This window comes from Bufo gargarizans, chromosome 8, assembly GCF_014858855.1.
Source record: "Bufo gargarizans isolate SCDJY-AF-19 chromosome 8, ASM1485885v1, whole genome shotgun sequence".
NCBI classification, from domain to species: Eukaryota; Metazoa; Chordata; class Amphibia; order Anura; family Bufonidae; genus Bufo; species Bufo gargarizans.
The window spans coordinates 109611644-109683732 of record NC_058087.1 but is presented as its reverse complement, the minus strand read 5'-3'; positions in this window follow the sequence as shown (position 1 = coordinate 109683732).

The window sequence follows — 72089 nt, the reverse complement described above, 5'->3', positions numbered from 1 at the left end:
AGAAAAGCAAGCCGTCCAACACATGACAGCTGAGAGAGGCTAACGAGAGGAGGAACTGAATACCAAAACACAGAAACTCAAGGAGGAGGTTCTGAAAGGCCTCTGTCAGAGCTTCTCAGTTGTCTGGTTGTGACAGTACCCCTCCCTCTACGAGTGGACTCCGGACACTCAGAACCCACCTTCTCAGCATGGGACCTATGGAAAGCCCTGATGAGACGAGAGGCCTTAATGTCCGTCACTGGGACCCACATCCTCTCCTCAGGACCATACCCCTCCCAATGAACAAGGTACTGAAGAGAACCGCGGACAAGACGAGAATCCACAATCCTAGAGACCTGAAATTCAAGATTCCCATCAACCACGATCGGAGGAGGAGGCAAAGGCAAGGGTACAATGGGTTGAACATAAGGTTTCAATAAGGACTTATGAAAAACATTATGGATCTTCCAAGTCTGAGGAAGATCAAGACGGTATGCAACAGGATTGATGACAGACAGGATTTTGTAAGGCCCAATAAACCTAGGACCCAACTTCCAGGAGGCAACCTTCAATTTGATATTCTTGGTAGACAACCACACCAAATCACCAACATTCAGGTCCGGACCAAGCACACGTCTCTTATCTGCCACACGCTTATATCTCTCACTCATGCTCTTTAGATTATCCTGAATCTTTTGCCAAATAGATGACAAAGACGAGGAGAATCTGTCCTCATCAGGTAAACCAGAAGACCCCTCTCCCGAGAAAGTCCCAAACTGCGGATGAAACCCATATGCACCAAAAAATGGTGACTTATCAGAGGACTCCTGACGACGGTTATTTAAAGCAAACTCAGCAAGGGACAAAAAAGAACACCAATCCTCTTGATTCTCCGCCACAAAACAGCGCAGATATGTCTCCAGATTCTGATTGACGCGTTCTGTCTGGCCATTCGACTGCGGGTTGAAAGCAGAAGAGAATGACAACCGAACCCCCAAGCGAGAACAGAAAGCCTTCCAGAATCTGGAAACAAACTGCGTGCCCCTATCAGAGACTATGTCTGAAGGAATACCGTGCAATTTGACAATGTGATCAATAAATGCCTGCACCAGCGTCTTAGCATTGGGCAAACCAGGAAAGGGGATGAAATGCACCATTTTGCTAAAACGGTCCACCACCACCAGAATCACAGTCTTCCCCGAGGAACGAGGCAGGTCCGTTATGAAGTCCATGGACAGATGTGTCCAAGGACGGGAAGGAATGGGTAAGGGAAGGAGAGGACCCGATGGCCGTGAATGAGGGACTTTGGCACGAGCGCAAGTCTCGCAGGCTGCCACAAAACCCTCAACCGACTTACGAAGCGCAGGCCACCAGAATCTCCGAGCGATGAGATCCAGTGTGGCTCTTACCCCCGAGTGCCTAGCAAGGACCGTATCGTGGTGTTCTTTAAAAATCTTGTGTCTTAAAGCGAGAGGCACAAACAACCTCCCAGGAGGACAAAGATCAGGAGCCTCTGACTGGGCTGCCTGCACCTCTACCTCCAATTCAGGAAAAAGAGCAGAGACCACCACACCTTCAGCCAAAATTCCCGCCTCCCGGAAAACAACGTGACAGGGCATCTGCCTTCACATTCTTAACTCCAGGGCGGAACGTGACAACAAAATTAAACCTAGAAAAGAACAAAGACCATCTGGCCTGTCTCGGGTTCAGACGCTTGGCTGACTCCAAGTAGGCCAGATTTTTATGGTCAGTAAATACGGTAATAGGGTGTCTGGCTCCCTCCAGCCAATGGCGCCATTCCTCAAAAGCCAACTTGATGGCCAACAATTCCCTATCTCCCACATCGTAATTTCTCTCTGCGGAGGAGAGTTTTCTTGAGAAAAAGGCACACGGTCGCCAATTGGCAGGAGAGGAACCCTGAGACAAGACCGCCCCCACACCCACCTCAGAAGCATCAACCTCAACTATGAAGGGTAAAGAAACATCAGGTTGCACCAAGATGGGAGCGGAAGCAAAACTCTCCTTGAGATCAGAAAAAGCCTTACGTGCCTCTACTGACCAAGAAGAAAAATCTACCCCCTTTCTGGTCATATCAGTGAGTGGTTTAACAATAGAAGAATAATTCAAAATTAACTTCCTGTAATAATTGGCAAAGCCCAAAAAACGCATCAGCGCCTTCTGATTCTCAGGAAGCTCCCACTCAAGCACAGCGCGGACCTTCTCTGGGTCCATGCGAAAACCAGAAGCGGAGAGAAGAAACCCCAGAAATTTCTGGAACCGCAAACACACATTTTTCCAGTTTCGCATATAATTTATTCTCCCGCAGGATGAGCAAGACCTGACGTAAATGTTCCTTATGAGTTTTGAAATCGGGAGAAAAAAATCAAAATGTCATCCAAATACACCAATGCAAATTTTCCCATCAAATGATAAAAAATGCTGTTCACGAAATGCTGAAAAACGGCTGGGGCATTCATCAAACCAAAAGGCATAACCAAATTTTCTAAATGGCCCTCAGGGGTATTGAAGGCCGTCTTCCATTCGTCCCCTTCTCTGACCCTGACCAGGTTGTATGCCCCTCTTAGATCTAATTTGGAAAAGACTTTAGCCCCAACAACCTGGTTAAACAGGTCCGGGATCAGAGGAAGCGGATAAGGATCACGAATTGTGATATTGTTCAGCTCCCTGAAATCCAGACAAGGTCTTAAAGAACCATCTTTTTTCTTAACAAAGAAAAAACCAGCGGCAACAGGTGACTTTGAGGGTCGTATGTGTCCTTTTCTCAGACTCTCAGAGATATAAGCACGCATAGCGATCCTCTCAGGTTGGGAAAGATTGTATAAACGAGATTTAGGCAGCTTGGCGTCTGGGATGAGATTAATAGGGCAATCGTACTCCCTGTGCGGGGGCAAATCCTGAACTTCACTCTCAGAGAAGACATCCGAAAATTCAGAGAGAAAAGATGGTACAGTCTTAGTAGCAACCTCAGAAACAGATGTCATGAGGCAATTCTCTCTGCAAAAGTCACTCCAACCATTTATTTGCCTCGCTTGCCAAATGGTGGGGTTATGCTTAGTGAGCCAGGGCAGCCCCAACACCAGAGGGGTAGGTAAACCGCTAAGGACGAAACATGACATCCTCAACATGAGCATCACTCACAATTAAACGGATATTGTGAACTATGCCCTTTAATGATTTTTGAGAAAGTGGAGCGGAATCGATAGCAAAAACAGGAATATCCTTTCCCAAAGTGCGCACCTGGAAACCATGAGTTATCGCAAATTGATTATCAATGAGATTGACCGCTGCTCCACTATCCACAAAAATCTCACAAAAAATGTTCTTGCTCTCTAGCGCCACCCTAGCTGGCAGGACAAAACGGGAAGTACAAGCAAATGGAAAACCTTCAATTTCCGCCTCAACCCTGCCAATAGTAACAGACGGAACATTTTTAAAAGATTTTTTCCTGTTTGTTTCTTTATTACTCCCAGAAAACTGCCTGAATCTCCTAGAGGGACAAATATTTGCCAAATGATTTATACCTCCACAACAAAAACAAACCCTCCCATGCGAGCTGAATCTTCTATTGTCAGAAGCAATCAACCCCAGCTGCATGGGCTCCTGCTCAGAAGGGGCTGACGGCGACTGAGACCCCTGCGCACAGAATGGGACCGCTGCATTGTCCTGGGACTGAGTATGACAGGAAGGGGACATCTCTCCTCTCTCTCTAAGACGCCTGTCAATACGAACGGCCTGAGACATAGCAGAGTCCAAAGAAATAGGCCTCTCATGAAAGGCAAATGCATCTTTCAATCCCTCTGAAAGACCATGGCAAAATTGACTTCGGAGTGCAGCATCATTCCAACCAGTATCAACTGCCCATCTCCGAAATTCTGAGCAGTATATTTCTGCGGATTGTTTACCCTGGCATAATAGACGTAGTCTAGACTCAGCCAGAGCAATACGATCCGGATCATCATATATCTGACCCAGGGCTAAAAATAATTCATCCACTGAACGCAGAGGCCGTGCCCCCTCCGGCAGCGAAAAGGCCCAGGACTGAACGTTACCTCTGAGCAGCGATATAATGATCCCCACCCTCCGTTCCTCATCACCAGAGGAGTGGGGAAGTAGGCGAAAATGGAGTTTGCAAGCCTCTCTAAAACGCACAAAATTCTCACTACCCCCGGAGAACGTATCCGGGAGCGAGATCTTAGGCTCAGAACATACTCCATGAACGCAAGCTGAACCGGTCACTTGAAGCTGAGAAAAAGTCTTACGGAGATCAGCTACCTCCAATGAAAGACCCTGGAAGCGTTCAGCCAAAAGTGAAACCGGATCCATGCTTGAGACGGTTTTGGCGGCTTATAATGTCACGGACGGTGTACAGGAAGCAAGGCAAAGCAACATGCATAAATGACTCGCTGGATCCAAAAGCTAAGGAACCTGGCACTTTCCATGGCTGCTCAGCCTATGCAAAGATCCTAATGGTGGAGGTTTGCATATCCACGAACCTTGACTATAAAGCCCTGAGCACCCTACAATAGTGAGGGGACACGACCACCGGCTCCCTACACAAGATACGGAGGGAGTCAGGGTCACCTGGGATCCAGCAAACAGAAAATAACAGATAAATGTACCACACTTAGCTTTGTAGCAGACAGGAGAACAAGGTCAGCATGCACACACACTCCAGGAAGAAGTATAAGCCGCCCAGAAAAGCATTCTGGGGAGGAATTTAAAGGGAAGCAATTAGTCCAACACATGACAGCTGAGAGAGGCTAACAAAGAGGAGGAACTGAATACCACAACACAGAAACTCAAGGAGGAGGTTCTGAAAGGCCTCTGTCAGAGCTTCTCAGCTGTCTGGTTGTGACAGTAGGTCAGGCAGACGGAGGGTGAAGGAGGATATAGAACATGGACGGCTGTTGTAATTCATGCGGTTCGGCGTGCTTGTAACGTGACTGCACATGTCACAATGACGTATGTAGCGTACTTTCAGGTTACGATGTTGATGTAGTACCGCAACTGCGTATTAGCCTTCTGATGTCTCTTGCGCCATCTTGGAACAGGGCACCATGCCTGTATTGCCAGGGACCTCTGTTAGTGACAGCCGATGTATAACAAAGTCAGGTAAGGGCACATATTAGTGCTCCTATGGCCTATACTAGTGGCTAGGTGAGTTCAGATACGGGACGCAACAACATCAAAGCTGCAGCCCACATCCATGATCCCAGTACAATTGCGTACCAACACGTTAGTGTGGGGTCACACTGCATCTGCGATCGAGGGAGGGATCTCTTCATATATACCTGCTGTGTAAACAATAGACTGTAGTCACAGAAGCACCAAATGCATCTAAAGGCAAGAAATGTACTGACGAAAAGAGACTATCCTTGTATGGGTATGCCGTCCACAATAACAGCCTCATATCTCCTCACTCCATGCTCCGTGGCCCACCTGCCGCAGAATAAAGGGAAAAGAAAAAGAAGAAGAAGAACAAAAGAAGAATAAATATATTATATATAAGGATAAATGAGAATAAAGAATATTTTTTTTGTCTTGTACAGAAAATCTCACAATATACATAAGTACGGTCAACACCATAATATACAACAAGGAGGCAAACCACAGACCTAACCCACCCCAATTTTATAGTCCACATTTAGACCATAAGGTTTGAGGGAATTAAGGGTGTGTATCCACCTCAATTCCCGTCTGTTTAGAAGATTAGCCCTGTTGCCACCTCTTCTGGGCATAGGTATAAAGTCAATAATACAGCACCTAAGGTCTCTTTCAGTGTGTTTGAAGTCTGTAAAGTGTTTAGACACTGGCAAGTCAAGCCGTTTTTTTCTTATGCTTAGACGGTGATTATTGAGCCGTGACTTGAAGTCAGTGGTAGTTTCGCCTACGTAAATTAAATTGCACGGACATGTGAGTACGTAAATGATGTAGCTAGAATCACAAGTATCAGGTATACCACCCCAGTTTGTGGATGTACAAAATTTCTACCTTTTACAATATATTTGCAATTTACACAAGATAAGCATGGAAAACAAACAAAAAAAAACATTTATATTCAAGGCAAATATAAGAACTAAACTCCACAGTGGCCGCCCCTTTAAGAGTGACTTGAATAGTGACCGCCCCTTTAACAGTGACTAGAACTGTGGCCGCCCCTTTAAGAGTGACTTGAATAGTGACCAGCCCTTTAACAGTGACTTGAATAGTGACCGCCCCTTTAACAGTGACTAGAACTGTGGCCGCCCCTTTAACAGTGACTAGAACTGTGGCCGCCCCTTTAACAGTGACATACTTTTTTCAGTAGAATTACTTACAGTGATCAAAGCTTCCAGCTCTTCTTGATTGAAATTGCTCTTTGCCATTTTCGAATAAACTTCTGTCTCTCTCCACTCCCCTTGCGATCCAAAGACAAAGACAGGCACACACGTACGGACAAACACGATTATTAAAATGACGTATTATCGCGATAACAAACCAAGCATGGTAGACTGTATAAGTTGAAATCGCAATTCGATTCATTCAGGTCTAATAATCGAATCGCGATTTCAACTTTATACGTATATTCTTAATATTGCTCTAACTTCGTCTTTTAGAATATTCATAATATTCTAAAAGACGAAGTTAGAGCAATATTACGAATAGTCTAAAAGACGAAGTTAGAGCAATATTAAGAATATTCGTAAAATACACATATAGATTGTAATTTAGCTAATATACTGCTATAGTAATGTTTTTAATAGTGTACATATTTTACAAAACTTAAGTTCATAAGAGGCAAAAAAAAAATTTAGAAAAAAAGGGATTATATTAGCTAAATTACAATCTATATGTGTATTTTACGAAAATTCGTAATATTGCTCTAACTTCGTCTTTTAGAATATTACGAATATTCTAAATGACGAAGTTAGAGCAATATTAAGAATATTTGTAAAATACACATATAAGCCTAGCTATAGTCAATTAGTCATAGGAACGTTGCCTTATACTATCAAAAGAAAAATCGCAATACGCGATTAATTAAATCGCATATTATTTCGACGAATATAACGCAAAATTGAATATGGCACCTCCAGCTCATCACTAATGCCAACCTATGGTTAGAATGGATGAAGTACAGCACTGCTTCAGTAAATAAAAGTAATTGTTATATATGTGGGACCGCTAAGCCTCACCTAGGTACTGTGCCCTTAATATTGCCCTCTAGTGTTGAGGAATGTTTTTTGCAATTATTCTCAAATTCATCTAGTAACCAGTCTGCATGTGAAGAATGACACCAACACACATATACGCAACCGTCGCGCCCTCCCAAAAGGAGCTTCGACCCACATGTGTATATTGATGCAATCAGGGTCCCAAGAGGGGTCCCTGATGAATTCAAGGCCAGAGGTCAGGTGGCAGCAGGATTTGAATCCATAATTCCCCACATAACAATCAACAAAAATGTAGACTGGATCAACTATATTTACTATAATCAACAAAGGTTTGTAAACTACACCAGGGATGCGTTACAGGGTGTAGCAGAACAGTTACAGGCAGATTCCATTATGACATTTCAAAACCCCATTGTGCTCAATATGATACTTGCAGAAAGAGGTGATGTCTGTAAGGTATTGAGGGGTCCTCATCCTGCTGCACGTTCATACCCAACACCAGCCCTAATGATAAGGTCACATTGGCAATAAAGAAACTCGAGGATTTATCAAATCGAGCTCAAAAGAAACGCAGGTATCGATAACTCTTGGGATCAGTTTTTTTTGGCTGGTTCACTACCTGGAAACAGGCACTGTACAGTTGGGAATCATTATCCTGATAATTATTATAGTAATAGCAATAGTTGCAAACTGATAATGAAAGGAGTATCAAATATGTCATTTTATGAGACTCTACTGCCTAATCCTGAAGACAACTCACATATCTGGCGGTATACAGGGAAAAGGGCAAGGGTAAGAACCATATTATCTAAGAAATTTGGTTCTAAGAGGGGATTGAAGGGAAATGTGACTCCATCTTGTCTTCTCTTACATGTACAGAATTGTTATAATATCTCACGCACGCACTGTTTCACATCCCCCCGCTGTGAGTTAGGTTTCCTTATCTGTACCAGATTCTGGGAATATCCTAGAACTAGAACAAATGTTCTTGTTTCATTCAGAGTCATTCGGTAACAACTGCGTACATTCTTATATGTGACGTATTACATACCATAAAAGGATGTTCCGGTAGTATCTGTATGAGCACCAGTGTTTATCTTTTATGAATGGTTTAACGCTGTATAAGGCCGAGTGATAGCATAATACAGCTAGAGTGTTTCTCAGTGATGTGTGTGTGTGGTGTCTATTATTAGCAACTGAGAAACATCTCTCCTGACGTCAGTGTCTCAAACCAAGGTTGTCGTAGAGGTCCAGAAAGGTCCAAATCCTTTCAGAAACCACCCAAAAATGACCCCATTCTAGAAACTACACCCCTCAATGTATTCAAAACTGATTTTACAAACGTTGTTAACCCTTTAGGTGTTCCACAAGATTTATTGGCAAATAGAGATGAAATTTCTGAATTTCAATATTTTGGCAAAATTTCCATTTTTATATTTTTTTTCCAGTTACAAAGCAAGGGTTAACAGCCAAAGAAAGCTCATTATTTATGGCCCTGATTCTGTAGTTTACAGAAACACCCCATATGTGGTCGTAAACTGCCGTACGGGCACACGGCAGGGCGCAGAAGGAAATGAATGCCAGAAGGTTTTTGGAAGGCAGATTTTGCTAGACTGTTTTTTTGGACACCATGTCCCATTTGAAGCCCCTTTGATGCACCCCTAGAGTAGTTGCTCTATATTACACTTTTTGTGAGGCAAGGTAACAAGAAATAGCTTTTTGGCACCGTTTTATTTCTTGTTATTTACAACATTCATCTGACAGGTTAGATCATGTGGTATTTTATAGAGCAGGTTGTCACGGACGCGGCGATACCTAATATGCATACAATTTTTTTTATTTATGTAAGTTTTACACAATGATTTCATTTTTGAAACCAAAAAAAAAAAAAAACATGTTGTTTTAGTGTCTCCAAAGTCTGAGAGCCATAGTTTTTTCAGTTTTTGGGTGATTATCTTAGGTAGGATCTCATTTTTTGTGGGATGAGATGACGGTTTGATTGGCACTATTTTGGGGTGCATATGACTTTTTGATCGCTTGCTATTACACTTTTTATGATGTAAGGTGAAAAATTGTTTATTTAGCACAGTTTTTTTTTTATGGTGTTCATCTAAGGGGATGTGATATTTTTAGAGAGCCAGTCTATACGGACGCGACGATACCTAATATGTATACTTTTTTTTATTTATGTAAGTTTTACACAATAACAGCTTTTGTAAAACAAAAAAAATGATGTTTTAGTGTCTCCATATTCTGAGCCAAAGTTTTTTTTTTTTTTGGGGGGCGCTTGTCTCAGGTAGGGGCTCATTTTTTCCGGGATGAGGTGACGGAGCACAGAGGGTTCAATCAGTGGAAGGGTGCACAGCCCAAAGGATAAGCAGTCCTTTAACCACCTCCGGACCGCCTAACGCACATGTGCGTTCCGGAGGTGGCAGCGCTGCGCACAGTCACGCATATACGCGTCATCTCGCGAGACGCGAGATGACGCGAGTATGCGCCCGCGCGTGCGCAGTTCGCGCCGGCATTTCTTCGAGAAGCATTTCGTCAGCAACCTGCCAGCCAATGATCGTGGCTGGCAGGTTGCTGATTTTTAAAAAATCCAATCAAAGTGCCAGATAGCAGATCATATTTGTAAATATGATCTGTTATATGGCTGCCTGCTCCTCTGCTGGTTCTTTTCGTCGGTTGGATCCAGCAGAGGAGCAGGCTTCACAGTGAGTACACCAACACTACACACTTAGCCCCTGATCACCCCCCTGAACCCCAATTAACCCTTTGATCACCTCTTTGATCACCCCTGTCAATCACAAGTGAAAAGAAAAAAGTGATCAGTGCAAACTGTCACTTTTTTTTTTCACTGTTATTGACCGTTAGGTTTTAGGTATAGTTTAGGTCCCTTGGTTAGGTAGTTAGCGATCAGTTAGCGCCCAGCCCACCGCACCGCAGTCCGTTATTCGCTGATTAGCGTATCGCTAATCAGCATTTGTACTTTTATAGTATCTGAAAGTGATCAAAACTGATCACGGTCAGATCTATAATAGTACTAGTGTCACTTTAGCTCGCCCTCCACCCAAAACGCAGTGTTTGCCCGATCAGGCCTGATCGGTCGCCCACACGTGCGTTCGCCCACACCCGCCCCACCGCAGTGACAAAAAAAAAATTTTTTTTTGATCACTGCACATTCACTTTACACGCACTGCGGCGATAAAAAAATCAGTTTTGATATTTTTTATCAACCGCAGCGGCCTCCGGTACTTCGCTAGCCTCCCCTTTGTAAGACAGGCTTGCTTTTTTTTTCTTGGGTAGTCTCAGGGAATACCCCTAAATTTAGTTGCCCACATGTCAAACAGGGGGTATTCTTCTGAAGAGGCCTACAGGCTTCTGACCCAGTCGGATGAGGAGTGGGAACCCTCATCTGATGAATCCAGCGGGTCAGAATACGAACCTGTAGAAAGCAGTGGCTCTCTGACCCAAAGTTCGGACGAGGAGGCTGAGGTCCCTGATACCACCAGGCGTACCCGGCCCCGTGTCGCTAGACCGCAGGTTGCGCAGGATCCGCTTCAAGAGCAGCAGAGTGGGGCTGGTGCTGTCGGATTACGTGGTGAGGCATACACCAGCAGCCCAGCCCTCCCTGGACCTAGTACCAGCACTGCCGTACAACCTGGTGAAGTAGCGAGCACCAGAAGGGCAGTTGAAGCTGGTACGGTGGCACGTGCAGTAGTGACCCCGTCGCAGCCACCGCAAAGACGTGCCCGTAGAGCCCCTAGAATCCCAGAGGTGCTGGCAAACCCTGATTGGCAGTCCCCAACTTCAGCCGCACCTGTAGTTTTCCCTTTCACTGCCCAGTCTGGAGTTCGGGTTGAGACGGCTCAGATCGGTTCGGCCCTGGGATTTTTTGAGCTGTTCTTGACTGCGGAGCTTTTAGACTTAGTCGTGGCAGAGACAAACCGGTATGCCACACAATTTATCACCGCTAACCCGGGAAGCTTTTATGCCCAGCCTTTCCGGTGGAAACCAGTCCAAGTTTCCGAACTTAAAACTTTTCTGGGCCTCCTCCTCAACATGGGCCTGACAAAAAAACATGAATTGCGGTCATATTGGTCCACAAACCCAATTCATCACATGCCCATGTTCTCTGCTGCCATGTCCAGGGCACGTTTTGAGGCCATCCTGCGGTTCCTGCACTTTAGTGACAACACCGCCTCCCGTCCCAGGGGCCACCCTGCTTTTGACCGGCTCCACAAAATTCGGCCCCTCATAGACCATTTCAACCAGAAATTTGCAGATATTTATACCCCAGAGCAAAACATCTGCATAGACGAGTCCCTGATACATTTTACCGGGCGCCTTGGCTTCAAGCAATACATCCCAAGCAAGCGCGCCCGGTATGGGGTCAAATTGTATAAGCTCTGTGAAAGGGCCACAGGCTATACCCACAAATTTCGGGTCTATGAGGGAAAAGATCAGACCCTGGAGCCGGTCGGTTGCCCTGACTACCTGGGGAGCAGTGGGAAGACAGTTTGGGACTTGGTGTCACCCTTATTCGGCAAGGGGTACCATCTTTATGTGGACAATTTTTACACAAGTGTGGCCCTCTTTAGGCATTTGTTTCTAGAACGGATTGGCGCCTGTGGTACCGCGCGAACTAGTCGCGCGGGCTTCCCCCAACGGCTCGTTACCACCCGTCTTGCAAGGGGGCAGAGGGCCGCACTGTGTAACGAAGAACTGCTCGCGGTGAAATGGAGAGACAAGCGTGACGTTTACATGCTCTCCTCCATTCACGCAGACACGACAATACAAATTGAGCGAGCAACCCGTGTCATTGAAAAGCCCCTCTCAGTCCACGACTATAACCTCCACATGGGAGGGGTCGACTTCAATGACCAGATGTTGTCTCCGTATTTAGTTTCCCGACGCACCAGACGCTGGTATAAGAAGGTGTCTGTATATTTAATTCAATTGGCTCTGTACAATAGTTTTGTTCTCTACAGTAAGGCTGGGAGAACTGGATCCTTCCTCAAATTTCAGGAAGAGATCATTGAGAACCTCCTGTATCCAGGAGGTTCCGTGGCCCCAACCACCAGTGTAGTTAGCCGTCTACACGAGCGACATTTCCCCAATGTCGTTCCTGGTACCTCAACCCAACCGTCACCCCGAAAAAGATGTCGTGTCTGTAGCAGGAGTGGAATAAGGCGTGACACCCGTTATTTCTGTCCTGACTGTCCGGACCACCCTGCCCTATGCTTTGGAGAGTGTTTCCGGAAGTACCACTCACAGGTACACTATTAGCATAGGGATCATCTCACCAGGACAGGCACACAGGGCTATTAGGGCCCATTCACTCACTGCTGCTGCAAACGTCTCCTTTCACATGGGACAAAGTGCATAACGCACTTCGCCACATCTTTGGGCGATTTGCGCTTTGCACATTGACCCATGGGGAAGGAGAGGTTTGTTCTATAAAGGTAAAAAAACAAAAAAAAAAACAAAAAAAAAACCAGGTAAGCAAACAGGTTAATGTTTAGTTCCAAAAGTTAAAGTTACATGTTCTGTTCCAAAGTTAATAAAATTATTGCGTTGTGGCCTGTTTTTTTCTTTTTTTTTTTTTTTGTCTTTTTACCTTCCAGGTGGACCAACCGATCTACTAGCTGCAGCACCGATGTGCATTCTGACAGAAGCATTGCGCTGCTGTCAGATTACACGCAAGTCGGTGTATGCGGCGCTGCAAGACGAGATTTCTACTCTGCAGTGACAGATACGTTTGCCGAGGCATACGAGCTGAGGAGGAGGCGGCGTTCCTATGCTTTGGCAAGCACTTTGTATGTATATATATATATATATATAAAAAAAAATATCCCGGCAATGATTTATTCATCCACATCGATTGATGCGAATGGAGAAATCTGGTTTGCCAGGGCATACGAGCTAAGTGGGTATGGATGTAGGGCGGAGCTTCTATGTCCTGGCAGACGCCTTTCCCCTCCATTTTTTTTTTTTGGCAGAGATTTTTTCATCCACATTGATCGATGCGAATGAAGAAATCTGTGCCGTTCATTTTTTTCTTTCAGCCCAGAGGCTGAACGGAAAAAAAAAACTCATTACCTGTATGCTCAATATAAGGAGAATAGCAGAAACTCCTAATGCTGGCCATACATGTAATGATTGCGGAGACCCTCAAATGCCAGGGCAGTACAAACACCCCACAACTGACCCCATTTTGGAAAGAAGACACCCCAAGGTATTTGCTGAGGGGCATATTGAGTCCATGAAAGATTGAAATTTTTGTCCTAAGTTAGCGGAAAGTGAGACTTTGTGAGAAAAAACAAAAAAAAATCAATTTCCGCTAACTTATGCGAAAAAAAAAAAATTTCTTTGAACTTGCCAGGCCCCTCATTGGATACCTTGGGGTGTCTTCTTTCCAAAGTGGGGTCACATGTGGGGTATTTATACTGCCCTGGCTTTTTAGGGGCCCTAAAGCGTGAGAAGAAGTCTGGGATCCAAATGTCTAAAAATGCCCTCCTAAAAGGAATTTGGGCCCCTTTGCGCATCTAGGCTGCAAAAAAGTGTGACACATCTGGTATCGCCGTACTCAGGAGAAGTTGGGGAATGTGTTTTGGGGTGTCATTTTACATATACCCATGCTGGGTGAGAAAAATATCTTGGTCAAATGCCAACTTTGTACAAAAAAATTGGAAAAGTTGTCGTTTGCCAAGATATTTCTCTCACCCAGCATGGGTATATGTAAAATGACACCCCAAAACACATTCCCCAACTTCTCCTGAGTACGGCGATACCAGATGTGTCACACTTTTTTGCTGCCAAGGTGGGCAAGGGGGCACATATACCAAAGTGCACCTTTCGGATTTTGCAGGGCATTTTTTACACATTTTGATTGCAAGGTACTTCTCACACATATGGGCCCCTAAATTGCCAGGGCAGTATAACTACGCCACAAGTGACCCCATTTTGGAAAGAAGACACCCTAAGGTATTCCGTGAGGGGCACGGCGAGTTCCTAGAATTTTTTATTTTTTGTCACAAGTTAGCAGAAAATGATGATTTTTTTTTTTTCTCTTTTTTCCTTACAAAGTCTCATATTCCACTAACTTGCGACAAAAAATAAAAAATTCTAGGAACTCGCCATGCCCCTCACGGAATTCCTTGGGGTGTCTTCTTTCCAAAATGGGGTCACTTGTGGCGTAGTTATACTGCCCTGGCAATTTAGGGGCCCAAATGTGTGAGAAGTACCTTGCAATCAAAATGTGTAAAAAATGCCCTGCAAAATCCGAAAGGTGCACTTTGGAATATGTGCCCCTTTGCCCACCTTGGCTGCAAAAAAGTGTGACACATCTGGTATCGCCGTACTCGGGAGAAGTTGGGGAATGTGTTTTGGGGTGTCATTTTACATATACCCATGCTGGGTGAGAGAAATATCTTGGCAAACGACAACTTTTCCCATTTTTTTGTACAAAGTTGGCATTTGACCAAGATATTTTTCTCACCCAGCATGGGTATATGTAAAATGACACCCCAAAACACATTCCCCAACTTCTCCTGAGTACGGCGATACCAGATGTGTGACACTTTTTTGATGCCAAGGTGGGCAAAGGGGCGCATATGCCAAAGTGCACCTTTCGGATTTCACCGGTCATTTTTTACAGATTTTGATTGCAAAGTACTTCTCACACATATGGGCCCCTAAATTGCCAGGGCAGTATAACTACGCCACAAGTGACCCCATTTTGGAAAGAAGACACCCCAAGGTATTCCGTGAGGGGCATGGCGAGTTCCTAGAATTTTTTATTTTTTGTCGCAAGTTAGTGGAATATGAGACTTTGTAAGGAAAAAAGAGAAAAAAAAAAAAATCATCATTTTCTGCTAACTTGTGACAAAAAATAAAAAATTCTAGGAACTCGCAGTGCCCCTCACGGAATACCTTAGGGTGTCTTCTTTCCAAAATGGGGTCACTTGTGGGGTAGGTATACTGCCCTGGCAATTTAGGGGCCCAAATGTGTGAGAAGTACCTTGCAATCAAAATGTGTAAAAAATGCCCTGCAAAATCCGAAAGGTGCACTTTGGAATATGTGCCCCTTTGCCCACCTTGGCAGCAAAAAAGTGTCACACATGTGGTATCGCCGTACTCAGGAGAAGTTGGGGAATGTGTTTTGGGGTGTCATTTTACATATACCCATGCTGGGTGAGAAAAATATCTTGGTCAAATGCCAACTTTGTATAAAAAAATGGGAAAAGTTGTCGTTTGCCAAGATATTTCTCTCACCCAGCATGGGTATATGTAAAATGACACCCCAAAACACATTCCCCAACTTCTCCTGAGTACGGCGATACCACATGTGTGACACTTTTTTGCTGCCAAGGTGGGCAAAGGGGCACATATTCCAAAGTGCACCTTTCGGATTTCACCGGTCATTTCTTACACATTTTGATTGCAAGGTACTTCTCACACATTTGGGCCCCTAAATTGCCAGGGCAGTATAACTACCCCACAAGTGACCCCATTTTGGAAAGAAGACACCCCAAGGTATTCTGTGAGGGGCATGGTGAGTTCCTAGAATTTTTTATTTTTTGTCGCAAGTTAGTGGAATATGAGACTTTGTAAGAAAAAAAAAAAATAATAAAATCATCATCATTTTCCGCTAACTTGTGACAAAAAATAAAAAGTTCTATGAACTCACTATGCCCATCAGCGAATACCTTAGGGTGTCTACTTTCCGAAATGGGGTCATTTGTGGGGTAGTTATACTGTTTGGGCATTGTAGAACCTCAGGAAACATGACAGGTGCTCAGAAAATCAGAGCCGTTTCAAAAAGCGGAAATTCACATTTTTGTACCATAGTTTGTAAATGCTATAACTTTTACCCAAACCATTTTTTTTTTGCCCAAACATTTTTTTTTAATCAAAGACATGTAGAACTATAAATTTAGCGAAAAATTTATATATGGATGTCGTTTTTTTTGCAAAATTTCACAGCTGAAAGTGAAAAATGTCATTTTTTTGCAAAAAAATCGTTATATTTTGATTAATAACAAAAAAAGTAAAAATGTCAGCAGCAATAAAATACCACCAAATGAAAGCTCCATTAGTGAGAAGAAAAGGAGGTAAAATTCATTTGGGTGGTAAGTTGCATGACCGAGCGATAAACGGTGAAAGGAGTGTAGTGCCGAAGTGTAAAAAGTGGCCTGGTCATGAAGGGGGTTTCACCTAGCGGGGCTGAAGTGGTTAAATACAAAAATATCAAAAATAGGCAGCACTCCAGGAAATAAATGAATAAACAATCACCTTTTATTCACCCATGTGGGCAGCGCAACGTTTCGGCTCAGCACTAGAGCCTTTCTCAAGCAATAGTGAGGACATAGTGCAACATAATTTATAATCCACATAATCATACCAAATCAATAAACAATTAATACATAAACATTCACAAATAATGAATACATTTTTCACAAAATCATAGATTGAAACATCCAAGTTTTGATCACTTGCTGTTGTACTTTTTGTGATGTAAGGTGACAACATTTTTTATTTAGCACAGTTTATTTTTATGGTGTTCATATGTCTTTTCCCTATTTCTTTTTAAAATGTATTTTAGTTTATTTTTGCAAAAGAATGCTATTTTTTTACTTGAAACTTTAATTTCTTTTGTAAAACTTTAATTTTATTAACGTTATTTATTTTTTGCACTTTATTTTTTGTCCCACTATGGGACAGGGTCTGATCCTTGTTTCTATACAGCACAGCACAATACATCTCTATTGTGCTGTATTGAACTGTTAGTGCTGTATTGAACTGCTAACAGTTGCATAGGAGACCCAGCCTGGGGGCTAGGCCTCTTAGGATTCCGTACATGACAGGCCCCAAGCCTTGGAATGGCTTGCGGCTGCCATGGCAACCATCGAGTCCCTGCCACAGCAGCGCGGGGACTCGATGCATGAGGTGAGGGAGCGCAAACCTCCCATATGCTGTGGTCAGCGTTACCGCCGATGCTGGTGGATGCAGCAGGAATCCGGCTGTCGGTAACCGCCGGATCTCTGCTGCTGACCGGGGGGACCGCACGCAGGGGAAGGAACGACTGCAGGACGAGAGCGCTCGTCCTTGAGGGCTAAGTGCCGGCGTTTGAGGACAAGCATTCTTGTCCTGGATCGTCAAGGGGTTAAACAGACTGTGATTGTCTATTGTTATGACAGATGAAGATCAGATCACATTTTATGACCAATTTGTGCAGAAATCCATATCATTCCAAAGGGTTGACATACTTTTTCTTGCAACTGTATATATATATATATATATATATATATATATATATATATATATAGATAGATAGATAGATAGATATAGAAAAATAAGGCAGCACAGAGGGTTCAATCAGTGGAAGGGTGCACAGCCCAAAGGATAAGCAGTCCTTTAAATACAAAAATATCAAAAATAGGCAGCACTCCAGGAAATAAATGAATAAACAATCACCTTTTATTCACCCATGTGGGCAGCGCAACGTTTCGGCTCAGCACTAGAGCCTTTCTCAAGCAATAGTGAGGACATAGTGCAACATAATTTATAATCCACATAATCATACCAAATCAATAAACAATTAATACATAAACATTCACAAATAATGAATACATTTTTCACAAAATCATAGATTGAAACATCCAAGTAACTATGTGATAGTGATATCCAGCAATTAACAGTTATATTAATAATATCCAGTGTTGCAATATACAAAATTCATTAATTATGAATAATTGCGAAATAGATTTCTTTTTTTTTTTTTTTTTTTATTCTTTATTTATATGTTTCAAAAGTATTACAAAGCTTGCGACATGTTACATCACATATCACAAATATGCATAGCCGAAACCCGTCCAGCATACTAATACAGGTGACACACAGGTATCCTGACAATATAGTCTTAATATACATTGCCGACGGCAATCATGAAAGCAACCAAACAAAATAATAAAGGACATGGCGGACAAATAGAGACTATACTCCAAAAGTAGCTAGTCTTGAAGAACAACTATCAAGACCTGAGAACAGTAATCAGACCGACAAAAAGGAAAAGACACACTACATACGGAAAAAAGGGGGGGGGAGGGGAACACACCAACGAAGGGAGACTGCATAGACCAAACAAGCATAAAGGACAGCTCAGGTAAGTAACGACTTGTACTCCGCTGAATCTTGGAAGGTGAACCAAGGGGTCCAGGACGTAACAAAGGTCTTATTGTTGCACCTCAAGGATGCCGTGAGTTCCTCCATTCTCCTGATCTCCTCCACTTTTTGAATCCACATTCCAATGGAAGGTGGAACAGGGGATTTCCACTTCACCGGGACGCAAGACCTAGCCGCAATGACCGTATGTCGCAAACAGGAGCGTCTGAGTAAGCTCATGGGCAAATCCGAATGGAGCAGTAAGAAAAAAACAGGCGAATTCGGAATGTTGAAAGGGAAAATGGAAGATAAAGCCCTATGAATTGAGTCCCAGAAGGGCCTAATTTTGTCACATTGCCAGAAAATATGTAGAAGCGAACCCTGAGACGATTCACAACGCCAGCACAGAGGGGACGCTGTCGGAAACATCCTTTGGAGACGTGTCGGAACATAGTACCACCGTGACAGAATTTTGTAACTAGCCTCTTGATATTTACTAGCAATGGAAGACTTATGAGCTAATTGGAAGATTCTAAGCCATTGGTCAGAGGAGATATCCAGCTGCAGATCCTGAGTCCACTTGTGTACGTAAGAAGGGCAGAAATCCTTGTCAGGCAGTACCAGTGTCTTGTATACCTCAGCGAGAGAGTGGCGATAGACACCTGAACCTATGCATATTTTTTCAAAGGGAGTGAGGGCTCTATCAAAATCCGGAGAAGATGGAATAGAAGAAAGGAAATGGTGCAGTTGCATAGCTCTCCATGGACCGAAAGAACATGGCTCGGATTGCTCCAGCAGTTCGGTGTGAGTAAGCCACCGTCCCGTTTTCCTAAAGAAAGGCGCCCGACACCTCCCACTCCGTCTCCACTGCACAAAAGGGCCTCCCGAAATACTTGCCGGAAAGTCCGGGTGCCCCAAAATTGGGAACAATGGGGATGGCGTAGGCGATATCGCAGGAATGCTTCGGTATTTACTAAATTGGAGTAGAGTAGGGCCTATGATAGGGTGTGAGGAAATTTCAGTCGGGGTCTTCCTGTCCACCCATGGTAGTAAAGCCAACGGGGTACGGGAAGAGAGTTGCTCAATAGAGATCCATTGTTTAAAAGGGACGTGTCGGCACCAGTCTAATACACGCTGAGCGAAATAGATTTCATATGTATAAAGTGCATAGTACAATTAGTAAATTCATCATACTTGGATACATACAGCTGGGGAAGAAGGAGGAGGGGAGAGGCAATACCAATCCAGCAAATTCCACATGTCGGGCTCAGCGTGTCTAGGGTCAAAGTGTGCATGTCCATTATGACGTACGTATCCACATGGGCAGCACAGAAGGAGACGTAACTGCTGATATGTGCATAACACAACTGAGGCAACATCAGCCATCTTTATAAAGGCAAAATACAGCCCTATTCACTCTATTCAAAAGAGTGTCAAATACAGATTTCAAACAGATTTATTATTTATTAAGATGGCACAAAATAACAGGCACGTATTCTAATGGTTCCAGTGCCGGCGTTACCCCCCTTCCGAGAGACAGCATATAGCACAAGATGGCAGGCACTACCATTGTCAGCATATCACTGCGACATCGGGTCACAGCCTTGCTCACCAAATAGGACTACTATATACACAGATGTGCCCAGGAGAGATCTCCCCCTATATATTTTTTGTCCCTACATATAGTCCTGTAGTATGGATATTATCCCTTAGTGTAGATTAACCCTATAATCGCACATATCCTGTGACACAATGAGTCCAGCAAATAAGGACGTCACGACCCAGGCCAAAATACACTCCTCCACAACTCCCAGTAAACCTGCGTAGCTCCAAGTATCTAAAAAAAGAGAAAAAAGATGGTAATAATAAAGCTCATAATTAGAGTTGAGGAACACCTGGATGTTCGGGTTCGAGAAGTTCGCCCTGAACCCAAACCCCATTGAAGTCAATGGGGACCCGAACTTTTCGGCACTAAAAAGGCTGTAAAATAGCCCAGGAAAGGGCTAGATGGCTGCAAAAGGCAGGAACATGTAGGTAAATCCCCTGCAAACAAATCTGTATAGGGAAATGAATTAAAAAAAATAAAAATAATTAATCAATATCAATTGGAGAGAGGTCCCATAGCAGAGAATCAGGCTTCATGTCACCCACCACTGGAACAGGCCACTGAGAGATATTTAGGCCCCGGCACCCAGACAGAGGTGAGAGGTCCCATAGCAGAGAATCAGGCTTCATGTCACCCACCATTGGAACAGGCCAGTTTGCGATATTTAGGCCCCTGGCACCCAGACGGAGGAGAGGTTCATTCAACTTTGAGTTGCCCCACAATATAATGGTAAAATTAAAAAAAGAGGATTGAATGAAGACGTGCCCTGGAGTACAAGAATATATTGTTAAGGGGAGGTAGTTATAAGTGTCTAATCTGCACAAGGGATCGACAGGTCTGTAGATGTTTTCTCTGCTTGATGCATGCCAATGATTTGACCCTTCTCAAACAGACTAACATCTTTTCCACAACCACGAGATGTGTCTTTCGACATGGTTGTTTAACCACCTCCGGACCGCCTAACGCAGATGTGCGGCCTGGAGGATGGCAGCCCTGCGCAGAGTCACGCATATATGCGTCATCTCGCGAGGGCCGGGATTTCCTGTGAACGCGTGCACACAGGCTGGCAGGCTGGAGATCCGAATCTTTTAACCCCTAACAGGTATATTAGACGCTGTTTTGATAACAGCGTCTAATATACCTCCTACCTGGTCCTCTGGTGGTCCCTTTTGTTAGGATCGACCACCAGAGGACACAGGTAGGTCAGTAAAGTCGCACCAAACACTACACTACACTACACCCCCCCCCCCCGTCACTTATTAACCCTTTATGAACCCCTGATCACACATGATCACCCCATATAAACTCCCTGATCACCCCCCTGTCATTGATCACCCCCCTGTCAGGGCCCGTTCCGACGTCCGTATGATTTTTACGGATCCACGGATATATGGATCGGATCCGCAAAACACATGCGGATGTCTGAATGGAGCCTTACAGGGGGTGATCAATGACAGGCGGGTGATCACCCATATACACTCCCTGATCACCCCCCTGTCATTGATCACCCCCCTGTAAGGCTCCATTCAGACGTCCGCATGTGTTTTGTGGATCCGATCCATGTATCCATGTATCCGTAAAAATCATGAGGACGTCTGAATGGAGCCTTACAGGGGGGGTGATCAGTGACAGGGGGGTGATCACCCTGATCACCCCCTGTCATTGATCACCCCCCTGTAAGGCTCCATTCAGACGTCCGCATGTGTTTTGGGGATCCAACCCATGTATCCATGGATCCGTAAAAATCATGCGGACGTCTGAATGGAGCCTTACAGGGGGGGTGATCAGTGACAGGGGGGTGATCACCCTGAACACCCCCTGTCATTGATCACCCCCCTGTAAGGCTCCATTCAGACGTCCGCATGTGTTTTGTGGATCCGATCCATGTATCCATGGATCCATAAAAATCATGCGGACGTCTGAATGGAGCCTTACAGGGGGGGTGATCAGTGACAGGGGGGTGATCACCCTGATCACCCCCTGTCATTGATCACCCCCCTGTAAGGCTCTATTCAGACGTCCGCATGTGTTTTGTGGATCCGATCCATGTATCCATGGATCCGTAAAAATCATACGGACGTCTGAATGGAGCCTTACAGGGGGGTGATCAATGACGGGGGTGATCAGGGAGTCTATATGGGTGATCACCCCCTGTCATTGATCACCCCCCTGCAAGGCTCCATTCAGACGTCCGCATGTGTTTTGCGGATCCGATCCATGGATCCGTAAAAATTATACGGACGTCTGAATGGAGCCTTACCAGGGGGGTGATCAATGACAGGGGGGTGATCAGGGAGTCTATATGGGTGATCACCCCCCTGTCATTGATCACCCCCCTGGTAAGGCTCCATTCAGACATTTTTTTGGGCTCAAGTTAGCGGAAATTTTTTGTTTGTTTTTGTTTTGGTTTTTTCTTACTAAGTCTCATATTCCACTAACTTGTGTCAAAAAATAAAATCTCACATGAACTCACCATACCCCTCACGGAATCCAAATGCGTAAACATTTTTAGACATTTATATTCCAGACTTCTTCTCACGCTTTAGGGCCCCTAAAAAGCCAGGGCAGTATAAATACCCCACATGTGACCCCATTTCGGAAAGAAGACACCCCAAGGTATTCCGTGAGGGGCATATTGAGTCCATGAAAGATTGAAATTTTTGTCCTAAGTTAGCGGAAAGTGAGAGCTTGTGAGAAAAAAACAAAAAAAAACAATATCCGCTAACTTATGCAAAAAAAATAAATTTCTAGGAACTCGCCAGGCCCCTCATTGAATACCTTGGGGTGTCTTCTTTCCAAAGTGGGGTCACATGTGGGGTATTTATACTGCCCTGGCTTTTTAGGGGCCCGAAAGTGTGAGAAGAAGTCTGGGATCCAAATGTCTAAAAATGCCCTCCTAAAAGGAATTTGGGCCCCTTTGCGCATCTAGGCTGCAAAAAAGTGTCACACATGTGGTATCGCCGTACTCAGGAGAAGTTGGGCAATGTGTTTTGGGGTGTCATATTACATATACCCATGCTGGGTGAGAAAAATATCTTGGTCAAATGCCAACTTTGTATAAAAAAATGGGAAAAGTTATCTTTTGCCAAGATATTTCTCTCACCCAGCATGGTTATATGTAAAATGACACCCCAAAACACATTTCCCTACTTTTCCTGAGTACGGCGATACCACATGTGTGACACTTTTCCGCAGCAAAGGGGCACATATTCCAAAGTGCACCTTTCGGATTTCACAGGCCATTTTTTATAGATTTTGATTGCAAGGTACTTCTTACACATTTGGGCCCCTAAATTGCCAGGGCAGTATAACTACGCCACAAGTGACCCCATTTTGGAAAGAAGACACCCCAAGGTATTCCGTGAGGGGCACGGCGAGTTCCTAGAATTTTTAATTTTTTGTCACAAGTTAGCGGAAAATGATGATTTTTCTTTTTTTTTTTCTTTTTTCCTTACAAAGTCTCATATTCCACTAACTTGCGACAAAAAATAAAAAATTCTAGGAACTCGCCGTGCCCCTCACGGAATACCTTGGGGTGTATTCTTTCCAAAATGGGGTCACTTGTGGCGTAGTTATACTGCCCTGGCAATTTAGGGGCCCAAATGTGTAAGAAATACCTTGCAATCAAAATGTGTAAAAAATGGCCTGCGAAATCCGAAAGGTGCACTTTGGAATATATGCCCCTTTGCCCACCTTGGCTGCAAAAAAGTGTCACACATCTGGTATCGCCGTACTCAGGAGAAGTTGGGGAATGTGTTTTGGGGTGTCATTTTACATATACCCATGCTGGGTGAGAAAAATATCTTGGGCAAATGCCAACTTTGTATAAAAAAAATTGAAAAGTTGTCTTTTGCCAAGATATTTCTCTCACCCAGCATGGGTATATGTAAAATGACACCCCAAAACACATTCCCCAACTTCTCCTGAGTACGGCGATACCAGATGTGTGACACTTATTTTGCAGCCAAGGTGGGCAAAGGGGCACATATTCCAAAGTGCACCTTTTGGATTTCACCGGTCATTTTTTACACATTTCGATTGCAAAGTTCTTCTCACACATTTGGGCCCCTAAATTGCCAGGGCAGTATAACTACCCCACAAGTGACCCCATTTTGGAAAGAAGACACCCCAAGGTATTCCGTGAGGGGCATGGCGAGTTCCTAGAATTTTTTATTTTTTGTCGCAAGTTAGTGGAATATGAGACTTTGTAAGAAAAAAAGAAAAAGAAAAAATCATCATCATTTTCCGCTAACTTGTGGCAAAAAATAAAAAGTTCTATGAACTCACTATGCCCATCAGCGAATACCTTAGGGTGTCTACTTTCCAAAATGGGGTCATTTGTGGGGTTTTTCTACTGTCTGGGCATTGTAGAACCTCAGGAATCATGACAGGTGCTCAGAAAGTCAGAGCTGCTTCAAAAAGCGGAAATTCACATTTTTGTACCATAGTTTGTAAACGCTATAACTTTTACCCAAACCATTTTTTTTTGCCCAAACATTTTTTTTTATCAAAGACATGTAGAACTATAAATTTAGCAAAAAATTTATATATGGATGTCATTTTTTTTGCAAAATTTTACAGCTGAAAGTGAAAAATGTCATTTTCTTGCAAAAAAATCATTACATTTCGATTAATAACAAAAAAAGTAAAAATGTCAGCAGCAATAAAATACCACCAAATGAAAGCTCTATTAGTGAGAAGAAAAGGAGGTAAAATTCATTTGGGTGGTAAGTTGCATGACCGAGCGATAAACGGTGAAAGTAGTGTAGTGCCGAAGTGTAAAAAGTGCTCTGGTCATGAAGGGGGTTTCAGCTAGCGGGGTTGAAGTGGCTAAGAAATGAGAAGCAACTCATTGCACCAGTTGGGGTTAAATAACTTGTTGCCGGCTGAAAGATAAATCGACCATGCAGTAATTATCCAATAGGAGGCTTATAACTATTTGCTTAGTTAAATCCAGGTGACTTTTTTTTGGGACAAGCAGTGTAGTACTACATGAACTAACCAACATATTACATATGGGGTCATTTAGCAACATTGGGGAAATTAGAAGTGTCATAGCTGGCCATAGCAACAATTCCTAATCCACTGTCATGTTGTTCACCTTCTTTTGCTAATGAAAGGAGGAATTGGAATGGTTGCCATCAGCAACTATGACATTTCAAAATGAACATTTGTTACCAATTACATTACCTACATATAGGGATGAGCGAACTCGAACTGTATAGTTCGGGTTCGTACCGAATTTTGGGGTGTCCGTGACACGGACCCGAACCCGGACATTTTCGTAAAAGTCCGGGTTCGGGTTCGGTGTTCGTCGCTTTCTTCGCGCTTTTGTGACGCTTTCTTGGCGCTTTTTGAAAGGCTGCAAAGCAGCCAATCAACAAGCGTCATACTACTTGCCCCAAGAGGCCATCACAGCCATGCCTACTATTGGCATGGCTGTGATTGGCCAGAGCACCATGTGACCCAGCCTCTATTTAAGCTGGAGTCACATAGCGCCGCCCGTCACTCTGCTCTGATTAGCGTAGGGAGAGGTTGCGGCTGCGACAGTAGGGCGAGATTAGGCAGATTAACTCCTCCAAAGGACTTGATTAACTGATCGATCTGCAGCTGTGGATCATTGAGCTGCTGATCCTCAATTGCTCACTGTTTTTAGGCTGCCCAGACCGTTTGTCAGTCACATTTTTCTGGGGTGATCGGCGGCCATTTTGTGTCTTGTGGTGCGCCAGCACAAGCTGCGACCAAGTGCATTTAACCCTCAATGGTGTGGTTGTTTTTTGGCTAAAGCCTACATCAGGGTGAAGCTGTCACACCAAGTGCATTTAACCCTCAGTAGTGTGGTTGGTCAAGCTATCACACCAAGTGCATTTAACCAGCAATAGTCTGTTCATTTTTTGGCCATATACTAAATCAGGGGCAAGCTGCGCCCGTCACCAAGTGCATTTAACCCTCAGTAGTGTGGTTGGTCAAGCTGTGACACCAAGTGCATTTAACCAGCAATAGTCTGTTCATTTTTTGGCCATATACTACATCAGGGGCAAGCTGCGCCCATCACCAAGTGCATTTAACCAGCAATAGTGTGGTTATTTTTTGGCCATATCCCAGTCTAATTCTGTCACTAAATCCATACCGGTCACCCAGCGCCTAAATACTAGGCCTCAAATTTATATCCCGCTAAATCTCTCGTTACCGCTGTCCTGTTGTGGCTGGGAAAGTTATTTAGTGTCCGTCAAAGCACATTTTTTGTTCTGGGTTGAAATACAATTCCCAATTTAGCAATTTCATAATTTAGTGGTTTCTGCTATATCAGAGCTATTTGAAATCTATCCCTAAAAGGGTATATAATATTCAAGGTGCACATTGGGTCATTCAGAATAACTTCACACACACCCGCTACTGTGTATTTCTAAGTCTAATTCTGTCACTAAACCCATACCTGTCACCCAGTGCCTAAATACTAGGCCTCAAATTTATATCCTGCTAAATCTCTCGTTAGTGCTGTAGCTGGGCGAGTTATTTTGTGTCCGTTCAAGCACATTTTTTGTTCTGGGTTGAAATACAATTCCCAATTTAGCAATTTCATAATTTAGTGGTTTCTGCTATATCAGAGCTATTTGAAATCTATCCCTAAAAGGGTATATAATATTCAAGGTGCACATAGGGTCATTCAGAATAACTTCACACACACCCGCTACTGTGTATTTCTAAGTCTAATTCTGTCACTAAACCCATACCTGTCACCCAGCGCCTAAATACTAGGCCTCAAATTTATATCCTGCTAAATCTCTCGTTAGTGCTGTAGCTGGGCGAGTTATTTAGTGTCCGTTCAAGCACATTTCTTGTTCTGGGTTGAAATACAATTCCCAATTTAGCAATTTCATAATTTAGTGGTTTCTGCTATATCAGAGCTATTTGAAATCTATCCCTAAAAGGGTATATAATATTCAAGGTGCACATTGGGTCATTCAGAATAACTTCACACACACCCGCTACTGTGTATTTCCAAGTCTAATTCTGTCACTAAACCCATACCTGTCACCCAGCGCCTAAATACTAGGCCTCAAATTTATATCCTGCTAAATCTCTCGTTAGTGCTGTAGCTGGGCGAGTTATTTAGTGTCCGTTCAAGCACATTTCTTGTTCTGGGTTGAAATACAATTCCCAATTTAGCAATTTCATAATTTAGTGGTTTCTGCTATATCAGAGCTATTTGAAATCTATCCCTAAAAGGGTATATAATATTCAAGGTGCACATTGGGTCATTCAGAATAACTTCACACACACCCGCTACTGTGTATTTCCAAGTCTAATTCTGTCACTAAACCCATACCTGTCACCCAGCGCCTAAATACTAGGCCTCAAATTTATATCCTGCTAAATCTCTCGTTAGTGCTGTAGCTGGGCGAGTTATTTAGTGTCCGTTCAAGCACATTTCTTGTTCTGGGTTGAAATACAATTCCCAATTTAGCAATTTCATAATTTAGTGGTTTCTGCTATATCAGAGCTATTTGAAATCTATCCCTAAAAGGGTATATAATATTCAAGGTGCACATTGGGTCATTCAGAATAACTTCACACACACCCGCTACTGTGTATTTCCAAGTCTAATTCTGTCACTAAACCCATACCTGTCACCCAGCGCCTAAATACTAGGCCTCAAATTTATATCCTGCTAAATCTCTCGTTAGTGCTGTAGCTGGGCGAGTTATTTAGTGTCCGTTCAAGCACATTTCTTGTTCTGGGTTGAAATACAATTCCCAATTTAGCAATTTCATAATTTAGTGGTTTCTGCTATATCAGAGCTATTTGAAATCTATCCCTAAAAGGGTATATAATATTCAAGGTGCACATTGGGTCATTCAGAATAACTTCACACACACCCGCTACTGTGTATTTCCAAGTCTAATTCTGTCACTAAACCCATACCTGTCACCCAGCGCCTAAATACTAGGCCTCAAATTTATATCCTGCTAAATCTCTCGTTAGTGCTGTAGCTGGGCGAGTTATTTAGTGTCCGTTCAAGCACATTTCTTGTTCTGGGTTGAAATACAATTCCCAATTTAGCAATTTCATAATTTAGTGGTTTCTGCTATATCAGAGCTATTTGAAATCTATCCCTAAAAGGGTATATAATATTCAAGGTGCACATTGGGTCATTCAGAATAACTTCACACACACCCGCTACTGTGTATTTCCAAGTCTAATTCTGTCACTAAACCCATACCTGTCACCCAGCGCCTAAATACTAGGCCTCAAATTTATATCCTGCTAAATCTCTCGTTAGTGCTGTAGCTGGGCGAGTTATTTAGTGTCCGTTCAAGCACATTTCTTGTTCTGGGTTGAAATACAATTCCCAATTTAGCAATTTCATAATTTAGTGGTTTCTGCTATATCAGAGCTATTTGAAATCTATCCCTAAAAGGGTATATAATATTCAAGGTGCACATTGGGTCATTCAGAATAACTTCACACACACACGCTTCTGTGCATTTCCAAGTCTAATTCTGTCACTAAATCCATACCGGTCACCCAGCGCCTAAATACTAGGCCTCAAATTTATATCCCGCTGAATTTGAATACAATACATTGGGCCAAATAATATATTTGTTGTTGTGGTGAACCATAACAATGAGAAAAACATCTAGTAAGGGACGCGGACGTGGACATGGTCGTGGTGGTGTTAGTGGACCCTCTGGTGCTGGGAGAGGACGTGGCCGTTCTGCCACATCCACACGTCCTAGTGTACCAACTACCTCAGGTCCCAGTAGCCGCCAGAATTTACAGCGATATATGGTGGGGCCCAATGCCGTTCTAAGGATGGTAAGGCCTGAGCAGGTACAGGCATTAGTCAATTGGGTGGCCGACAGTGGATCCAGCACGTTCACATTATCTCCCACCCAGTCTTCTGCAGAAAGCGCACAGATGGCGCCTGAAAACCAACCCCATCAGTCTGTCACATCACCCCCATGCATACCAGGGAAACTGTCTCAGCCTCAAGTTATGCAGCAGTCTCTTATGCTGTTTGAAGACTCCGCTGGCAGGGTTTCCCAAGGGCATCCACCTAGCCCTTCCCCAGCGGTGAAAGACATAGAATGCCCTGACGCACAACCACTTATGTTTCCTGATGATGAGGACATGGGAATACCACCTCAGCATGTCTCTGATGATGACGAAACACAGGTGCCAACTGCTGCGTCTTTCTGCAGTGTGCAGACTGAACAGGAGGTCAGGGATCAAGACTGGGTGGAAGACGATGCAGGGGACGATGAGGTCCTAGACCCCACATGGAATGAAGGTCGTGCCACTGACTTTCACAGTTCGGAGGAAGAGGCAGTGGTGAGACCGAGCCAACAGCGTAGCAAAAGAGGGAGCAGTGGGCAAAAGCAGAACACCCGCCGCCAAGAGACTCCGCCTGCTACTGACCGCCGCCATCTGGGACCGAGCACCCCAAAGGCAGCTTCAAGGAGTTCCCTGGCATGGCACTTCTTCAAACAATGTGCTGACGACAAGACCCGAGTGGTTTGCACGCTGTGCCATCAGAGCCTGAAGCGAGGCATTAACGTTCTGAACCTGAGCACAACCTGCATGACCAGGCACCTGCATGCAAAGCATGAACTGCAGTGGAGTAAACACCTTAAAACCAAGGAAGTCACTCAGGCTCCCCCTGCTACCTCTTCTGCTGCTGCCGCCTCGGCCTATTCTGCTGCTGCCGCCTCGGCCTCTTCCTCCGCCTCTGGAGGAACGTTGGCACCTGCCGCCCAGCAAACAGGGGATGTACCACCAACACCACCACCACCACCTCCGTCACCAAGCGTCTCAACCATGTCACACGCCAGTGTTCAGCTCTCCATCTCACAAACATTTGATAGAAAGCGTAAATTCCCACCTAGCCACCCTCGATCCCTGGCCCTGAATGCCAGCATTTCTAAACTACTGGCCTATGAAATGCTGTCATTTAGGCTGGTGGACACAGACAGCTTCAAACAGCTCATGTCGCTTGCTGTCCCACAGTATGTTGTTCCCAGCCGCCACTACTTCTCCAAGAGAGCCGTGCCTTCCCTGCACAACCAAGTATCCGATAAAATCAAGTGTGCACTGCGCAACGCCATCTGTGGCAAGGTCCACCTAACCACAGATACGTGGACCAGTAAGCACGGCCAGGGACGCTATATCTCCCTAACTGCACACTGGGTAAATGTAGTGGCAGCTGGGCCCCAGGCGGAGAGCTGTTTGGCGCACGTCCTTCCGCCGCCAAGGATCGCAGGGCAACATTCTTTGCCTCCTGTTGCCACCTCCTCCTTCTCGGCTTCCTCCTCCTCTTCTTCCACCTGCTCATCCAGTCAGCCACACACCTTCACCACCAACTTCAGCACAGCCCGGGGTAAACGTCAGCAGGCCATTCTGAAACTCATATGTTTGGGGGACAGGCCCCACACCGCACAGGAGTTGTGGCGGGGTATTGAACAACAGACCGACGAGTGGTTGCTGCCGGTGAGCCTCAAGCCCGGCCTGGTGGTGTGTGATAATGGGCGAAATCTCGTTGCAGCTCTGGGACTAGCCAATTTGACGCACATCCCTTGCTTGGCGCATGTGCTGAATTTGGTGGTGCAGAAGTTCATTCACAACTACCCCGACATGTCAGAGCTGCTGCATAAAGTGCGGGCCGTCTGTTCGCGCTTCCGGCGTTCACATCCTGCTGCTGCTCGCCTGTCTGCGCTACAGCGTAACTTCGGCCTTCCCGCTCACCGCCTCATATGCGACGTGCCCACCAGGTGGAACTCCACCTTGCACATGCTGGACAGACTGTGCGAGCAGCAGCAGGCCATAGTGGAGTTTCAGCTGCAGCACGCACGGGTCAGTCGCACTACAGAACAGCACCACTTCACCACCAATGACTGGGCCTCCATGCGAGACCTGTGTGCCCTGTTGCGCTGTTTCGAGTACTCCACCAACATGGCCAGTGGCGATGACACCGTTATCAGCGTTACAATACCACTTCTATGTCTCCTTGAGAAAACACTTAGGGCGATGATGGAAGAGGAGGTGGCCCAGGAGGAGGAGGAGGAGGAGGAGGAAGAGGGGTCATTTTTAGCACTTTCAGGCCAGTCTCTTCGAAGTGACTCAGAGGGAGGTTTTTGGCAACAGCAGAGGCCAGGTACAAATGTGGCCAGCCAGGGCCCACTACTGGAGGACGAGGAGGACGAGAATGAGGAGGAGGTGGAGGAGGATGAGGATGAAGCATGGTCACAGCGGGGTGGCACCCAACGCAGCTCGGGTCCATCACTGGTGCGTGGCTGGGGGGAAAGGCAGGACGATGACGATACGCCTCCCACAGAGGACAGCTTGTCCTTACCCCTGGGCAGCCTGGCACACATGAGCGACTACATGCTGCAGTGCCTGCGCAACGACAGCAGAGTTGCCCACATTTTAACCTGTGCGGACTACTGGGTTGCCACCCTGCTGGATCCACGCTACAAAGACAATGTGCCCACCTTACTTCCTGCACTGGAGCGTGATAGGAAGATGCGCGAGTACAAGCGCACGTTGGTAGACGCGCTACTGAGAGCATTCCCAAATGTCACAGGGGAACAAGTGGAAGCCCAAGGCCAAGGCAGAGGAGGAGCAAGAGGTCGCCAAGGCAGCTGTGTCACGGCCAGCTCCTCTGAGGGCAGGGTTAGCATGGCAGAGATGTGGAAAACTTTTGTCAACACGCCACAGCTAACTGCACCACCACCTGATACGCAACGTGTTAGCAGGAGGCAACATTTCACTAACATGGTGGAACAGTACGTGTGCACACCCCTCCACGTACTGACTGATGGTTCGGCCCCATTCAACTTCTGGGTCTCTAAATTGTCCACGTGGCCAGAGCTAGCCTTTTATGCCTTGGAGGTGCTGGCCTGCCCGGCGGCCAGCGTTTTGTCTGAACGTGTATTCAGCACGGCAGGGGGCGTCATTACAGACAAACGCAGCCGCCTGTCTACAGCCAATGTGGACAAGCTGACGTTCATAAAAATGAACCAGGCATGGATCCCACAGGATCTGTCCGTCCCTTGTCCAGATTAGACATTAACTATCTCCCCTTAACCATTATATTATTGGACTCCAGGGCACTTCCTCATTCAATCCTATTTTTATTTTCATTTTACCATTATATTGCGAGGCTACCCAAAGTTGAATGAACCTATCCTGTGTCTGGGTGCCGGGGCCTAAATATATGCCAATGGACTGTTCCAATGTTGGGTGACGTGAAGCCTGATTCTCTGCTATGACATGCAGAATGATTCTCTGCTGACATGAAGCCAGATTGTCTGTTACGGGACCTCTCTCCTCTGCCTGGGTGCTGGGCCTAAATATATGCCAATGGACTGTTGCAGTGGTGGCTGACGTGAAGCCTCATTCTCTGCTATGACATGCAGACTAATTCTCTGCTGACATGAAGACAGATTCTCTGTTACGGGACCTCTCTCCTCTGCCTGTGTGCTGGGCCTAAATATATGCCAATGGACTGTTGCAGTGGTGGCTGACGTGAAGCCTCATTCTCTGCTATGACATGCAGACTGATTCTCTGCTGACATGAAGCCAGATTCTCTGTTACGGGACCTCCCTCCTCTGCCTGGGTGCTGGGCCTAAATATATGCCAATGGACTGTTGCAGTGGTGGCTGACGTGAAGCCTCATTCTCTGCTATGACATGCAGACTGATTCTCTGCTGACATGAAGACAGATTCTCTGTTACGGGACCTCTCTGCTCTGCCTGTGTGCTAGGCCTAAATATATGCCAATGGACTGTTGCAGTGGTGGGTGACGTGAAGCCTCATTCTCTGCTATGACATGCAGACTGATTCTCTGCTGACATGAAGCCAGATTGTCTGTTACGGGACCTCTCTGCTCTGCCTGTGTGCTAGGCCTAAATATATGCCAATGGACTGTTGCAGTGGTGGGTGACGTGAAGCCTCATTCTCTGCTATGACATGCAGACTAATTCTCTGCTGACATGAAGACAGATTCTCTGTTACGGGACCTCTCTCCTCTGCCTGTGTGTGTGCTAGGCCTAAATATATGCCAATGGACTGTTGCAGTGGTGGCTGACGTGAAGCCTCATTCTCTGCTATGACATGCAGACTGATTCTCTGCTGACATGAAGCCAGATTGTCTGTTACGGGACCTCTCTCCTCTGCCTGTGTGCTAGGCCTAAATATATGCCAATGGACTGTTGCAGTGGTGGCTGACGTGAAGCCTCATTCTCTGCTATGACATGCAGACTAATTCTCTGCTGACATGAAGCCAGATTGTCTGTTACGGGACCTCTCTCCTCTGCCTGTGTGTGTGCTGGGCCTAAATATATGCCAATGGACTGTTGCAGTGGTGGCTGACGTGAAGCCTCATTCTCTGCTATGACATGCAGACTAATTCTCTGCTGACATGAAGACAGATTCTCTGTTACGGGACCTCCCTCCTCTGCCTGGGTGCTGGGCCTAAATATATGCCAATGGACTGTTGCAGTGGTGGCTGACGTGAAGCCTCATTCTCTGCTATGACATGCAGACTAATTCTCTGCTGACATGAAGACAGATTCTCTGTTACGGGACCTCTCTCCTCTGCCTGTGTGCTAGGCCTAAATATATGCCAATGGACTGTTGCAGTGGTGGCTGACGTGAAGCCTCATTCTCTGCTATGACATGCAGACTGATTCTCTGCTGACATGAAGCCAGATTCTCTGTTACGGGACCTCCCTCCTCTGCCTGGGTGCTGGGCCTAAATATATGCCAATGGACTGTTGCAGTGGTGGCTGACGTGAAGCCTCATTCTCTGCTATGACATGCAGACTGATTCTCTGCTGACATGAAGACAGATTCTCTGTTACGGGACCTCTCTGCTCTGCCTGTGTGCTGGGCCTAAATATATGCCAATGGACTGTTGCAGTGGTGGGTGACGTGAAGCCTCATTCTCTGCTATGACATGCAGACTGATTCTCTGCTGACATGAAGCCAGATCGTCTGTTACGGGACCTCTCTGCTCTGCCTGTGTGCTAGGCCTAAATATATGCCAATGGACTGTTGCAGTGGTGGGTGACGTGAAGCCTCATTCTCTGCTATGACATGCAGACTGATTCTCTGCTGTCATGAAGCCAGATTGTCTGTTACGGGACCTCTCTGCTCTGCCTGTGTGCTAGGCCTAAATATATGCCAATGGACTGTTGCAGTGGTGGCTGACGTGAAGCCTCATTCTCTGCTATGACATGCAGACTAATTCTCTGCTGACATGAAGCCAGATTGTCTGTTACGGGACCTCTCTCCTCTGCCTGGGTGCTGGGCCTAAATTTATGACAATGGACTGTTGCAGTGGTGGCTGACGTGAAGCCTGATTCTCTGCTATGACATGCAGACTGATTCTCTGCTGACATGAAGCCAGATCCTCTGTTACGGGACCTCTCTCCTCTGCCTGTGTGTGTGCTGGGCCTAAATATATGCCAATGGACTGTTGCAGTGGTGGCTGACGTGAAGCCTCATTCTCTGCTATGACATGCAGACTGATTCTCTGCTGACATGAAGCCAGATTCTCTGTTACGGGACCTCTCTCCTCTGCCTGTGTGTGTGCTGGGCCTAAATATATGCCAATGGACTGTTGCAGTGGTGGCTGACGTGAAGCCTCATTCTCTGCTATGACATGCAGACTAATTCTCTGCTGACATGAAGCCAGATTCTCTGTTACGGGACCTCCCTCCTCTGCCTGGGTGCTGGGCCTAAATATATGCCAATGGACTGTTGCAGTGGTGGCTGACGTGAAGCCTCATTCTCTGCTATGACATGCAGACTAATTCTCTGCTGACATGAAGACAGATTCTCTGTTACGGGACCTCTCTCCTCTGCCTGGGTGCCGGGGCCTAAATATCTGAGAATGGACTGTTCCAGTGGTGGGTGACGGGAAGCCAGATTCTCTGCTATGGAACCTCTCTCCAATTGATTTTGGTTAATTTTTATTTATTTAATTTTTATTTTAATTCATTTCCCTATCCACATTTGTTTGCAGGGGATTTACCTACATGTTGCTGCCTTTTGCAGCCCTCTAGCTCTTTCCTGGGCTGTTTTACAGCCTTTTTAGTGCCGAAAAGTTCGGGTCCCCATTGACTTCAATGGGGTTCGGGTTCGGGACGAAGTTCGGATCGGGTTCGGATCCCGAACCCGAACATTTCCGGGATGTTCGGCCGAACTTCTCGAACCCGAACATCCAGGTGTTCGCTCAACTCTACCTACATAGTCTACATACAGTGTGTATCGATAAACACGTAGTAGTCAGTGTGTAGAATAACTTACAGGCGCAGCTCCATGACCTCACGGAGGAACATCAGTTGTTCCTTAAACATATATGGCCTTTACTTTGTGGGCCCGTAATCACTCTGCCCCTGGTGCTGCAACTCTTTGCAGAACTGATCCCTGCAGCTCCATTAACAATTCTTGATCTCATCGACTTGTAATAAAAAGACAAGAAAGGAAAATGTAGCCAAATATACAATCCTACAGAGGATAACGTATCACATGTGCTATACTAGGGAGGATAACCTATGACATATGTTATACTAGGGAGGATTACCTATGACATGGCCTAGGCTAAGGAGGACAGCAAGGATCACACATGTATACATTGGCTACTTACCTAAATTCTGGTGACTTTGCCCTTTTTTTTTCTCCCAGATGGTGGAAAAAAGCTCTGGGGATACCTCCACTCAGGCTGCATCTTTTTTATACCGGTCGTGAGAGTCCCCCGACCGTGTATCCCAAATGCAGGGCCTCTCCTGGACAAGGACAATGAGCCTCTCCACATCCATTGCCCGTGGTGTCTTTGGCATGGCGTTAAAATGGTTTGCAAGGGCTGGAAAATTCAGCAGCAAACTCCTGCCTCATGTGCTTCCTGGAGCCAGATGCTGAGAAACTCAACTTCCTGTCTAAAATACCTTCACTGTTGCTAAGTTACTTGCGTTAAAAATGCAACGCAATGCATTGCATCCAGAATATAGTACATGCTGCCATTTTCACACAACGCAGAAGTGATGCGTGAAAAACAACGCTCATGTACACAGACCCATTGAAATGAATAGGTCTGGATTCAGTGCGGACGAAATGCATTCGCATTACGCATTGCACCCGCACGGAAAACTCACTTGTGTGAAAGGGGCCTAAAACAGATCTCACTATAGTCAGTGGAGTCTGTCAGGTGGTGATCATGTACCTTAATTGATGAAATACCACTTCTTTTGTGTTTACTGTAAATTATTTTGCGCCATTAACCCCTTCAACCACCATGATGTACAGGTACATCACAGAGGTTGAGGGCCTGTATGGAGCGAGCTGCTGCGGTAATGGCGTTCCATACGTAGCGGGTGGTGGCAGTATCTTACAGTCGGCACCTGGCTGCAATGACAGGGAATGGTGATCCAGCCGAACCCCGTCATTTAACCCCTCTGGGTGTTGATCTGTGAGATACAGAAGAGGGAATCTGATCAAAGCCCCCAGAGTAAAATTGCAGGCTCCAATCGGTTACCATGGCAACTTGAACGCGGCTGAAGCCTTCCATTGCTGCCATGGTAACTTCTCTGCTGCTCTGTGCACAAGGCACAGTGCAGCAGGGACAGTGTAACAATCCCACTTACCCCAAGGGCTCTTTAACATGTGCAGGGGCGGACTGAGAACCCTCATTTTCCGTCTCTGCAGTTTGACAACAAAAAATAAATAAATCTTAGTTTACTACTTAGTTTACTACTTTCATCCTCCCATCTTCTAGACAAATCATCCTACTACCCCAATAATGTGCCGCTGTGTTCTTCAATACTATATTGCAGAAACAGATAAACCCCCTGATAATACTAGTACCACACAGAGCCCCCATATAAAATACCCCTTCTTTGTGGCCTCAGTAGAAGCCCCCATAGTGCCCCCAAATTATGTGCCAGTAACAAGTGCCTCTCTTCCCCCCCATGTGGCACTAACAAGTGCCTCTCTCACCCCCAATGAGCCAGTTGTTCCCCCCTCATGTGCCAGTAACAAGTGCCTCTCTCTTCCCCATATGCCATTTCTTCTCCCCCCATATGCCAGTAAGAAGTGCCTCCCCCCCATGTGTCAGTATCAAGTGCCTCCCCCACCCCATGTGCCAGTAACAAGCGCCTCTCCCCCCATTTGCCAGTAACAAGTGCCTTTCCATGTGCCAGTAACAAGTGCTCCCACCCCAAGTGCCTCTCTTTTTCCCTCCCATGTGCCAGTAACAGATAGTCCGGTATAAAAAAAACAACCCACATTTTTTTTTTACTTAACTTCGCTGCGATCCAGGCCTCCTCCGGCCTGTGTCCTGCGCTGTACAGCTCAGGCAGCGCGATTACGTCATCGCGCCGCCTGCACCGGCCTCTGATAGGCTGCTGGCACAAGGCCCGCAGCCTATCAGAGGAACAGGGAAGGGAGATGCCTCTCATGCCTCTCCCTCCCCTGCCCCACAGCACAGCCATCTGTATCGCTGTCCTGAGGACTGCGATACAAATGACTATGGAGATGAACGCTTCCACAATGAAATCGTTCATCTCCCTGTGAACTGCCGCCGCGTGCCCCCATCCCGGCCGGACCCTCGGGGCCTGATTGCTCAGTCCGCCCCTGCACATGTGTGTCCCTTGTAGGAATCATACTCCGTTTGAAAGAGATAAAGCTGTCAGTAAGAAAGGTCAGACAGAGGCACACAGCATCATCAATCACAATAATGCCATGCACTTCTGACCACACTTATCCCTCTCTCACATGGAGCGTAATTCATAAAATGGACACGCTCGTGTGAAAGAGCCCTAATAGATCTCTATTAGGGAAAATAGGGCAAGGGATCAAAAGATCCCACATTCTAGCTCCCCATTAAAATATAAAAAAAAGTTTAAATCACCCACTTTTACATATAAAGTATATTAACAATAAAAATAAACATATGAGGTACTGCCACGCTCAAAAATGTCTGTACTATTAAAATATTATAAAAATTCCACCATAATGGAAAAAAATGAAATACACACGATTCGTCACCTCCCCCCCCCCCCCAATTTTTTTTTAATAACAGTGATCAAAAAGTCATACATACCATAAAAATGGTACCAATAAAAACTACAGTTCATCCCACAAAAACCAAGCCCTAATAAAGCTCTGTGAACGGAAATATAAACAAGTTATGGCTGTCAGAAAATGGCGATGAAAAGAAAATGTATTTTTTGTAAACCTTTTTTTTCTTTTTTAAGTAGCAAAAAAACAAACAAAAAAAACCTATACAAGTTTGTTATCATTGTATTCGTATTGAGCTGCAGAATAAGGACGTCCTGTCAATTTTAACACATAGAGAACAACGTGAAGTCAAAACCCCTAAAACCTTGGGGGAATTATGGGTCTTTTTAAATTTAAGACTAAAACCATTACCACATAATAATCAGGAGTAAGAAACTAAACATCTACAAAAATAACTTCCCTAAATAAAATGCTGTCCAGGCATGCTGGGAGTTGTAGTTTTGCAACAGCTGGAGGCACACTGGTTGGGAAACACTGGTTTAGAGGGACGTCCAGTACTTGTTAATGTCACTGTTGTGCCATATTATCTCAACTTCCATGGTTCCATGGTATATCTAATGCCTTGGAAATTCTTTTCTACCCTTCTCCTGACTGATACCTTTTAACAATAAGATCCTCTGATGCTTTGGAAGCTCTCTGTGGGCCATGGCTTTTGCTGTGGGATGCGACTAATAAAATTTCAGGAAAGACCAATTAGAGCAGCTGAACTTTATTAGGCTACTTCCACACTTGCGTTCAGAGCGGATCCGTCTGGTGTCTGCACAGACGGATCCGCTCCTATAATGCAGACGTTGGGATCCGTTCACATTATAGTTTAGAAAAAATTCTAAGTGTGAAAGTTGTTCAGACGGATCCGTCCAGACTTTAAATTGAAAGTCAACGGGGGACGGATCCGTTTGAAAATTGAGCCATACTGTGTCAACTTCAAACGGATCCGTCCCCATTGACTTACATTGTAAGTCTGGACGGATCCGTTTGGCTCCGCACGGCCAGGCGGACACCCGAACCACCTGCTGAGCGGAGGACAAACGCTGCCAGACTGATGCATTCTGAGCGGATCCGCATCCACTCAGAATGCATTAGGGCAGTACGGATGCGTTCGGGGCCGCTTGTGAGAGCCTTCAAACGGAACTCACAAGCGGAGCCCCGAACGCTAATGTGAAAGTAGCCTTAGGGGTTAATCAGAGCCTTAGGGGTTAATCAAACTGTGCCTGCTGTCAGAGCACAAGAAAAACACTCATCCACGGGTGTATGCTGACAACTATTTAACATAATTTTTGAATGTGATTGCTTAATTCTGAACACAGCTACTTCCCCAGGTATAGGAGGGTGTGCATACTTATGCAACCACATGATTTTAGCTTTTTTTGTTTTCGACCCTCCACCTAAAAGATTTCAGTTTGTTTTTCAATTAAGTGGTACAGTTTATAGGTCACATTAAAGGTGGAAAAAGTTCTGAAATGATTTATCTTTGTCTCATTTTTTTACAGCACAGAAACCTGACATTTTAACAGGGGTGTGTAGACTTTTTATATCCACTGTATAACATTTAATATGCGGAAGGCGAGCAGTAAGGGATGGGGAAGTGGCCGTGCTCCTGATGGAGCACACAGAGGCCGTGGCCCTGTGCGTGGTCAAACTGTGCCTGCTGTCAGAGCACAAGAAAAACACTCATCCACGATACCTAGCTTCATGTCCCAGTTTGCAGGGCGGCGCAGGACACCACTCTCAATGTCACACAAGTGAGACCAGGCTGTTGGTTGGATTGCAGCAGATAATGCTTCCAGTCGGTTAAGCACCACCCTGTCTTCCACAAAGTCCAGTCTCAGTAGCCAAGAGTCTGGTAAACAGAATCCTGAGCCTGATCCTCCTTCCTCCCACATTGGAGAGTCTTGGCAAACAAGTGATCCCACTCGAATATTCCGAGGAGCTCTTTTCAGCGACATTCCTTGATTTGGCCCTCTCGCCAAGGCCGCTTGAAGAGGGACATGAGGAGATCTTGTGCCCTAATTCCCAAACTGTTGAACATCCACAGTCAGAAAAAGATGACGGTGGGGAACGGCAATTAGTGTTTCACAAGGTGGATGATGATGATGAGACACAGTTGCCAATAAGTCAACCGCAATTAGTGTCTCAAGAGGTTCCTGATGAGGATCAGACACAGTTGTCAATAAGTGAGGTTCTTGTTAGGTCAACAAGTCAGGAGGATGACCAGAGTGAGGAAGTGGAAGAGGAGGTGGTGGACGATAAAATCACTGACCCAACCTGGGAAGGTGGAAAGCCGAACAAGGACAGCAGTACAGAGGGAGAGGCATCCGCAGTACCGCAACAGGCTGGAAGAGGCAGTGGGGTGGCAAAAGGGAGAAGTCGGGCCACACTAAACAGGCCCGCAACTGTTCTCCGGAGCACACCCTTGCGGCAATCTCCCTTGCCAAGGGGTAGGTGTTCCGCAGTATGACGCTTTTTTGAGGAAAGTGCGGACGATAAAATAATTGTCATTTGCAACATGTGCCGTACCAAAATGAGCAGGTACGTGAACACTAGCAACCTCACCACCACCATCATGATCCGCCACATGGCATCAAAGCACTCTAATAGGTGGGCCAAACGCCTGGGTCCACAATCAGTGTCTGCGGGTCATACCACTGCCTCCTTTTCCCCTGTGTTACATGCTGGCCAATCCCCTGTCCAAGACGCAGGCACGGATGTCTCCCGCCTGCACCTGAACCTTCGCAAGCACCATCATCAAGCACATCCACTTCTGTGTACTAAAGCAGCGTACAGATGTACATACCCCAGGCCTTGGAACGAAAGGGCAAATACCCAGCCACCCACCCACAGGCCATAGCACTAAATGCGCACCTTTCCAAATTGCTGGCCCTGGAAATGTTGCCATTTAGGCTTGTGGACACAGAGGCTTTCCGCAGCCTGATGGCAGTGGCCGCCACTATTTTGCCTGGTGTGCCATCCTCGCCTTACACCAGCATGTGTCCCGTAACATCACCCGTGCCATGACTAACACAGTTATTGGGAAGTTCTTGTGGCCAGGGACACTATATTTCCCTAACGGCACACTGGGACGGGAGCGAGTCATATTCTGGGATGGCACAGGTGCTACCAACGCCAAGGATTGTGGGCCCTACTTCCATCAGGATTTCCGCCACCACCTACGTTTGTGGCTGCAACCCCCCTTCTCCTCCTCCTCCACTTCCACCTCTGAATTGTCATCTTGCAGCACCAGTCAGCCATCAATCAGTAGTTGGAAGCAGTTATGCTACCTTTCCAGTGACCCTCGCGTTGTACGCATTTTGGCCAACACCGATTAATGTTTTTTCACCCTTCTCGACCCCCGCTACAAAGAGAACTTCTCATCTCGCATTCCTGTGGTGGAGAGGACTAGCAAAATGGTGCAATACCAGAAGCTCCTTGTGGAAAAATGCAGTGGGGAAGTGGGGAAGCGGCAACAGGCCGAGCTGAAACTTATTTGCATAGGTGACAAACAGCACACCACCGCAGAGCTGTGGCAGGGTGTAAGCGACCAGACTGAGCTGTGTCTCTCAACACTCAACCTAAAACCAGGCATGGTTGTGTCTGATAATGGCTGTAACTTGGTGGCGGCTTTGGAGCTTGGCAAGCTCAAACACATACCATGCCTAGCCAACGTGTTAAACTTAGTGGTTCAGCGGTTTCTCAAAACCTACCCCAATTTTTCTGAGCTACTGGTGAAGGTGTGTCACGTGTGAGCCCATTTCCGAAAGTCATCTACAGCTGCCGCTGGTCTGGCAACGCTCCAGCAGCTCTTGCAATTGCCAGCTCCCTGACTGTTGTGCAACATGAGCACGTGCTGGAACTCCACATTCCAGATGTTGGTCAGGCTTTGTAAGCAGCAGAGGGCAGTAGTGGAATACCAGCTGCAACATGGTCGTCGCCTTTCCAGTCAGCTTCTGCTCTTCACAAGCAACGAGTGGGCATGGATGTCTGACCTCTGAGGTTTTACGCAACTTTGAGGAATCAAAACAGATGGTGAGCGGCGATGCCGCTATTATCAGTTTAACCATCCCACTTCTGTGTCTACTGAAACGCTTGCTGCTCACAATGAAGGCGGACGCTTTGCATGTTGAAGAGGTGGAAATGGGGGAAGACAGTACACAGGGTGATAGCCAGACCACCCTCATTTCTTCTTCTCAGCGCGAATTGGATGATAAGGAGGAGAAGCAGGAGATGATTGCCTCTCCTACAGAGGGTAGTACCCATTTTATTCCATCTGTTCAGCGTAGATGCGCAGAAGAGGAAGAAGAGGATGAGGAGATTGAGAGTCATCCTCCTGATGAGAACAGCAAAGTCTTGTCTGTTGGGACTCTGGCACACATGACTGACTTTATGTTATGCTACCTTTCCAGTGACCCTCACGTTGTACGCATTTTGGCCAACACCGATTAATGTTTTTTCACCCTTCTCGACCCCCGCTACAAAGAGAACTTCTCATCTCGCATTCCTGTGGTGGAGAGGACTAGCAAAATGGCGCAATACCAGAAGCTCCTTGTGGAAAAATTGCTCCAAAAATCTCCCGAGAAGGGGAGACGAGGGGAACACACAGCAGTTCCAACAGAAGCAGGGCAACACTCTCCAAGGCCTGGGACAGTTTCATGACACCCTGCCAGCACCCTCACGCTGATGCGGGAAAAAATTTGGAAGATGGTGAAGGAGTACGTAGCAGAATGTGTCTGCGTCCTCAATGATCATTCAGTTCCTTACACAAAGATATGTAACAGGGTTGATGTTCCTGGAGGGAAACGCCAAATGGAAAAGGATTTAGGAAAACTAGAAGAATGGTCAGAACTCTGGCAACTGAAATTTAATGTGGATAAGTGCAAGATAATGCACCTGGGGCGTAAAAACCCAAGGGCAGAATATAGAATATTTGACACAGTCCTGACCTCAGTATCTGAGGAAAGGGATTTAGGAGTAATTATTTCAGAAGACTTAAAGGTGGGAAGACAATGTAATAGAGCAGCACGAAATGTCAGCAGAATGCTTGGATGTATAGGGAGAGGTCTAAGCAGTAGAAAGAGTGAAGTGCTTATGCCGCTGTACAGAACACTGGTGAGACCTCACTTGGAGTATTGTGAGTACTGGAGGCCATATCTCCAGAAGGATATAGATACTCTAGAGAGAGTTCAGAGAAGAGCTACTAAACTAGTACATGGATTGCAGGATAAAACTTACCAGGAAAGGTTAAAAGACCTTAATATGTATAGCTTGGAAGAAAGAAGAGACAGAGGGGATATGATAGAAACTTTTAAATACATAAAGGGAATCAACTCGGTAAAGGAGGAGAGCATATTTAAAAGTAGAAAAACTACCACAAGAGGACACAGTTTTAAATTAGAGGGGCAAAGGTTTAAAAGTAATATAAGGAAGTATTACTTTACTGAGAGAGTAGTGGATGCATGGAATAGCCTTCCTGCAGAAGTGGTAGCTGCAAATACAGTGAAGGAGTTTAAGCATGCATGGGATAGGCATAAGGCTATCCTTCATATAAGATAGGGCCAGGGACTATTCATAGGATTCAGATATATTGGGCAGACTAGATGGGCGAAATGGTTCTTATCTGCCGACACATTCTATGTTTCTATGTTTAACTATTGGGTGCCCAAGCTGGACACGTGGCACAAACTGGCGCTCTATGCCTTGGAGGTGCTGGCCTGCCCTGGCGCCAGCGTTTTGTCAAAGCAGGTATTTAGTACTGCTGGGGGCATAATAACTGATAAGCGCATCCGCCTGTCAACTGAAAATGCTGACCGGTTGACTCATCAAAATGAACAAGGCCTGGATTGCCCCTGACTTCTCTACTCCACCAGAGGAAAGAAGCTGAACATAAAGGCACTTTAAATGTGGCTTTTATGGTGTATTGAATACACTGTATTCCCATGCACCCCTTCCACCACAAAAGGTATATGGTTCAATCTTCCTTTTCTCATCCTCCTCCATCGTATCAACATGCTTATTAGGCTGCCCTCACTCCTAATGTTTTAGAGCAGGGGTAGGCAACCTCCGGCACTCCAGCTGTTGTGAAACTACAACTCCCAGCATGCATACTTACTCTGCTCTTCTAAGAACTCACATAGAAATGAATGGAGCATGCTGGGAATTGTAGTTTCACAACAGCTGGGGTGCCGAAGGTTGCTGAACCCTGTTTTAGAGGGTCAGCTCAGCAGCAGGCCTTCGCCCATAATTGTTTCCATGGTCAGATCAGCAGCAGGCCCTCGCCCCTAATGTTTTAGAGGGTCGGGTCACCAGCAGACCCTCAACGATGATTTTTTCGATGGTCAGCTCAGCAGCAGGCCCTCAACCATAATTTTTTCGATGGTCAGCTCAGCAGCAGGCCTTCGCCCATAATGTTTTAGATGGTCAGCTCGGCAGCCGGCCTTCGGCTAAAATGTTTTAGATGGTCAGCTCCGCAGCAGACCATCGCCCATAATGTTTTCCATGGTCAGCTCGGCAGCAGGCCCTCGTCCATAATGTTTTACGTGGTCAGCTCAGCAGCAGGCCCTCACCCATAATGTTTTAGAGAGTCAGCTCAGCAGCAGATCCTCACCCCATTGTTTTAGATGGTCATATCAGCAGCAAGCCCTCGCCCCTAAATGTTTTAGAGGGTCACCAGGAGGCCATCAATCATAATTTTTCAAGGGTGTGTATGATGCCCTCCTTTATGTGTAATAAAGGGTGTATTGGATGAGTGTAGGAGTCCCACTACCTGAACAATTGTACCACAATGTGAAAGAGGCCCTCCTTTATGAGATATACAGGTTGCATCGGAGTGCCTCTTCCTTGTAATTTTTGTCAGCACTTGCACTTTATATACAAGTACATATACAGGAAATAATGTTTCCTAAAAATTTTTCCTCTAAGATCAATTTTATCTTCGGTTTGGTGCGTATTAGTGGTAGTCTGTATAAGTGGCGTACTACTCGGACAACATCGTTCCCAGCAGCGACCTGAGAGTCCAAAATACATCCGGACATCATCCCCATGCTGTTCCCGAACCATTTCAGTGGTGTTTCCATCAATTTCTGACCTTTTCATGTGAACCAGACACCATCCCCTCCCATTTATTTTCATTGTGCTCGGGTGCTCGGTAGAGCACCCAAGCATCCCGAGGTGTTCTACTCGAGCACCCGAGCACTTTGGTGCTCGATCAACACTATTGCCTATACCTTTTCCTATAAAAATAAAATGGGTCAATATTAGGGCAATTATATTTAACATATGATCTGGATTGTAAGCTGGCTAAATGAGAGGTGGGACATCAGATTTTTTTTTACTTTGTTGATATAGAATAATGCGAAAGAATGGAGTTCAAACAGTCCCTTATGTTCACAGTTTTTGCTGTTTTTGTATATCCAAAGGAACTTTTCTTTAACTCCAGAGATTAGTGGGAAAAACATATACCGTATTTTTCGCCCTATAAGACGCACCAAAAGTGGGGGGGAAATGCCCCTGCGTCTTTAGGGGCGAATGCTGAAATGTTTACTTTGCTAATACTGATACATCGCCGGCTGCGATGTATTAGTGAGGAGGGGCTGGAGGCTTACAACTCACGACGGGGCCCAGTTCAGTCACTGTACTCTATTACACCGGGCCCCGCACACACCAGTATTCATATGTAAACTGTAGGCAATCCATATGTAAACTGCAAGGTAGCGCAATCCACATAGTACTCACTATGAAACGCCTGTACTAGCAGGCAGGCTGGCTAGTCACTCACTTCCTCACGCGCATGCTCCTCCCACTTTATTAATGAAGCAGGCGCGTGAGAAAGTGAGTGACTGGCCAGCCTGCAGTTCCTGCTAGTACGGGAGTTTCATAGTAAGTACTATGTGGATTGCGCTACCTTGCAGTTTACATATGGATTGCCTACAGTTTACATATGAATACTGGGGTGTGGGGGACCCGGTGTAATACAGTACAGTGACTGAACTGGGTCCCACCGAGATTTCAACACCATTTGCTTGCCTCCACCTCCTGTATTGGGGACACTATTTACCGTACACAGAGACACTGTTATGGGGGATATCTGTGGATGACACATATATAGCATAAGATGCTATATACGGTATGTGCCATCCACAGATGCCCCCATAACAGTGTCGTCCACAGATGCCCCCATAACAGTGTCATTCACAGATGCCCCCATAACAGTGCCATCCACAGATGTCTCCTAACAGTGCCACTCACAGATGCCCCCATAACAGTGCCATCCACAGATCCCCAGAACCCCCCATAGTAGTGTCATCCACAGACCACCATTAGTTCAAAACCCACCAAAAGCACACCTTTTGGTTCAAAAAATTTTTTTTTTCTTATTTTCCTCCTCAAAAACCTAGGTGCGTCTTATGGGCAGGTGCGTCTTATAGGGCGAAAAATAAGGTATAGCCCTGTTAAGCCCCTCAATCTCACCCTGCCTACAGGCAGAGCACCCGCCCTGAAAGAGGCTACCCAACCTCTCAGTGGCTAAACCCTTGCAATCCCTATAATCGCCCAAAAGGCCAAATGTCATTCCTAAAATAGTGAAATAAAGTTCTCTCATAAATAGAGAGGTCCCTCCAGAACTAAAGCAATTAATGTAGTCCTTAAATGGGATCCAGGGGACCAAAACATCCAAAAAATCCCCAACTCTGCGTTTCCCCAGTAACTCCACTGGTTCTTCGGGGGTAGTATAGTATTGTATATGGGAGTCAGTCCATTGAAGATACTATAATCCAATTCATTGGTCTGATATCTCCTCCAGACAAAAACCCTATGATGGGAAGTAGACCCTAGATGAGGTTCAGGGATGTGGTGTCCCTCTACTGTTTGAAAAGTGGCGCCATATAAGGGAAGCAAACCTCCAAACTCCCCCCCCCCCTCACTTCCTGTTTCCAAATCCCACTCTTCTATATAAAAAAAACTGCAAATACTTTTCATGTATACAAGAAAACGATTTCCCCCTATAGGGATGGTATATCTCTACATTCCCGCCTTTTGTTCCCAAGCATGCTGCCTAATCTGATATTCTTCAGAACACCATATGCATATGTGTTCCACCAAGCGGCGAAACTGGAAATGACGTCTAGAACCAAAAGTTATTTGTCAAAATTAGCGCAAGTGGAATGCATTTGTGCTCCACAAGATAGAGAATGCGTTCCACAAGGCAGGAAGTGCTTAAAGGGAATCTGTCACCTCTACTATGCTACCCTCACTGAGCGTTTCTAAATGTTCATTGTGTTACCCTAAACATATAAATTACACTTTTAATTTCATTTGCAGACAAATTCAATAAGTATTATGCTTTTTTGTACTTCCCACCTTTTGTGAAAATTAACATAAAAGAGTCATATCTTACTTGTGTGACCAGAGAAGAGTTATATTTTCAAGCTCTGACTCATCTCAGGTTAATTTGCATATGTATCAAATCGGGTTTTTTACACAATAAAAGCACACAGAGCTATGGGGACTCGGTATTGCGGATGTGCTAGCGGCCATCTAGCAACCCATGTCCTCAGCTCTATACCCAAAATCCAGGTGACAGGTTCCCTTTAAATTCAGCTTTCAACCCTGCCTATAGACTCTGGCCCCTTCCAAATACTTTTCATGAATACAATTCATAAGGGATTCATTATATTCTATATGTTGTCACCTATAGACAGTGCATTAGACAAGAATTTGTTTATTAATGCAGCAACGGGGGGAGGGGGAGAGAGTTAACATAGTAAAGGAAGGGGGAGGAATAAAATATATTCAAGTGTGATAAGCTTTCCCTTAAAAACAATTTTTTATTCATACATAAATAGATGTGTCCAAGAATCAAAATGGACCCTAATACAACATGATATAAAAAAAAAATGGTCCTTTCTCGATCCGATAAATTATGGTCTATAAACATGATCAGGGGAAGCAACAAGATAAATTGGAAGAGATCTATCCTCTCTTTTATATATAACAGCTGAAAGATAGTTGTTAGTTTCACCCATCAGGGTAAATTGTTTTTAGGAAATATATCCATCTTGCTTCTCTCTGTAAAATCTTCGTATTCCAGTCTCCTTTTCGAGGGGAGGGGTCAAACACTTCTATCACTAGAAATTTTAGGTAATTTGACCTACCATTATGGGCCTGTATAATATGGTTGGCTATTGGGGTATCCCTTTTGTGTTTGAAGTCCCCCAAATGATCTCCAATCCTCCTCCTTAGTTCACGTTTCATTTTACCCACATAATTAAGTGGGCAAACCCACTTAAATCACCCCGGACGTTTTACAATTAGCATAGTAACATAGTAACATAGTACATAAGGCCGAAAAAAGACATTTGTCCATCCAGTTCGGCCTGTCATCCTGCAAGTTGATCCAGAGGAAGGCAAAAAACCCCTGTGAGGTAGAAGCCAATTTTCCTCACTTTAGGGGAGTAAAAATTCCTTCCCGACTCCAATCAGGCAATCAGAATAAATCCCTGGATCAATGATCTCTCTCTAGTAGCTATAGCCTGTAATATTATTACGCTCCAGAAATACATCCAGGCCCCTCTTGAATTCCTTTATTGTACTCACCATCACCACCTCCTCAGGCAGAGAGTTCCATAGTCTCACTGCTCTTACAGTAAAGAATCCTCTTCTATGTTTGTGTACAAACCTTTTTTCCTCCAGACACAGAGGATGTCCCCTCGTCACAGTCACCGTCCTGGGAATGAATAGATGATGGGATAGATCTCTGTACTGACCCCTGATATATTTATACATATTAATTAGATCTCCTCTCAGTCATCTTTTTTCTAAAGTGAATAACCCTAATTTTGATAATCTTTCAGGGTACTGTAGTTGCCCCATTCCAGTTATTACTTTAGTTGCCCTCCTCGGGACCCTCTCCAGCTCTGCTATGTCTGCTTTGTTCACTGGAGCCCAGAACTGTACACAGTACTCCATGTGTGGTCTGACTAATGATTTGTAAAGTGGTAGGACTATGTTCTCATCACAGGCATCTATGCCCCTTTTGATGCAACCCATTATCTTAATGGCCTTGGCAGCAGCAGCCTGACACTGTTTTTTGCAGCTTAGTTTGCTGTTTAGCATAATTCCACATTTTGTATATTCTGCCTGTTGACTCACTTTTAAATGTTTTGGAAACATGAATATAGGGGCAGGCAATACAGCCTCCACACTTATAGGTGCCAGTTGGTTTCTGACCTAACCATGTTTCCATAATCTTAGGTTTCGTATACATACTGTGTACTAAACAGTCTCTCTTAGTCTAAATGTGACTGACGGATGAGGAGTGAGGACAGTGGTCAAGTCCTGATCTGTCAGGATATTCCAGTATCTCTTTAAGATACCCAGGACTTTCTCCTGTGCAATGTTAAATGTTCCCGCTATCCTCACTACATCCAAACTCATCCTTTTTTGGGGTTTAAGGAGTTCTCTTCTATTAGTATCCAACGGAACTTTAAAGGCCTCTCTCAGCGTACTTTCAGGATAGCCCCTTTCCAAGAACCTATTTTTTAGGTCCCTAGATTGTTGAAGGAACATAGATACATCAGAACAATTCCTCCTAATGCGGATATATTGCCCCTTAGGGATACCCTTCTTTAGTGATTGGGGATGATGGTTCCCCCAGTTAAGAAGACTATTTGTGGTAGTAGCTTTACGAAAGGTTTCAGTATATAAAGCCCCTTCTCTCTTTGATATCTTTAAATCAAGGAATTATACAGTGACATTGCTTGCCTCCCATGTAAAATGTAGTCCTATAGGGTTGTTGTTCAGAGCTTCCACGTGGGTTTTGAAGGAATCCACTGTGCCATCCCACAATACCAATATGTCATTGATGTATCTTCCCCAAAAGAGGATGTGTGTGGTCCAATGGTCCTTCTCCTCTGCTAACACTATCCTATCCTCCCATCAGCCCAGGAAGAAATTCGCATAGGTGGGCGCACAGGGGCTCCCCATAGCGGTGCCCCTGAGCTGATGTTAGAACTTAGACTTGAAAAGAAAATAATTATGCATCAAAATAAATCTTAAAAGGTTCATTATGAATGATTATGGGGATGAAACTCAATCCCCCTTGAATCTAAAACATGTTGAACTGCTCTCATACCCCATTCATGAGGGATACTACTGTAGAGGGCTTCCAAATCAATAGATGCCAATAGGATGTGTTCCTCTACACTAATATCCTAAATCTTCAACATAAGATCAGTAGTATCCCTAATGTATGAGGGCAATGAGGTAACAAATGAGCGTAAGACCCTATCGACATAAATACTGATGTTTTGGGACAATTAATCCACACCCAATACGATTGGTCTACCCATTAAAGGGTCCCTTATGAATTTTTGGTAATGAATAAAAAGTTGGAATCTGTGAATTATTTGGGGTCATAAATTGCATTTCATCCACTGATATCAACTTATGTTCAAAAGCCTCCAACAGGATACCATTTACCTTCTCGCTATATTTATCTCTGGGATCAGACTGTAATACTTCATAACAGGATCAATCAGTAAGAAGTGAAAAACACATTTTAAGGTAAGTCTCGTGATTCAGAAGCACTATATTTCCACCTTTGTTAGATGCTTTAATTATCAGATCTTTATCCTTCTCGGCGTTAAATTGGAGCAATAATTACTTTTTACCGATATTTTTTCTATCTCCTGTGTCACTAGTCTACAAAAAATATCAATAGCGGAGGTATCCTGTTGTGGAGGCATCCTTTTACTCCTCAAGCTCAAATCAGTAAATGTGCCCTGTCCTATTATACTATTTTCTTCTCTCAATATTGAATCCAAGATTTTTGTACCTTCCAGACAATCCAAGAGAATGCCCAATTTGGCACATTCCTCTCTATCATTATTCCTGTAAAATTTGTACCACTTTACCCTGCATGTAAACAAATGAATGTCTTTCACCCAGGAAAAGGGGTCAAACTTCACCATTGGAACAAATGAGAAGCCTCTGGAAAGTATTTGCAATTCATCAGTTGAGAGAGTTTTTCCTGAGAGATTTACCACTTGATTTTCATTTATTTGCGTTTGTCTTCTCGCTGTGAGGTATCCTTCTCACTCTTTTTTAAATTTAACCTCACAAAGAATTTTGTTCCCCTTTTATAATAACGGACATGGTATATTAAATGGTGCCATTAAAAAAAAGCATTTTGTCCCACAAAAAACAAGCCCTCATGCAGGGACTGGGCCGCAGGGGTGAGGCTAATGTTGTGGAAGTGCACCGAGGAATAGTCTATACTCATGGTCAGCAGCTCCCTGGATTGGCGTGCAGTGAGTGGAAGGATAGCACCAGAACTCTCAGGGTTATAGGGGTTCTCCTGCTGAATTGTAGCCGAGGTGCTCTTGATTGTCTGGGTTTAAGGTGCAGGGAAGGTCCCTGAAATCTTCGTGATGCCAGCACCCTTGGGTGCAAGTAAGTGGAGAGTTTCCACAATAAGGAGACCAGTTCTCTTAATGGGGTTCTCTGGGCTTTTAATATTGATAACCGATCCTCAAGATAGGTCATCAATATCAGATTGGCAGGGGTCAGACAATCGGCACCCCTGCCAATCAGCTGTATGAGGAGACGGTGCGCTCAGTGTGCATGTGCCGTCTCCCTTGTCTCTTCCTCCTCTGATGTTGCTTTGCCATAGACATAGCAGCAGAGAGAATGGAGATGGCACATGCACACTGTGCGTGCTGTCTCCTCATACAGCTGATAGGCGTAGGTGTCAGACCCCTGTGGATCTGATAGTGATTACCTAACCGTAAGGAAAGGTCACCAATATTAAAAAACCTAGAAAACCTCTTTAACAAATTCACAATACTTCACTGAAGCTGATCCAAATCAATGTGTACAAAAGTCATTTACAGCAAGGCAGCTTCTACAATGGTTCAGGTTAGTTCCCAAAAGTTGCATAAGGGGTTGTTTTCCTCTAAAGCAATCAATCTTACTCTCTGATTTCTCCAGGCTCGAGGGATGTGCTATTTTTGCTGTACTGTATGGTCATATATAGCTTCGGTATCCTCTCTAGGCAAGGGTGGGCTGGGGAAATGGGGGGCAGGAGGGCACATGTTCCCTGGCCTGTATGTCCAGGGCCGCTGCAGCCCCAAAACTCAATTGTATCAGCATCCATTGTGACATAGGCACCGGGATGTTCCTCAGGAGCAGACCCACCAGAAAAGGCCAGGTCTGCATCTTGTAGTGTTGGACCGTGCCGCCGCTGAGACAGTTGAGTATAAAGTGCCCTCTCCTAATACTGGCCCCCGACCCTTAACCCTAGTACTGACCCTAATACTGGTCCCTGACCTCTAACTCTAATACTGTCCCTAACTCTAATACTGCCCCCAATGCTAATACTACGTCATACTGACCCCTAACTCTAAGGCTAAATTCACACAAGCTTATGTGATTTGAGGTCCGTAAAATTGCAGATCCGCAAAACATGGATACCAGCCATATGAAAGAAATGCCTATTGTCTGCGATTGTGGACAAGAATAGAAAATGCTCAATCTTTTTTGCAAGGCCGCGGAACGGAGCTACCGACATCCCCATTATCATCATGGGTGACTTCAACATCCCTATTGACACCTACCACTCGGCCGCCTCTAAACTCCTATCACTCTCTTCCTCCTTCGGCCTATCACAGTGGTCTTCAGCTCCCACCCACAGAGATGGTCACACTTTGGTTCTTATCTTTACCCGCCTCTGCTCCCTATCTAACCTTTCTAATTCGCCTCTCCTTCTATCCGACCACAACCTACTCACCTTCTCTTCATTGGTCTCTTCTGCTGCTCCCACGGTCCACACACTAGCACCCCCCGCAGGAACCTTAAACATCTCGACTTTTGCTTGCTTTCTAGCTTTCTTCCCCCACTCTCTACCACCTCCAAGACCCAGATGCTGCCACCACCCTATATAACACCACAATAAGTACAGCTCTGGACACTGTTGCCCCCCTCACACATAACAAAACCCAAAAAATTAACAGACAACCCTGGCTTACCAACCTGACCAAAAAACTCAGACAAGCTTCCAGGGCTGCTGAGCGGCGATGGAAGAAATCCCATTCTAAAGATCATTTCACCGCATACAAGCAATTCCTCCTCATATTCAAATCCTCACTCGCTGATGCAAAACAAGCCTACTTCTCATCTCTTATATCTTCCCTGGCTCACAGCCCTAAACAACTTTTTAACACTTTTAACTCCCTTCTCTGTCCCCCAGCACCCGTACCCTCTCCTCTCCTCTCATCTCAGCTGAGGACTTTGCCAAATACTTCAAACAAAAGATAGTCAACAAAGCTTCAGTACACAGTCCCCACAGACCCTCTACACAACTGCTCGGTCCTCTTCTCTCAAAACCCGCTTCTCCACCATTACAGAAGAATAACTCTCCACTCTACTCTCCAGATCTCATCTGACCACCTATGCACTTGACCCAATCCCATCCCACCTGATCCCTAACCTCACCACAGTGTTTATCCCAGCCCTAACTCATCGCTTCAACCTATCACTAACCTCTGGTGTCTTCCCCTCTGCTTTTAAACATGCTACCATTACACCCATACTCAAAAAGCCTTCACTAGACCCATCTTCCTTGTACAGTTATCGCCCCATATCACTTCTTCCGTATGCCTTATAGCTATAAGGCATACGGAAGAAGTGATATGGGGCGATAACTGAACAACATGAACTACATGTAGCTACATGAACAACATGTCCATTCAGAACTGTCCTCTCACCTCTCCTCCCTCTTTGACTGCCTACAATCTGGCTTCCGACCCCACCACTCGATTGAGACTGCCCTTACCAAAGTCACCAATGACCTACTAACAGCCAAAACAAAGAAACAATACTCTGTCCTCCTTCTCCTTGACCTGTCCTCTGCCTTCGACACTGTTGACCACTCCCTTCTGTTGAAAACTTTCTCATCTCTTGGCATCACTGACGTGGCCCTCTCCTGGATCACATCTCATACCTCACAGAATATACATTTTGCATCTCCCACCTCCTCGTCTCATTCCCTCTCTGTTGGTGTCCCGCAAGGCTCTGTCCTAGGACCCCTGCTCTTCTCTATCTACACTTTTGGCCTGGGACAGCTCCTAGAGTCCCATGGCTTTCAGTATCACTCCTACGCTGACACACAAATCTACCTCTCTGGTCCAGACATCACCACCTTACTATCAAGAATCCCACAATGTCTATCTTCGATATCATCCTTCATTGCCTTTCGCTTTCTAAAACTTAACATGGATAAAACAGAATTCATCATCTTTCCCCCATCTTGCTCAACCCCCCCCCCAACTATCACGATCAATGGCTGCACGCTATCCCCGGTCAACCTAGTCCGCTGCCTTGGAGTGACCTTGGAATTCTGCCCTTTCCTTCCGACCGCACATCCAAGCCCTTTCTACCACCTGCCGCCTCCAACTCAAAAACATCTTCCGCATCCGTGCTTTCATTAACTTTGAATCTGCAAAAATGCTTGTATATGTCCTCATCTTCTCCCTCCTACACTACTGCAATACTCTCCTCTGTGGCTTTCCATCTAGCACTCTCGCACCCCTCTCCTCTCTGCCAATCCCTCCACTGGCTCCCTATTGCCCATAGAATTAACTTCAAAGTACTAACAAATACATACAAGGCCGTCCATCTCTGAGCTACTTTCCCCGATACATCCCCACACGCACGCTCTGATCCTCCTTCTCTCCTTTTATCACCTCTTCCCACAATCGCCTCCAAGATTTCTCCCGTGCATACTCTGGAACTCGCTACCCCAACATATCAGACTCTCACCTACATTGGAATCCTTCAAAAGAAACCTGAAAACCCACCTCTTCAGACAAGCCTACAACCAATGAACCTGCTGCCTCTATACCGCCATGACCAACTTCATCCGCACCTACTGTGTCCTTCTTCCATACCATGTAGATTGTAAGCACTCACGGGCAGGGCCTTCTCTCCCTCTGTACCAGTTTGTAACTCGTCTTGTTTATTATTAGTGCAATTGTCTGTATTATGTATGTACAGTTGAAAGAAAAAGTATGTGAACCCTTTGGAATGATAAGGATTTCTGCACAAATTGGTCATAAAATGTGATCTGATCTTCATCTAAGTCACAATAGACAATCACAGTCGGCTTAAACTAATAACACACAAAGAATTAAATGTTACCATGTTTTTATTGAACACACCATGTAAACATTCACAGTGCAGGTGGAAAAAGTATGTGAACCCCTAGACTAATTACATCTCCAAGAGCTAATTGGCGTGAGGTGTCAGCCAACTGGAGTTCAATCAATGAGATGAGATTGGAGGTGTTGGTTACAGCTGCCCTGCCCTATAAAACACAAACACACCAGTTCTGGGTTTGCTTTTCACAAGAAGCATTGCCTGATGTGAATGATGCCTCGCACAAAAGAGCTCTCAGAAGACCTACGATTAAGAATTGTTTACGTGCATAAAGTTGGAAAGGGTTATAAAAGTATCTCCAAAAGCCTTGCTGTTCATCAGTTCACGGTAAGACAAATTGTCTATAAATGGAGAAAGTTCAGCACTGCTGCTAATCTCCCTAGCAGTGGCCGTCCTGTAAAGATGACTGCAAGAGCACAGCGCAGACTGCTCAATGAGGTGAAGAAAAATCCTTGAGTGTCAGCTAAAGACTTACAAAAGTCTCTGGCATATGGTAACATCCCTGTTAGCGAATCTACGATATGTAAAACACTAAACAAGAATGGATTTTATGGGAGGATACAGAAGAAGCCACTGCTGTCCAATAAAAACATTGCTGCACGTTTACAGTTTGCACAAGAACACCTAGATGTTCCACAGCAGTACTGGCAAAATATTCTCTGGACAGATTAAACCAAAGTGGAGTTGTTTGGAAGAAACACATAACACTATGTGTGGAGAAAAAGAGGCACGGCACACCAACATCAAAACCTCATCCCAACTGTGAAGTATGGTGGTGGGGTCATCATGGTTTGGGGCTGCTTTGCTGCATCAGGGCTTGGACGGATTGCTATCATCAAAGGAAAAATGAATTCCCAAGTGAAAGAAATCTGCTTCTTAATGCACCCTGGTTCTTCCTTTGTTTGTCACAGACAGGTATCCGGAGAACTGATCTCAATAAGATACACACACAGGCGTATTTCTGAAACCATTCTGCCTTTTATTCTCGGACTTCAGCACCTTTATAGACATTCTTCCACACATATTAGAAACAGATATGAATCACATATTCACTGTTGCTGGGAAGACTCCATTTTCTATATGGACATAAGGCTAATGTAAACATATTCTCCTTCTAGAATGATGTCACCCAGCATCCTGTCCCGCATACAGATCATATAGCGTATTCTATCATCCCCTCTTAGGTCATGAATATAAGTTATCTTATTTCTCTCATTGAGAGGTAAGTAGCATATGATTGTCCAGGGTCTGTGGGTTTTGGACACATTACGCAAAACATCTGTATGAGGGAAGGGATACATTGGATACAACAACATATAATAATCAAGGAAGCAATTATAATACTGATAAATAATGTTCTCAACCAACTCAAATCCGGCAGCCATCTCAATAACCAGTCCCACCAAGAGGGTGAATCAACATCTTTCTTGATATTATTAGCAATTTCATGTAACCCTTGAATATGGGACTGGATTGATCGGGAATGGTGAGATAAATTAAAACAACACATTCCTTTAAAATCTTGACATCCTATATTATGTTTAAGTAACAAATACTTCACAGCAAATCTAGTTTCTAGTACTGCTCCTCTTATGCCTTGTATATCTAAAAGCATATCTGATAAGGCCATAGAGGTATGATTCAGAGATTTAGCTAAGTCACATGCAATAGAATTTATAGTACGAGTATTATATATAGCCAGTCCAGGCACTCCTAATATAGAGGCGCCCAAACTTGTGTATTCTGTACGGCTGAGAAGGGGTAAAGTAGAGTCACAGTCTTCTGATAAAGTCTTGGTAACCGATCTGTAAGCTCTCCTGATAGGGGGTTGACTGGGATGGGCCAAAGTCAGCCTGGATAACGCACAGGGACCTCCAATAACATTAGCAGGAATGTAATTGTAGGTGCTGTTACCACAAGACAAAAAACATCCCTTAGGGAGCATTATATTATAGATAAAACTGGGAGTCACAATGGTCTTATTACAACTCATGGAATTATTCAGGAAGCTAGCAAGTCTACTATTCTTTTTACAGGTGTCGTCAATATAATCATATACACTATTCTTAGGTAATCCACTTTTTATGTCTCTACCATCACAATATAAAGTCATATCTTGGGAAAAGGTAAAACAAGTCTCTGCTGCAGTCACATTAATAGTATTTATTCTAATATTATCCCTGCTATTTCCTGATTTCTGACACTCCCCACAGAAGTCATACAAGGAAATAAAAGATTGTATATTGTTAGCCATCGACCAGACTTCAAGTAGGAATTCATTGGGTGTAGGCACAGCAATAACACATGTTTGTATAAGATCCCGTGGGCTCTGTAAGTCTTTAAGGCACAATGAACTAACATTTAGGGCATTTGCCATCCTGACTATACTATTCTGTTCAGAATAAAAGGGGGCGGGAGCAAAGGGATCTTGCTCCTGAGCTCTTTTATTTACTGACTGATTATTTGGTGCACCGCAGAAGAAACTCATATCCTCTGGGTGATAAATACTTGTAAGTAATAAGCCAAACTGGCAAGAAAACACAAAGATTAATAATTATCAGCAGACAAACAAATCTCCCAGAATATTGTGGGGTCATCATCTTCAGCCTGTGGCAAGGCACTTTTCAGGGAAACTTCTTTTGAGCTCCCCTCTTTGTTCAGGGAATTCACACCTGCTTCACCCTCTTTGTCTTTGTCTGTCACCGGAGAAGAAGCCTCAGGGACCCTTTTCACTCTGCTAGCGTGAATCCAGTTTGGAGCCTCTTCTGTGAGAATCGCTGTTCTGGTGACTGCTACCACTCCGGTGGGTGGTCCAAACGGGAACTCAGTCTGTTTTCGTCCTTTTGCAAGGCGCTGGACTATCACCACGTCTCCTGGTTGGAAAGGATGCGTAGGTTCCTGTGGAGAGAAAGGAGAGGCACGAACAACAGCTTGTTCAATTTGATCTAAAGTTTCTACAAGTTTCCTCACATATTCTGCCTGTACTACTTCTAGATACCCTTTTACTATCACAGGGGCCTTTGGACCCCAAGGGGTGGGGAAGGGTCTTCCCATTAGGACCTCAAATGGTGAGTAACCAGCATTCTTATTAGGCTGCATCCTAATTTCTGCTACGACTATAGGCAAGAACATTTTCCAATTAGTGAATGTGCCTCCAGTAATTTTCCTTATTTTCTCTTTAATTGTTCTATTCATTCTTTCTACTACCCCTGAACTCTGCAGGTGATAAGGAAGATTAAACATCCAGTCAATCCTAAGGGCTTTGGAAAGCTCCTTACATACCCTGGACGCAAAGGTGGGCCATTATCTGAGTCAATTTGAACAGGATTCCCCCATCTGGTCTCTTGTAACAAAATTTTTACCACAATTTGTGTGGTTTCATTGGTGGTAGGAAAGACCTCCGGCCATCTAGAGAACATATCCACAATTACAAGAGCATACTCCTGCTTTCTTCCTGTCTTTGGGATATGTGTGAAGTCAAATTTGTAAGTGAGTGAATGGTGAAGTCGGGTAATTCAGATGCTGGTGTTGGGCCTTCTTTGAATTATTTGGATTGTTTCTGAGACATATAATACACTGTGAAACATAAGATTGTACCTTTGATCTAAGACCTGGTATAAAAAAAATCTCTCTGAATGAGGTCAGTGGTTTCCTGTACCCCCCTATGGCCAAGACCATGATATTGTGCAATTGAAATTGGGGCGCTTGCAACTAGGACACATGGCTTCCCTTTTTTGCAGATAAGACCCGTATTCGGGACTGCCATTCTATTTTGTCACTACTGGGAGCCAAATCCTGGAGGCTGAGCAATAGATTGTCAGTAAGGGTAATGTCTGGAACTAGGAAGGGCATTTGAATTGTTGCTGCCGTTCTAATAGCAGCCTCTTTTGCTGCCTGATCAGCTATGGCATTCCTTTTAGCTATGTGTGTTTGGAGACCAGTATGTGCCTTACAATGGATAATAGCAACTTTGCTTGGTAATTGGTAACTGGGGCTGACATAGTAGCCCCAGTTACAGCAGAAATACACCCCTCAGAGAGGCTGTACAGCGCAATACAGCGCTGTACAGCCTCAGTGCAGGGCTGATCGAGGTCTGTGAAAGACCTCACACAGCTCCTGCACGCTCCGGTCCCGGTGGCCAGGAGATCATGTTCAAGGGTGGAATGTGAGATTTGTCTCCCATTGCAGCTATGAAGCCCAGGGGCGTAGCTAGAAATGACTGGGCCCCATAGCAACATTTTTTTATGGGCCCCCCCTCTCCCGGATCTCCCACCCCCACATACCTCTCAGACCCCCACCCCTTCCAGAGCTCCAACCCAAACACCCTTCCAGGACCTCCCACCCCAACATCCCCACACCCCTCCTAGACCTCCCACCCTAAATCTTCCACTGCCAGTCCTCAGATATAATGGTCCAGACATCAAGTGTCCTGCTCCCCCCTCCTGCCTATATAATGTTCCAGACCTCCAGGTTCATGCTTCCCCCTACTTCCCATATATAATGGTCTAGACCTCCAGGATCCTGCTTCCCCCTACTCCCCATATATAATGGTCTAGACCTCCAGGATCCTGCTTCCCCTTACTCCAAATATATAATGGTCCAGACCTCCAGGGTCCTGCTCCCCCCTTCTTAAATATAATGGTCCAGACCTCCAGGATCCTGCTTCCCGCTACTCTCAATATATAATGGTCCAGACCTCCAGGGTCCTGCTCCCCCCTCCTCCCTATATAATGGTCCAGACCTCCAGGGTCCTGCTCCCCCCTAAATAGAATGGTCCATACCTCCAGTGTCCTGCTTCCCCCTCCTCCCTAAATATAATGGTCCAGACCTCCAGGGTCCTGCTCCCCCTAAATGGAATGGTCCAGACCTCCAGTGTCCTGTTTTCCTCTATATAATGGTCTAGACCTCCAGGATCCTGCTCCCCCTTCTCCTTAAAAATAATGGTCCAGATCTCCAGGGTCCTGCTCCCCCTTCTTAAATATAATGGTCCAGACCTCCAGGGTCCTGATCCCCCCCTTCTCCTTAAATATAATGGTCCAGACCTCCAGGGTCCTGCTCCCCCCTCCTACACAGATATAATGGTCCAGACCTCGGGGATCCCACTCCCCCCTCCTCCCCAGATGGTCCAGACCTCCAGTGTCCTTTTCCCCCCTATAAAATGGTCCAGACCAGACCTCCAGGGTCCTGCTCCCCCCTTCTCCTCAATTATACTGGTCCAGACCTCCAGGGTCCTGCTCCCCCTTCTCCTTAAATGTACTGGTCCAGACCTCCAGGGTTATGCTTCCCCCTCCTCCCCAGATATAATTGTCCAGGACTCCACAGTAAGTTTTACCAGTCCCAGAGTCAGCCAGCCCTCACCTCACAGCCACTTGAACGTTTGCGCGCTCACACTCCAGCAGAGCTGCCAGGCCCAGCAGCACGCAGCTTCGCTGTACTCTCCGCCTCCTCCACTTCCGGCCAGTTGGACTGCCGCCGAGACTGGGAGCGGGACCACTCCATCTCCTCATTGCAGGCATGCCTCTCTGCCTCCGGCTGCGCCTTATTGCACCACCCACAGCCTGCAGGCCCTGCAGATAGCACTTTCTCTGTCTGTCCCAGAAGGGCCTGCGACCCCTGTAGCTACACCACATGAATAAAAAAAATAATAATCCTTAGTCGGTGGCCCGGGCCCCCAGTGGCGTTGGGCCCCATAGCCATTGCTATGGCTGCTATGGTGATCCCTACGTCCATGATGAAGCCTCTTCTCTGCCAGATTACCCCATGATCATGTACAACCCCAAAGGCATACTTGGAATCGGTGTATACATTTACATCTTTCCCCTCAAAAAGACAACAAGTTCTAGTGAGGGCAATCAGTTCAGCTGCTTGGGCCGACTTAAAAGGTATAGGATTCGATTCCAGTATAACATCAGGGAGTTGAACCACAGCGTATCCTGCATGATAAGTATTGTCATTAGGACGGGAACAGGAGCCATCCACAAAAATATCAGGTGCTCCTTCAATGGGTGTGGACTTTAAGTCAGGCCTAGGTGAGGTATGTTCATGTATAAGTTCAGTACATGCATGGGGAGGAGGCAAATCATCCTGCTCTCCCTTGTAGCCAAGTAGGGCATTCAGTATAGCCATTGGACCGAATGTGGGTGCTGAGTATTTGATATGAAGTTGAGGATTAGATAGCAACAAAACTTCATATCCACTCAGTCTTTGTGCTGACATATGTTGTGTATGTATGTTCCTCAATAGGGCCTGAACATTGTGTGAGGTATGCAGAGTGGTGGGATGACCTAGGGTGATAGGCGTGGCCATCTCAGCGACCATAGCACAGGCTGCCAAACTCCTGAGACACGCAGGCATGCCCTGAACCTGTACGGGAACCACTTTTGAGAAAAAAGCAACAGGGCGGAATTTGCCTCCATGATCTTGTGCCAGGACTTCTGCCATGGTTTTACAATTGTCCCTGGCAAATAAGTGAAACATCACGACATAGTCGGGTAGGCCCAAACCAGGACTTGAAACCATTGCACATTTCAAATGACTAAAAGCTTGTAACATTTCATCAGACCATTTAATGAAGTCAGGCATCTCAGTATTAGTGGCTTGTCTCAGAATATTATCATAGTAGGAACAATCAGCAATCCATTGGCGGCAGTAAACAATCATGCCAAGAAAGGTCAACATGTCTTTTTTGGTTTGTGGGCAGGGCAGACCCAGTACGCAGGCAATTTTGGCTGATTTTCCGCTCAACTTTACTGAGAACAAAGCCCAAATACTCAACACTTTCCATACACCATTGTAATTTCTTCCTAGAAACTTTGTGACCACATTCACAAAACCACAGTAATAAATTAACAGAGTCTGCCTGGCAGGCCTCCCGAGTAGGACTACATATGAGGAGATCGTCCACATATTGTAGGACAGAATCATGAGGGGCAGTCCAAGGGCGCAGTGTAACTTGGAGGACAATGGAGTAGACTACTGGGGAGTCTACATAACCCTGAGGCATTCTACACCAAGTATACTGGCAAAATTTATATATAAAAGCAAAAAGTGGCCGTGTCTCCTTGTCAACTGAGACAGAAAAAAATGCATTCTTTAAATCAATAACAGAGAAAAACTCTGCATGGGCAGGAATAGCTGATAGCAAAGATGGTACGTCGGGAACCACAGGGGCTATGGGTATGATCTGTGCATTTACCGCTCTAAGATCCTGGACAAACCAAAAAGGTAATATCTGCCTTTCTCACTAGGTTGATAGGTGTATTATAGGGGGAGATAATTTCCTCAATAGCCCCTGCCTCTAGGAATTCCATCAACATAGACTCAATCCCCTTTTCTTTTTCTGGGGAAAGGGGGTATTGTTTAACCACCTCCCATCCGCCCATAGGATATAAACGTCCGGGAGGTGGATCTCTATTTCTGAATGGACGTTTTAAAATGTCAGTGACAGCAGGGCAACCCTAAGAGAAGGCAGGGACAGTGCCCAGGTGTCCCTGCCTTCTAGATCGCTGCATACACAGCGCTCGCCGAGCGCTGTGTATGCAGAGCAGGAAGCGCTATGCGCTTCCTGTTCCGGCCCGGCGGTCTTGTGACCACCGGGACCGGAGCGTGCAGGAGCTGTGTGAGGTCTTTCACAGACCTCGATCAGCCCTGCACTGAGGCTGTACAGCGCTGTACAGCCTCTCTGGGGGGTGTATTTCTGCTGTAACTGGGGCTACTATGTCAGCCCCAGTTACAGGAGAAATCAACAGTGAAAAAAATTAGAAAAAGTGAAGTAAATGTCCCCTAGAGGTCTTGTATGACCTTATGGGGGACGAAAAGTGTAAAAAAAAAAAATAAAGAGTTGAAAATAAAAAATAAAAAAAAGGTTTCACATGTAAAAAAAAAAAATCCCCAAGTAAGGAATAAAAAAAAGGTTAAAAATAGTAAAAATAAAATAAAATAGACATATTTGTTATTGCCGCGTCCGTAAAAACCAGCTCTATAAAAATATCACATGACCTAACCCCTCGGGTGAACACTGTAAAAAAAAAAAAAAAAAGTGTCAAAACGACCAATTTTTGTCACTTAACATCACAAAAAGTGCAACACCAAGTGATCAAAAACGCATATGTCCCACAAAATGGTACCAATAAAACCGTCTCCTCATCCCGCAAAAAATGAGCTCCTACATAAGAAAATCTCTCAAAAAATAAAAAAAAACTATAGCTCTTAGAACATGGAGACACTAAAACATCATTTTTATGGTTTTAAAAATGCTATTATTGTGTTAAAGTGAAACAAATTAAAAAAAGTATACATATTAGGTATTGCCGCATCCGTAAAAAAACAGCTCTATAAAAATATCACATGACCTAACCCCTCGGGTGAACACCGTAAAAAAATAAAAATAAAAAGTGTCAAAACGACCAATTTTTGTCACCTTACATCACAAAAACTGCAACACCAAGTGATCAAAAATGTGTATGTCCCACTAAATGGTACCAATAAAACCGTCACCTCATCCCGCAAAAAATGAGCCCCTACATAAGAAAATCTCTCAAAAAATAAAAAAAACTATAGCTCTCAGAACATGGACACATTAAAACATAATTTTTTTGTTTAAAAAATGCTATTATTGTGTAAAACTTTAATAAATAAGAAAATGTATATATATTGGGTATCGCCACGTCCGTAACAATCTGATCTATAAAAATGTCACTTGAACCCCTCAGGTGAATGCTGTAAAAATAAATAAATAGAAACTGTGCTAAAACAACCCATTTTTTGGTCACCTTGCCCCATAAAGTGTTATAATGAATGATAAAAAAAATCATATGTACCCAAAAATAGTAACAATTAAACTGGCACCTTTCCCCTAGTTTCCAAAATGGGATCACTTCTTGGGAGTTTCTACTGTAAGGGTGCATCAGGGGGCTTCAAATGGGACATGGCATCTAAAAACCACGTGGAGTTCCTTTTCTTCTGCGCCCTGCCGTGTGCCGATACAGCAGTTTATGACCACATGTGGGGTGTTTCTGTAAACCGCAGAATCTAGGTAATAAATATTGAGTTTTGTTTGGCTGTTAACCATTGATGTGTTAAAGAAAAAAATGGATTAAAATGGAAAAAAAGTGAAATAAAAAAATTTGATATCCATTTTCCTTAAATTCTTATGGAACGCCTAAAGGGTTAACAAAGTTTGTAAAATCGGTTTTAAGTAACTTGAGGGGTGTAGTTTCTACAATGGGGTCATTTAAGGGGGTATGCACTATGTAGGCCCCACAAAGTGACTTCAGACCTGAACTGGTCCTTAAAAAGTGGGTTTTGGCAATTTTAATTATTGCTTCTAAACTTCTAAGCCTTCTAACGTCCTAAAAAAATAAAATGACATTTCCAAAATGATGCCAACATAAAGTAGACATATGGAGAATGTTAAGTAATAAATATTTTATGAGGTATCACTTTCTGTTTTAAAAGCAGAGAAATTGAAATTTAGAAAATTGCTAATTTTTCTAAATTTTTGGTAAATTTTTGATTTTTTCATAAATAAAGGTGAAATATATTGACTCAAATTTATGACTATCATGAAGTACAATGTGTCACGAGAAAACAATCTCTGAATGACTTGGATAAGTAAAGGCGTTTCAAAGTTATTACCACATAAAGTGAGATATGTCAGTTTTGCAAAATTAGGCCTGGTCAGGAAGGGGGCAAATGGCCCAGATGACAAGTGGTTAATGTAAACAGGTGCAGCGCTGGGCTTAAGCATTGCCTTATATGGTGTACAAGAGATAAGGCCAACATCTTGGTCAGTATTTGCCCAAACCTCAGGAGGAACCGGATCAAGTATCGTATCCTGAGGTTGGCATTCCAAAAATAAAAAACAATTATCCTTTGGTACATGAATGGGCATAACTGAGGATGTGACATGTAGATGGCCCTTTCTTGCTAATCCCCAACTGCAACTTTAACAGAACAAACAAATCTCTCCCTAATAAATTCACAGGACAGTTTGGAATGATCCTAAAACTGCATGTGAACATTGACTGGTGCTTGTATGGGTGTTGGATCGAGAGGGGAGGATTCTATAAGATCTGGTCAGTATCCCATTAATTCCAACAGAGGGCTCAACATACTCTCTTGGACCACTATAATAATCCTCACATATAGTACTACTAGTAGCACCAGAATCCACAACAAAAGGGAGAGGATGTCCCTCTATGGTTAACATAATCAGTGGTGATTCCTTATAGTGGTTTGTGATGAGAGTGAATACTGGGATACTGTCCCCCGGGCATCCTCATTGTGATGTCTGCTGCCCCCAGGCTATGGGAAAACGAGGGGTATTATTCTGGGACTGTGGCAGTGGTGGGGGAAGATTTCTGACTTGAGCTGGTGGATATGGTTGGGTGCCTTGAGCTTGGGTATCATTTAGGGCAGGTTGCCGAAGTGGGTAAGGGCATCGACTGATCCAGTGGTCAGTCTTACCGCAATTAAAGCAACCTGCTGAACGATTTCTATTATTCCACCCTCTCCCAGAGCATGGCCCTCTACCCCTTCTCCTGCCACTTCCCCTATTGGGCTGATTTGAGGGACAATTCCTATCCTGAGTTTGGTAATGGGCCTCTTTAGGTCCTACTGTCTCAAGACAACCTGCCGCATCTTTCTCCATTAACTTATTTTGGAATTGATCTTTATTAAGACCAGGCCATTCGGAGATCATTTGTTTAACAGTAAGTTGGAGATCTGGCTGTAGATTGGTAAGGAAAGTCTGAATGAGCATAGAATGCATATTATCCTGTATACTCATTCCTGCTTCCAGAGTCCAAACTTCATTAAACCTCTTCCAAAAGTCTATAACAGACTCTCCTGATTTTTGTTTGCAGGCTACAACAGTCGGCAATGAGGACCTAGTCTGAAAACACCTCTCCATTTTACACTTAATTTCATCCCACATTGTGTCTATGCCTGCCTCAGTATTTAATTTATAATTTCCAGCCGGCGTATTCGGGGGTTCTATAGTGCTTATAGAGGGGACCTTACTCCAATCCCAGGGGGAATTGTGCCCAACTATCCCATCTATTATTAGGCGCATATCCTCCTGAGTCAGACATCTCCCTTTACAAGCTCTTTTCAAATAATGAAATGTCCCAGATGAAGATGAGGAGGGTTTAGGGCAGTGTTTAACAATCTTATTAATATCATCTACTTCAATAGGTTTCTTTAACAAGGTGTCCCCTACAGTCATAAAAGGGAACTGTTCCTCAAGGTCATTGTCCTCATCAGGATGAGATATATGTTCAGGTTTGGGTGAAGACTTTTGTGATCTAAGGCGCCTGGGAGATATGGTATCCCCATCACCAACAGCACCAGCTGCTGGGTCCTGACCACTCTGATCGGGCATAGGTTGTGGCAACTGCGGAGGTGGCTGCGGGAGCTGTCAGTGGTTGGATATGGGTAGCAGTATATGCAGCCAGTAAATCTAACTCATCATTTGAAAGAGATGGATATATCTGTGGGATATTTCCTAAAAATGGAGGAGGGGGCTTCTGAGGTGAACCCCTTGTCAATTCTTTTTCTAACTCATGTTTCTTTTTATATCCCTCCTGGTTCTCTGCATTCTGTTTCTTAACCTTTTTATTTGGTCTGTCATACCAATATGGTGCATACGTAAGCCAAATTTCCCCTCCCAACTTCATATACTGTAGGTCCCACTGGGGGTCTAGACCATAATATGGGTAAGCTTCAGTGTCACCCAAACATAACCCTTTTACCATATCCATATGGAAGGTGTCATTAGCCCCTTCCTGAGGGAACGAATTTATACTCTTCATCCCCTCTGTCCATCCTGCCATATTATCCACCCAGGGAGTAACTAAATAATAATCAGTACCACAGACCCGGGCTAAATAATCGTTACATGTTTCTCCTATATTCGGAGGGGGTGGAGAGACCTTTCCTTGCTCTGCACCCATTTCTTATAAGTGAATTGAGATGGAAGCAGAGCAAAACTCTCCCCAGGACTGGCTGTACTAAACCGTAAAGGCTCCGACAATCCTGTCAACTGGTTAGAGAGGACTTATGTTTATGCTCAACTTCCTCCTCAACGGACTGTTAGTATTATCCCTTCATTCATTTGCATTCACTAGTTTGGCTTAGCGGGTTTCCCCTCGCCAAAGTAGTGGGGCATATAACAGTTATCCAGGACACACAATAAAGTTAGTGCAGTTTTCACAGTATCATTTGCTGCTTACCTTCAGTATAAAAATTACTTAATGCTTCATAATATCATAAAATACAAGAGAGCATAAAGAAAGTGACAGATAAGAAGCAATAGAAATTGGCTGACAAGAAAAAAAAAAAAAAAAAAAAAAACAGGGTGCATACACAATTTGAATTCTTCCCAAAAGAATTCCACTTTTAAATTCTTCCCTAAAGAATTCATCTGTTAGACTTGACCAGTAGTCTATTTATAGTCTATCTTGCCTAAAGATAGGTACTATTCCTTTCAGTGTGTCTAAAGTGGATTCAAAATAGAAGCAACAGCATGTTTTTGTTCGGAAAGCATCGGAATGTCCCCAGTCATTAAAACAGGAATATTCTGTACTTACCCGAGATGCTGTATTGTTCTATTCTGGACAGAGCCCCCAGCTGAAAGAAATCTGCTTCTTAATTCATCCTGGTTCTTCCTTTGTTTGTCACAGACAGGTACCCAGAGAACTGATCTCAATAAGATACACACACAGGCGTATTTCTGAAACCCTTCTGCCTTTATTCTCGGACTACAGCACCTTTATTAGACATTCTTCGACACACATATTAGAAACAGATATGATTCACATATTCACTGTTGCTAATGTAAACATATTATCCCTCTAGAATGATGTAACCCAGCATCCTGTCCCGCATACAGATCATATAGCGTATTCTATTTAACCCTTCACCAAGTTTAACAAGACATTTTGCAGGAGAACTTAAAGCCATCTGTCCACCAGCTGAAGCTCAACAGAAGATGGGTGTTGCAACAGGACAACAACACAAACCATAGAAGTAAATCAACAACAGAATGGCTTAAACAGAAGAAAATACGCCTTCTGGAGTGGCCAAGTCAGAGTCCGATCAACAACAGACATCCCAAGAATATTACTGAACTGAAACAGTTCTGTAAAGAGGAATGGTCAAGAATTACTCCTGACTGTTGTGCACGTCTGATCTGCAACTACAGGAAATGTTTGGTTGAAGTTATTGCTGCCAAAGGGGGTTCAACCAGTTATTAAATCCAATGGTTCACATACTTTTTCCACCTACACTGTGAATGTTTACATTGTGTGTTCAATAAAAACATTGCAACATTTAATTATTTGTGTATTAGTTTAAGCAGTCTGTGATTGTCTATTGTTGTGACTTAGATGAAGATCAGATCACATTTTATGACCAATTTGTGCAGAAATCCATATAATTTCAAAGGGTTCACATACTTTTTCTTGCAACTGTATACCTCTTCTCACATATACAGCGCTATGGAATGAATAGGGCTTTAATAATTATTATTAATAATAATAATAATGTGGCACATTGGGTTCACACCTTCTGATTCGAGACCCTATTTATACACACTCCATCTATTATAGCTCTTGTCATGTGACCATCAGCAACATGTAGCCAGTGACGTCACACCTTCTGTTACCCACTGCAGTCTAGCTTCTGCAGAGTATTATAATACAGTGTGCGTATGCTGTATTCAGGGGGCACATAAAAGAGGCACTATACATATAGGGGCACATTTAAGAGGCAATATACATAAAGGGGGCACAAGTTAGGCTACTTTCACACTAGCGTTCGGCTGTCCGCTTGTGAGCTCTGTTTGAAAGGGCTCACAAGCGGACCCGAACGCTTCCGTCCAGCACTAATGCATTCTGAGTGGACGTGGATCCGTTCAGAATGCATCAGTCTGGCAGCGTTCAGCCTCCGCTCCGCTCAGCAGACGGACACTTGAACGCTGCTTGCAGCTTTCGGGTGTCCGCCTGGCCGTGCGGAGGCGTGCGGATCCGTCCAGACTTACAATGTAAGTCAATGGGGACGGATCCATTTGAAGATGACACACTATGGCTCAATCTTCAAACGGATCCGTCCCCCATTGACTTTACATTGAAAGTCTGGACGGATCCGTCTGTGGCTATTTTCACACTTAGAAATATTTTAACAATATAATGCAGACGGATCCGTTCTGAACGGAGCCACCGTCTGCATTATATGAGCGGATCCATCTCAGACGGATCCGCTCTGAACGCTCGTGTGAAAGTAGCCTTAGAGGCACTATACATAAAGGGGGCACATAGAAGAGGCACTATACATAAAGAGGCACTTATAAGGAGGCACATACAAGATGGGCTATACATAAAGGGGGAACATACAAGAGGCACTATACATAAAGGAGGCATGTATAAGAGGCACTATTTATGAGGGGCACCAAGGCCCTCATAAGGCACAGATTATGTGGCACTAGCATTAGGGGCTCTGTGTGTGGCACTATACAGAGAGGGCACAGAATGTGTGACACTATATAGAAGGCTCCGAGCATGGGGCACTGTATAAAAAGGGCACAGAGCATATGGCACTATATACAGAGTGCATGGAGCATGCAGCACTATATACAGAGGGCACAGAGTGTGTGGCACTATACAAAGAGGGTATGGAGTATGTGGCACTAAGATATGTATGTGTTAGTATGCAGGTTGCCAATGTGTTGGTATGCAGGTTGCCAATGTGTTGGTAAAGAGAGAAGATGAAGATATCTTCTTAGGCAATGTCATCATGGTGACCTGAACCAGATGGAGATGAACCCAGGAGGAGGGTATCTGTACTGAACTTTTATAATCTGATGATGTATATACAGTTGCAAGAAAAAATATGTGAACCCTTTGGAATGATATGGATTTCTGCACAAATTGGTCATAAAATGTGATCTGATCTTCATCTAAGTCACAACAATAGACAATCAAAGTCTGCTTAAACTAATAACACACAAATAATTAAATGTTACCATGTTTTTATTGAACACACCATGTAAACATTCACAGTGCAGGTGGAAAAAGTTTGTGAACCCTTGGATTTAATAACTGGTTGAACCTCCTTTGGCAGCAATAACTTCAACCAAATGTTTCTTGTAGATGCAGCTCAGACGTGCACAACGGTCAGGAGTCATTCTTGACCATTCCTCTTTACATAACTTTTTAAGTTCAGCAATATTCTTGGGATGTCTGGTGTGAATCGCTTTCTTGAGGTCATGCCACAGCATCTCACTTGGGTGGAGGTCAAGACTCTGACTGGGCCACTCCAGAAGGCGCATTTTCTTCTGTTTAAGCCATTCTGTTGTTGATTTACTTCTATGCTTTGGGTCGTTGTCCTGTTGCAACACCCATCTTCTGTTGAGATTCAGCTGGTGGACAGATGGCCTTAAGTTCTCCTGCAAAATGTCTTGATAAACTTGGGAATTCATTTTTCCTTTGATGATAGCAATCTGTCCAGGCCCTGACGCAGTAAAGCGGCCCCAAACCATGATGCCCCCACCACCATACTTCACAGTTGGGATGAGGTTTTCATGTTGGTGTGCTGTGCCTTTTTTTTGTCCACACAACTCAACTTTGGTTTCATCTGTCTACACAATATTTTGCCAGTACTGCTGTGGCACATCCAGGTGCTCTTGTGCAAACTGTAAACGTGCAGCAATGTTTTTTTTTTTGGGGACAGCAGTGGCTTCCTCTGGATTTCATGGGAGGATACCACATTCTTGTTTAGTGTTTTACGTATAGTAGATTCACTTACAGGGATGTTAGCATATGCCAGAGACTTTTGTAAGTCTTTAGCTGACACTCTAGGATTCTTCTTCACCTCATTGAGCAGTCTGCGCTGTGCTCTTGCAGTCATCTTTACAGGACGGCCACTGCTAGGGAGAGTAGCAGCAGTGCTGAACTTTCTCCATTTATAGACAATTTGTCTTACCATGGACTGATGAACAGCAAGGCTTTTGGAGATACTTTTATAACCTTTTCCATATTTATGCAAATCAACAATTCTTAATCGTAGGTCTTCTGAGAGCAGACTGTGATTGTCTATTGTTGAGACTTGATATGGGGGGATTCAGCCCGCACAACCCCTAGCAGGTGTAGATTGCTATGGCGAAATACAGATACAAACGCAAAAACATATGAACAAATCTCCATATGTAAAAATACAAACGCAAAAACACAAATGCAATCGCACTCTGCAACCAGCAGTCTGCCCTGCCTCTATGCTGGATGTTGGATGAGGCATTGGTGTACATTTTGGCCAAAGCGTAATAAGCCACTCCCCACTGGTAGGTGCTATATAAGCAGACTCGGACTCCCTGGACTTTGTGTGGCTGTTATGGCCCATAACATGTAGGAACTAATGTTAGAGACCACTCATGGAGGCGACCTTGACGTGGTTAGTGGCTTATTACACTTTAGCCAAAATGTACACCAATGCCTCATTTAACATCCAGCATAGAGGCAGGGCAGAGTGCTGGTTGCAGAGTGCGATTGCATTTGTGTTTTTGCGTTTATATCTGTATTTCGCCATAGCAATCTGCACCTGCTAGGGGTTGTGCGGGCTGAATCCCCCAGCATCCTGTCCCGCATACAGATCATATAGCGTATTCTATTTAACCCTTCACCAAGTTTAACAAGACATTTTGCAGGAGAACTTAAAGCCATCTGTCCACCAGCTGAAGCTCAACAGAAGATGGGTGTTGCAACAGGACAACAACACAAACCATAGAAGTAAATCAACAACAGAATGGCTTAAACAGAAGAAAATACGCCTTCTGGAGTGGCCAAGTCAGAGTCCGATCAACAACAGACATCCCAAGAATATT